This window comes from Nicotiana tomentosiformis, chromosome 3 (assembly GCF_000390325.3).
Source record: "Nicotiana tomentosiformis chromosome 3, ASM39032v3, whole genome shotgun sequence".
Lineage (NCBI taxonomy): Eukaryota > Viridiplantae > Streptophyta > Magnoliopsida > Solanales > Solanaceae > Nicotiana > Nicotiana tomentosiformis.
Genome location: NC_090814.1, coordinates 101903431 through 101975519, shown reverse-complemented (window position 1 = coordinate 101975519; position 72089 = coordinate 101903431). Strand labels below are relative to the sequence as shown.

Below are 72089 nucleotides of genomic sequence, written 5' to 3'. Positions count from 1 at the left end.
AGTCCCTCTTCGCGAACGCGAGGCTCCACTCGCGAATGCGATGAAGGAAACTAGATGGTGCATCAGAAAAATTCCGGCAGAGTTCCAAGTCCAAAATCCAATCCATTAACCATCCGAAACTCACCCGAGCCCCTCGGGACCTCAACCAAATATACCAACAAGTTCTAAAACATTATACGAACTTAGTCGAATCCTCAAATCACCTCAAACAACGCTAAAACCATGAATTACACCCCAATTCAAGCCTAATGAACTTTGAAATTTCTAATTTCTACAAATGACTTCGGAACCTATCAAATCACGTCCGATTGACCTCAAATTTTGCACACAAGTCATAAATGACATAATATAGGTATTTCAATTTTCAGAATCAGATTCCGACCCAGATATCAAAAAGCCAACCCCCGGTCAAACTTCTCAAAAATTAAACTTTCGGCATTTCAAGCCTAATTCCTCTACGGACTTCCAAATAATATTTCGGACATGCTCCTAAGCCTAAAATCACCATACAGAGCTATTGGAATCATCAAAATTCAAATATGAGGTCGTTTATACATAGGTCCATATTGGAATCATCAAAATTCAAATTCGAGATCGTTTATACATAGGTCCATATTGGAATCATCAAAATTCAAATCCGAGGTCGTTTATACATAGGTCCATATCCGGTCCACTTTTCTAACTTAAATTTTCAATTATGAGACTAAGTATCTCATTTCACTCCGAGTTCCTTCCGGATCCGAACCAACTAACCCGATAAGTCATAAATCTATTGCAAGACATAAATTGAGGAGTAAATGGGGGAACGGGGTTATAATATTCAAAACGATTGGCCGGGTCGTTATAAGAAATAACAAAAATGAAAGCAAAACTTAACAACTAACTGCAATAAATAACTAAACAAATGGTAACAATGCCGCTCCGCATTTACAATAACCAACACTCTAGTAATACACAGTATTCCCAAAGCCCGGAACATTATAAGTCACAAGCAACAGAAGAAAACTAGTATCTCTATACACCAAAGTCTAATAAAAGAAGTATAGAAGGTAAATGACATAGGAGAGAATGGAGGGGGGACTCCAAGGTCTACGGACGTGGAAGATGTACCTTGAAGTCTTCGTACAATAGTAAGCACTCTCAGCTAGTAGCAGGGCTGATAAGAAGCACTTGGATCTACACACAAAACATGTGCAGAAGAGTAGCATGAGTACACTACAACGGTACCCAGTAAGTGCCAAGCCTAACCTCGGTAGAGTAGTGACGAGTTCAGGCCAGGGCCCACTGGTATATAACAAATAAAGCAGGAGAATGTAGCAATATAATAAGAGACTGGAATTTAACAAAAAGAAAACACAGCAAAATAGCAACACAACACACATGATTAAACAGCAGGGAATCTCTCGAGATACCGTCTCGTAGTCCCAAAGTAAATATGCAAAGAGATCTCCCGAGGTACCGCCTCGTAGTCTCAAAAGTAAATGTGCAGGGCGAACTCCCGAGGTACCGCCTCGTAGTCTCAAAAGTAAATATACAGGGAGAACTCCAGAGGTACCGCCTCGTAGTCTCAAAAGTAAATATGCAGGGAGAACTCCCGAGGTACCGTCTTGTAGTTTCAAAAGTAAACACACAACTCAAACCGAAAAATACAACAGTTAACAACAAGAATTCTACAGTTAAGACTGGTAAAGGTCAAGGAGAAGCAGGAAATCAACTAGGCATGTTGCAGAGTCCAAATAAGCAGTTAAAGCACGTAGACATATGATATTAGGCTAAACAGGATAACTACACATGCTGGTATAACTCAATTAAGATAATTACAGGTTACTACTCACTAAAAATCAGATTTTACAACAAATGGCCCGTGTACGCACTCGTCACCTTACGTACACGACACTCACATATCACAACAATACCAAATCCTAAGAGGATTTCCCCCACACAAGGTTAGGCAAGCCACTTACCTTGAACCAAGCTCAATCAATCAATAAGAATGCCCTTTCCTCGATTATCCGACTCCTAATGGCCCAAATCTAGCCAAAAATAATTACATATCATAAATACAACTATAATAGACTAATCTAATTAATGAAATCAAGACTTTAACAAAAATTCCGAAATTAATCCCAAAAAGTCGACACGGGCCCACATCTCGGAATCAGGCAAAAATCACAAAATTTGAAAGCCCATTCACTCACGAGTCCAACGATACCAAAATTTTCAAAATCCGTCCTCAAATGACCACTCAAAACCCAAAAATTACTCCCGAAATCCCTAGCCTCAAACCCCCCAAATTACACCTCAAAACACACCATCTAGGTGAAAAATCAATAGGAAAACACAATAATTGAAGAAAGATGAACACAAGGAACTTACCTCAAGAACCCCCTTAAAAATCCGCTCAAAACCCTCCAAAATCCGAGATCAAAATGTTAGAAATGGTGAAAAATCTTGAAATGTCGCATTTATGGGTTCTGACCAGGTCTTCCGCACCTGCGACAACTTGGCCGCTTCTGCGGTCTCGCAGGTGCGCCCCAGAGCCCACTTATGGGCAAACCGCATGTGCAGAACAGCCCTCCACCTACGCCATTCTCCGCATCTGCGCCCAAAGTCCGCTTCTGCGCAAACCGCTTCTGCGCGCGCATGTACGCATTTGTGGCCTCTGTCCAAAGCATCCCTGGCCGCTTCTGCGGTCCCTTTTCTTGCTTCTGCGAGTTCTCATATGTGGTTCCCACTCCGCAGATGCCATTACACCAGCAGCCCTCAAACTTCAGCAGCTCTTCAACTTCAAACCTTGATCCGTTAACCACCCAAAATTAACTCGAGGCCTCCGGGACCTCAACCAAACATACCAACAAGTCTTATATCCCAATACGAACTTAGTTGAACCCTAAAATCACCTCAAACAACGTCAAAAATATGAATTACAACAGATTCAAGCCTAATGAACTTCGAAATTTCAAACTTCTACAACCGATGCTGAAACCTATCAAACCACATCCTATTGACCTCAAATTTTGCACACAATTCATATTCGACATTTCGGACCTACTCCAACTTCCGGAATCGAAATCCGACCCTGATATCAAAAAGTCCACTGCCGGTCAAATTTCCCAAAAATTTGACTTTCGCCATTTCAAGTCTAAATCGGCTATAGACCTCCAATTCATATTCCGGACAAGATCCTAAGTCCAAAATCACCCAACAGAGCTAACAGAATCGATGAAACTCTATTCTGGAGTCGTCTTCACACAGTTCTAACTATGGTAAAAAATCCTAGAACTTAAGCTTCCGTTTTAGGGACTAAGTATTCCAAAACACTCCAAAACCAAAAACGAAATCTCCCGGCAAGTCACATAAGCAGAAAAAGATACGGGAAAGGCAGTAAATAGGAGATCGGGTCTATTACTCTCTAAATAGGAGATCGGGTCGTTACAGAGATGAACAAAAGAAGAAGTCTCAATCCATAATAAAAGAAAAAAAAAGTGAATCCAAAATGCAGAAGCAAATGAAAGATGTGAGCTGCTCAAGACATGACTGAAGTCACGAGTAATGTATTCCCCATTTTTTTTTAATCAAAAGAAGCCATAAAAGAATGAACTAGCACCTGCAGCTTGCAAGCATCAAGGCTTCAAATCAAAAGTCTACATGAAGAATCATTCAAGTCTCAAGATCAAGTTTTAGAAGACTTATAGATAGAAATCTTGTAACTGATAGATGATAGGCTTGTTTAGTTTCTTTTGATCTTGATGTAATAACAGGACCATGGACCGTAGCCTCTACGGAGCCTCACACAACTCCACAACTCATCATTCCACCATTCTCTTTGAACTACACGCGACCTGATTCCCCTATAACCCGAGATATGTAGGCTGCCCAAAACCAGGACTCGGTTGCAGCCTATCTTTTATTTATTTTCCTTTTGAATAACGGTTTGGTCAAAAATTAGTCACATGACTCACGTTGTCTTTGCCTGAAAACTCTTCATGTTTCCAAGCAAAGAGGGGCATGTTGTGAGAACCTAATTTTTGACCGTGCTTGAATGTTTCCCTACTCATCTCATCAATGCCTCTTTTTCCACTTTTCCCACTCATCTCCCTAATATCTTACTTCCTAGTTCCCCCACTCACTTTCCATTTACCCCATTCACACTCCCACTTTCACCACTCATGTCCTCCACTAACATTTTTTCCCCTCCAAGCATTCACTTACACGCAGATTGCATTATATATCTTCATATACATAGCAATAGAAGTGGGTGGGGATATAGGAAGAGAGGAATAGATCTAAAAGAAACAAAAACTGGGATTGAGAGAAGAAAGGAGCAGCCATAGCTTCACAAAAATAGAGTTTGTGATCTCTTTTTCTTCCTCCATTAACATAGCTTCATAGTAGTACACAAAGCAGTCCCCAAACCCTCTTCTTCCTCCAAAAGGCTCCATTAAACCACCAAAAAACGTGCTCAAAACAACCACTATTCCACCAGCCTCAAAACACCTACTTCCTCCTCCAAAACACCATCGTTTTAGCCCAAAAAACGCAACCAAACACAGCTGCAAAATCGCTGAATAAACTAGTCCAAAATACCAGCCAAACACCTCATTTTTAACTCCAAAAAACCTTGAAAATGCAGCTAAAAACCAGCCCCGAAATCCAGGTGAAAGCAGCCCCAAAATACCAACCAAAAGCACCACGAAACAGCCCCTCAAACCCAGCAAAATCAGTCAGAAAAGTGGAGTGTGAGGTTGCCGTTGAGGTCGCGATCGAGTTCCAGTCAAGGCGCTCGTCCGCTGGTCTTGTGCGTTTTCACTTGATGATTTTGAAACCTTGGCTTTCACTGTACGCTCATCACTAATAAAGGTCCATTTCTTTGCTTACTTTTTTGGTGTGGATTTTAATTATTTATTATGCTCGTGAACGAGTGATTAAGCCTCATGTTTGATTTGCGAGATGGAGTTGATTTCTTAGGCTTTTTGTTGGGTTTCATTTGGTTGTTAAACTTTCCTGCTGATTAGTTACTTGATTAGCAAAGTAATAAAATGTATTTTGTAGTATATCATCTTGGTTCTGTTTATTTGTTAAGATTTGTAATTGAAGACTAAGTGTGCCATTTGGTTTAACTGAATGCAAAGAGACATGGCCATTAGCTAAATATTTGACAATTGACGGGTTGTGGGTTTGGGCTTGATTTTACGAGATTCTGACTTTTTTAAATGGGCCATCAATCCCATAGCAATAAACTCATAGGCTAATTCATGTCTATCCCATAAGGAATAATTGCAAACACTTTCCATAATGTAGAGGTGTAAACAATCGCATAAATAATCCGTAGGTGATGAATATTTCCACAATCACTTCTCATAATTTTGGCCTTACAACAAATCTCAAACTAGGAAAAATAATTCAAAGAACATCGTAGCTTGCTTTAGGAGCGATTAATAATAAATTTATTGTGATTATGTGTACGATTTCCATAGGTTTATTGGGATATATACTATTAACCATGACTTTGGTTTAGATATAGTATTTATTATGAAATAATTATTTATTCAGTTTTAATAAAGTTTTAAATAGATCATATATTAGTCTGTGTCCCTTGCTTATATAGTAAATGATTTAGTGTATAGAGTTTAGCTTATACACGAAAGATTAAATCACCGGTTCTTATAAGTATAAAGTTTGAGTTCACAATCTAATGATGGAATTGGATAAACCATCATGGATGATTGTAGCACAAGATTAAATATAATTTATCTTGATTATGAGAATAGTTTAATTCTAATTTTTTGTACTAGTACATTTTGTATGTATTGAACGGACCAAGTAGAGATAAGTATTTTATACTGACTTAATAAAATAAATTCTCTAGCCATTAAATGTACTTATACTCTTAATCTTGATATAATTATTATTAGCTATGTATATTATTATTGTTTTGATTTATTAAATGACGAGATTCTTTCGTGGGTCAATATGCCTGGTAAATTGGATAATAATAATGTACATTGGCGAAGTAATAGTTAGTTGATGGAATCCATGCCTCGGTTTAGAGATTGATGATACACCTTTATGAAAACTTATAAGTTTTCATGTGTAAACCCGGCCGGTGGATTTTGTATCCGACACATGAAATAAGTTAAGCGAAAATCTAAAGGAAATAACCAATAAATTAAATTGTCAGTAATTTAATTTAATTAATTAGTATCTGAATCTTAACATGGGGAGTTAATAAGATTTAATGGATGAATTTCGAAATTGAATAAGGAGTGCAATTACGATTTTTAGTGGAATAATTTGTAATTAAATATGGTGGATATTAATTTCAAAAATTAGAAATTGATTCCATAATTGGAAGCCTTGTTAATTAAATTCTGTGGACCCTGATGTGCCTAAATAATCGAAAATAAAGGAAACCTTTTTCTAATAGAAAGAAAAACCTAACAGGTTTTGGAAAAGAGTTTTAACCCTTAAAAGTTGTGTTATAAATACATAATATTTTCTACCTAGAGGGAGTAGAACAAGGTGGCCGAAAATTTCAGCCAATATTTTCCTAAAAATTTCTCCCACACGAAATTGCTATTTTTCGGATATTATTTGGGTAACACAGTAGAAGACCGTGGAACGTTCGAATATCGTGATCCTGCGGGTGATGGAGATTTCATTGAGTTGCTGTGGAATTGGAGGCTCACGTGATAGGGGAGCTTTGTTCACGCTTCAAGAGATAACTCGTGAAATCCCGTTTATACTAGTTATCTACATTACATGTGATTTTGATATTGGGATTGCTTCCGTTGCATATAATAATCCATCACAAGTATGTAACTAATAATGCGTGCCAAGTTTAGAGTTTTTTTTTAAGGTATTTTGACTGAAAGTGTTGTGATTGAAACAGTGGAGCAGAGCATAAGCAGAATTATGCCACGCACAATCTAATAAGTAGTCAAATAGTGATTGCATGAATAAGTAGTCAGGAAAAATGGACCTGAAGAAAGTGAAGCCAATTAATTTCCAGCTGGAGCCTAAATTAGACCAAGCTGTGCAACTGTCTTACAACCACAAAGCTGCGTCGGTGATTGGAACATAAAGCCATGATATAACGCCACTATTTGGATATATGTAGGTAGATTTGATTTTTTTTGGCTCTTTTACTGTTGCTATTCAAACACTGTGATTCATCAAGATTAATTACATACAAAAATTATACTTAACCGTTTCTTAACAAAGATTATTTGAGTTGAGAGGAAACTATGACTTTATAGCTGTTACTGGATCTGAGGCACTGTGTGGTGTCGGTGTTCTCAAATGCATTATTGCTCTCTTTCTTTCCCTTTCCCTTTCCAGGAACTATTACCATTAAGTCTTCCTCGCTGTTATTACTATAAATATAATATAATATGATATGCTAGCTAGCAGAATTCTACTTTGCAAATAGTTAATTCTACGACATAATATTTCCATTTTACAAAAATAGGTTGTGCCTTTTAATTGGGTAAAGAAGCCGTGTCAAATGGTTTTTGGAAAAGGTTAGTCCATAACTACTTTTCCTTTTCCAATATCAAAGAGACAAAATTTCTTAACATAAGGAAAATTACTGATTAATTTGAATTTGCATCATTAAAGTAAAAATTATTTCTTACCAATTTCGAAATCTCTATTTAAAAGCGAAGAACCACTGATTTTTTACTGTTTTCCTTTTGCCTTCGTTTAGAGAGAAGAATTTTCTTTTTAATTCAATTTATGTGAACTTATTTTTTTTTGTCCGTTCTAAAAAAAATGATTCCTTTCTAAATTTGGTAATAATTTAGCTTAAAATTATAATTTTAATCTTAATGAGAAGCTTTTATAATCACATAAATACTCTTAGTCTTTTTTTGATTTGTTTAGGACTACAAATTCTAAAAATCTTATTTTTTTTTAAATTTTGTGCCCACTCAAACAGATTTACATAAATTGGAACGGAGCGATTAATCTTAAAGAGAACACACTTTGATTCTATCTACGCACTATAAATAAATGAATTCTGCTAAACACGAGCTTCCTCTCAATCCCCGCGTTAACACTTAAAACAGTCTCAACCGCTCACATTCGCTCCCGGCTTCTCCTCTCTCTCACTCATTTGCTCACAGAAGTAGTAAGCTTTTTAACAGAGAAGCAGATAATAGCACAGAAAACAAGATTCAAAAAAACCCAAAATGGGGTCTCTTTCACCACCATATTTGGACTTCTCTCATAACTCAACAAAGCAAGATTCATCAATAAACCCAACAAAACTTCTCGATCTCTTCAAAGCCCAACAAAATTATCTCAATCACTTCTTTCAAAATCTTGATCTTTCCCAAACTTTAACATTCACCCAAACTCTCCTTAATGCCAAAGGTACAATCTTTTTCACCGGTGTGGGAAAATCTGGATTTGTCGCCCAAAAAATCTCACAGACTCTTGTTTCTCTGGGTATCAAATCTGGGTTTTTATCCCCTGTGGATGCGCTCCACGGAGACATTGGCATTTTAGATCCTCAAGATATTTTGGTTATGTTTAGCAAGAGTGGGAATACAGAAGAATTGTTAAAGCTTGTGCCTTGTGCAAAGGCTAAAAGGGTCTTTTTAATCTCGGTTACTTCTGTAAAGCCTAATTGTTTGATGGGGTTGTGTGATCTGAATGTGCATTTGCCTTTAGAGAGGGAATTATGCCCTTTTGATTTGGCACCTGTGACGTCTACTGCTATTCAAATGGTATTTGGTGATACGGTTGCGATTGCATTAATGGGGGCAAGGAATTTGAGCAAAGAAGAGTATGCTGCGAATCATCCTGCTGGTAGGATCGGGAAAAGCTTGATCTTTAAGGTGAGGAATAGTAATAATATCCTGTCATAATTCATTAATTTTGATGTACCTTTGTGAAATGTGATTACTTTGCGGTGTATTTATTGTGGATTTGAAGTAAGATCTTGGAAATATTTCCCTAAACTGCGCTAGTTAAGACTTGAGTTGGAGCATGGTTAATGTGCCTTTAACGCGTATGATCTGCTTAATTTGGTTTTGGAAGTCCAAATCTAGGGTGTTAAAAGGTTATTTAGGTGTTAATGCTTGTACTTTATTGCATTGCGAGAGGCAGTTGTAGTCGGTTGCAATTGATGTGAGGGTAAGTTTAGAGGGCTACTTGCATTCTGGTGTCTTCTTTGGGGTTTTACCCTCTCAAAGAAAGTTTATTTCCCAGCAACCCCTTTAAAGCTGCCTAATTGATTTTCTCACCTTCACGCCAAATTTTGGATATGCAATGATGCTATTGATTGGCTAGCTGCTTTAGCTTTCAGCTGTCTATTAAGAATTGCATCAATTTTTCTTGTGTGCATCTGGTTGAGTTCAGCCAAAATGGTATCTTGACTTGTGGAAACTGATACAACGGTGGAGTAAATTAAAAGTTTACTCAGCTGAAGTTGAATATTCATTTTACTCCTGAGCTTGCCATCTCTCAGGTGTTTGTAGAGAAATATCTGAATAGTTAAAAAATTGGTGACTGATGGATAACTTTTCAGGTGAGAGATGTGATGAAGAAGAAAGAAGAACTTCCAATTTGCAAGGAAGGAGATCTTATTATGGATCAACTAGTAGAGTTGACAAGCAAAGGATGCGGTTGCCTCCTTGTTATTGATGAGGAGTTTCATCTGCTAGGCACATTCACTGATGGTGATTTACGTCGGACATTGAAAGCCAGCGGGGAAGGAATCTTTAAGCTTACAGTAGGAGAAATGTGTAACAGGTAATTTCTTACTTTTACCTCTGTTGCATATTTTAACCATCAATATATCAGTTCTACTGAAAGACCTAATCCTTGGGAAAAGAAGGGGAAAAAAGGCAGAAAGGAAGAAAGATATACTGAATAATTAAAGAAAATTCCTCGACAAGCACTTTTTTGCTATGGTAAAATGTGAGCGGACCTTTCTAGCCTTCTATAGTCATGAATATTTTTAAAAGATTTTTGCTGTTCTTGTTATCTGGAAATAGATCTAACTTAGTCTTTTGTTAATCTATAGTGCAGTACTTAATTTTCTTTGGTGGTCAAACTTAGGATCCTGGTATTATCTTTCCCTTTCCAAAATCTCAATGGCATATTGTTCTAATGAGAACATGTCTTTTTGCATAAAATCTGCTATAGCATTAGATGAGGGCGGGATGGTTAAAAATGATGCCGATTGATGGGCCAATGTCTGTGCTGCAGTTGAAAGGAAGTAAATGATAAATCACATTTTGGCTTTGTAAAGTACTGTTATAAACATTACATAAGTCATCATTGATAACTCCTGGGATGTTATTCAAGTTTTCTTCCAATAGGAGTTTGAATTTTGGCATATTTACCTTCTTCTTACTCATTAAATCGAAGTAGGATGGCGTCTTTTGACTTGCCAGATGGAGAAGTGAAGAATTATTCTTTGCTTCTGCCTTTTAACTTATCAAAAAAAAAAGTCTTTGGTTCTGCCTTTAAAGCACATTTTTGATAAGATCTTCTCCCCCCCCCCCCCCGCGGTGGTTCTAATAGTTGTAGCAGTAATGATATTATTAGTTCTTCCTTGATCCTTTTAACCTTCGATGATAGTCTCTCGAGAAGGAATTTGGATTATTATGGAGGTCACTATATGTGTTCTCTCGTTATAAGAATTTTTGTCAGCAATCATCGTTTTCATCGAGAAATCATATTCGTATGTAATTGATTCAGTTTCGTTCCTTCTCTCACCATCAGATTATGCTAAGCATGTATAGGTTTGATATGGGACCATATTGCGAAAGCATGATGGTAAAGTTTACCGCGCTTAAGCGATAAACACAGTTTTTTATAGAGAAATTGAAGAATATTCTAATGACAGTTCTTCCAGAGGTTATCAAGAAAGTTTGTCGGTTTATTGAATTCTATGTGTAATTTTAGTAACATTTTGAAGTTTCCTTATCAACGAGAGAATAAGAGATTTATGGTTTTCTATTTATTGCCTGTGTGTGAGGGAACAAATAATTACCAATAGTTATCCTCTTGTGTGATTAAGGCATTTCTATAAATTTGTTTGGCGTTTCAGGAAACCAAGGACAATTGATCCTGATGCTATGGCAGTTGATGCGATGCAGAAGATGGAGTCTCCGCCATCTCCAGTCCAATTCTTGCCAGTTATTGATCAGGATAATGTTTTGATTGGTATTGTTACATTACATGGACTGGTCTCAGCAGGCTTGTGAAGTTCTTGCCATAATTACCTACTCTTTCCATCACTAGTTGTGTCATTAATTCTTTTTGTATATTGTTGGGTTTCTTGCCCTTACTCTTGAGTTGATATTCTTTACTCCTGTAACAATGATGAATATTAGTAGTAAAATATTATAGTCGTGTTATTAGACTTATAGATTGGGCTTAGAGTTAGACCTCTTCTGGCTCTCCATTCTTCTACTGTTGTGTCTCTCATTTGAACCTGTTGCAACGAGAGAGCACGTGATAGCAATGATATGATTTTTCTTTAGATCTATGCGGAAATTGAGTTGAAAATATGGTTTTGATTGAATGTTGGGTTCTGAAGTAATGTACTTGGATTTGTGCAATTGAGAAAATAATGTTATATAGGAGCTGCGATTTTCTGTCACTGGTTCCAAACCACCGTATTGCATTTTTAATTTCTTTTGCTAATTTTTCTTTTTCTTTTTTTGGTATCCCGTGTTACTTATAGGCTATAGCTGATTCTTTTTCTTAACCCTTTCTTTGTTTGCTTTCCTTTTTTCCTTTTCCTTGTCCTTGTCCCTTTCTATCTAGGATTGTGTTTCTATATGAATCCTAAGTTCCTAGTCACAAGGAAAAACATTAAAAGCCTTCAATCTTCTTCTCTATCTACTGGAAATCTCTCTCTTTTTAACTCTTGAGCATCCATTCCCTAGCATTTGAAATTCTGGGTCCTTGAATATAGAACTGAATGAAGATATAGTAGTGGATATTAGCTCCCGCTTGCCTGTGAAGCTGGCAATTCAATGTAGAGTTCTCAGCAAGAGTTTTAATAGCAAACTTTGTGAACCAAACTTTTCTCAAAGTTATGCTTCCCGATGGTTTCAAACTTTCAAGATCAAAATATTTCTAAACAAGTCATCTACTCAACTTCATTATCATTATCATTATCATCATCACGGTACGAATTATCAAACTATTTCCACAAAAGTCTCCGTAAACCCTAGCCGATTCGGAAGATCAACGACTTCATCTCTTAACGTTTCTGTTTTGGCCTCTTGCAAGGGTCTCCTTCTCCTTGAATTTCAACAATTTAAGACTTTCTGTATTTTCAATCCTATAACAGGGGTGCACCAATTGATACCTTATCCAGAGCCTAGAAATTATTTCAGAATAATTGACGGTGGCGCAGGATTAGTTGTTGATTATCCTACATCAAATCGACATTATAAGGTGGTAACCGTTGGTGTATAAATTTTGTGTATTTTCATCAGAAGAAACTAGAGTAGTGCCAATTGCGAATGGACGTTTACGGTAACTATTTAGTCGGTCCACAACCTGTTTACGTGCACGATTGCTTGCATTGGCTTAGAAGCGACGGTAATATTCTTGCTTTTGATACAAAGAGTAGTAGTATTGGTCTATTGGACATGCTAGAATTTTTAACCGTCCTGATGAGATCATCAAATATTTATCTGATGCATGGTTCGGGTTGGCGCAAGGTGTACTTACTCTAGTTTGTGTCTTCAGATTCACAGTAGTAATTTTTGGTTATGATTATGTAAGCCACAATTGGAAAGTTTCATACACTTTGGCCAACTTCAGCCCTGATCTGAGCCACCTTGGTCATGGTTTTCCAATATGGTTTGACGGCAAAAAGTTGCTTTTCCTGGTTAGACGTCCGGTTGCGCCGCCGCGTATGTCTGGATATCCATACGAGGATGATTCAGAGAGAAAGACGTATGAAAAAGTAGATGCATTACTTTTGGATATGAAAAGTACTATCATTATGCGACACTTTTTTTTTCCTTCGAACCAACATTAGCCAATGTCCCTAAAACAGTGCTCCCTCCTTACACGGCCCACTCTAAACATTTCCCAGCCATTACTACTGATAGGATCGGGAACACGGGTAGTGCGAAATTTAGCCAAACAACGGTATAATGACAATAACAAAGACAATAGAAGTTGATAATAACGGCAATTAAAGAAGATAAAGAAGACACAAATTTAACGTGATTCGGTCAAGGTGACCTACGTCCACAGGCGGAGAGGAGCAATTTTACTATATCAACAAGAGTACAAAATTAGAGTAAATACTCTAATTAATCCCAAATACACCAAGAGAATAACCTCACAAGATCACTCCAAAGACAGGGTTCACACAAGTGTTTCCCAACACTAACTCTCTTACAAAATACTCTATAATGAAATAAAGGAGGAGAAAGAAAGACAAGAGTGAAAATCTCTTGAATTAGTGTGTTTGCAAATGAGGAGAAACTCCTCTATTTATAGCAAGAAATCCTTGGCCTAATAATGGATCTTATGTCATGGCAAATGTCATGATCCACAAATTTGTTATAATGGATATTATGTTATGGCAAATGTCATGAACCACAAATTTGTTATAATGGATATTATGTCATGGCAAATGTCATGAAAATTTGGCCATATTACAAATCTCCACCTTAGCCTAATTTCAGCTTATATATAGTAAATTTGCTCTACCTTCTCCGCAAAAACCCCAATGGGCAAAATCATTCTTCATAAATGCCAATCAAATTCAGGCAAAACTTGAACTTGGACACTGGAAGAGGTTTTGTGAATATGTCAGCAGGATTGTCTCTGGTGTTGATCTTCTGAACAGAGACTTTTCTTTCATCAATGGTTTCTCGGATGAAATGATACTTTATATCAATGTGCTTCGTCCTCTCATGATACATTTGATCTTTAGTCAAGTGAATGACACTTTGACTATCACCGAAAATGGTAATACCACTTTGGTGTAAACTGAGTTCCGCAAATAGACCCTTCAACCATAAAGCTTCTTTGGTCGCCTCGGTCACTGCCATATATTCTGCTTCGGTAGTAGATAAAGCTACTACATGTTGTAATGTAGCTTTCCAACTAATAGCGCAACTACCGATGCAAAATACATAGCCTGTCAGGGATATTCTTTTGTCAAGATCACCTGCATAATCTGAGTCTACAAAACCAACCAAAGTGTTAGTATTTCTCCCAAACTCTAAACATGTATTTGAAGTACCTCACAAGTATCTGAGAATCCATTTCACAGCATGCTAATGTGCTTTACCAGGGCAAGCCATATACCGGCTTACCAAGCTCACTGCTTGTGAAATGTCTGGACGTGTACAAACCATTGCATACATAATACTGCCGACTGCACTGGAATAAGGAACCTGTGCCATGTACCTCTCTTCTTCCTATGACTGCGAGGAATGAGCAGCAAGAGGGGTACTAACTGGTTTAGCATCTTTCATGCCAAACCTCTCCAAGACTTTCTCCAAGTACTTCTTCTGGGGTCAGAAATAGCCTGTTGGCTTTTCGATCTCTTTTGATCTCCATGCCAAGGATTTTCTTAACTACTCCCAAATCTTTCATCTCAAATTTATTTTTCAGCTGACTTTTCAAATTGTGAATTTCTATTAAATCCTTAGCAGCAATGAGCATGTCATCAACATATAATAATAGGTACACAAATGAACCATCATTTAACTTCCGGAAGTAAACATAACTATAATACATGCTCCTCGAATAACCATGACCCAACATAAAGGAATCAAACCTTTTATACCATTGTCTTGGAGACTGCTTTAATCCGTACAAGAATTTCTTCAACAAGCAAACATGATCTTCTTTTCCTTCAATTTCAAATCCTTCGGGTTGATGCATGTATATTTGTTCCTCAAGTTCGCCATGTAAGAAAGCTGTCTTAACATCAAGTTGTTCTAATTCCAAATCATACATGGCAACGAAGGCAGGCAAGACACGAATAGAGCTATGTTTAACAACAAGTGAGAAAATATCATTAAAATCAACTCCTTGTACCTGACTATAGCCCTTTGCAACTAATCGTGCCTTATACCTCACATCTTCAACCCCTGGAATACCATCTTTTTTCTTGAAGACCCATTTGCAACCAACAATTCTTTTTCCTGATGGTGGCTTCACAAGAGACCAAGTACCATTCTTGTGGAGAGACTCAATTTCTTCATTCATTGTAATCAGCCACTTGGCTGAGTCAGCACCAGAAACTGCTTTTGAATATTTTGATGGTTCTCAAATTTCTTCAGTTTCCTGTGCAACTAAAAAGGCAAATGCAACATAATCTCCAAACCTTAATGGTTGTTTACCTTCTCTTCTTGGTCTATGTTTGGCTATAGAATACTCCTCTTCTTCTGGTTCAACTTCAGGAGTCTCAACTTCAGGAATTTCAGCTTTTATCTCAACTTCAGGAGTTTCAACTGTATTTTGCTCCAAAGTTGATGAGCTTGGCTCGGAAGGAATGCCAATCTCAATCTCCACCTGATTCTGTGTACTCTTTCCTTTATCTGTATTACAAGAACTAGAAGACTCTTTTCTAGAATGTAACATAGAGGATTCATCAAAGGTTACATCTCTGCTAATTATAAATTTTGGTGTCGTTGGATGAGGATACCATAGTCGGTATCCTTTCAACCCAGATGCATACCCAAGAAAAATGCACTTTTTAGCCCTTGACTCTAATTTTCCATCATTTACATGCATGTATGCAGGGCAACCAAATATCTTTAAATCAGAATAATTAGCAGGAGTACCTGATCACATTTCCTCTGGAGTCTTAAAGTTCAAAGGTGCAGAAGGAGCTCGGCTGGCAATATAACAAGCTGTAGAGATAGCTTCTGCCTAAAAGGCGTTTGTCAACCCAGCATTTGAAATCATGCAACGAGCCCTTTCCAAAAGAGTTCTATTCATCCTTTCTGCCACACCATTTTGCTGAGGTGTCATTCTCACAGTACGATGTTGAGCAATTTCTTCATTCTTGCAAAATTCGTTGAATTCATCATTACAAAATTCCAAGCCATTATTTGTTCTAAGTCGCTTAACCTGTTTTTCTGTTTGCTTCTCAATCAAAACTTTCCATTGTTTGAAATTTAAGAAAACATCACTTTTATTTTTCAGGAAATAAACCCAAACTTTCCTTGAATAATCATCAATGAAAGTTAACATATACCTGGCACCACCTTTTGATGGGGTACGCGAAGGACCCCAAAGATCTGAATGAATGTAATCCAAAGTACCTTTTGTTCTATGAATCGCTGGAGATTTGAAGTTGACTCTTTTCTGCTTCCCGAACACACAATGTTCACAGAACTCCATATTTTCGGTACTTTGGCCACATAAGAGACCTCTTTTACTGAGGATGAAAAGACCTTTTTCACTCATATGCCCCAATCGCATATGCCATAATTTGGTGATGTCAGAATCTGATTTATCTGATATTGAAACTGTAGCAGCACCTGTAACAGTAGATCCCAAAAGAGTATACAACGTACAAGATTTGCGTGCTTTCATGATCACAAGAGCACCATTAGAAATTTTCAGAACTCCACCTTCACCTGTGTACTTGCACCCAAGAGATTCTAGAGTGCCCAAAGAGATAAGATTTTTCTTCAAGTCAGGAACATGTCTAACATCGGTGAGAGTTCTCACCACACCATCGTGCATTTTGATTCGGACTGTACCTTTTTTAATAACTTTGCAGGCAGCATTGTTGCCCATCAAGACAACTCCACCTCTAATAGATTCATATGTGGTAAATAAATCCTGACTGGGACACATATGATAAGAACAATCTGAATCTAAAATCCACTCATTGTTAGATTTGAAACTATTATTAGTTGCTAGAAAAAATAGTTCCCTCAGTCTCATCAGCAGCTACACTTGCTTCGGCAGTGTCAATATTTTTGTGCTCATTTTTCTTTTCTGTATGCTTTTCTTTGTTTTTCAATTTAAAGCATTCAGAAATAATGTGACATTTCTTATGACAATATTTGTACATGACATTTTTGTATTTGGATTTTGACCTTGATTTAGGTTTCTCACTACTTGAATCTTTCTTATTGGATCTACCTCTTATGAATAAGCCTTCCCCTTGGTTCCCACTAGTTTCCCCAGTAATATCTCTATCTATTTATTCTTTTGATTTCAAAATAGATTTGATATCTTTATAAGAGATATTATTCTTTCCATAAAGCATGGTATCTCTTATATGTTTAAACGACTAGGGTAAGGAAACAAGTAATAACACAGCTTGATCATCATCTTTGATTTCAGCATCTATGTTACTTAAATCCATAAGAAGAGAATCAAAAGTATCAAGATGAGTAAGTATAAAGGTACCTTCAGCCATATGAAAAGTGTAGAGTTTTTGCTTTAGGTAAAGTCTGTTTTCTACTGTTCTTTTCATATATAGGGTTTTAAGCTTTTCCCATATGCCTTTGGCTGAGCTTTCTGCTGTAACTTCACGCAAAACCTCATTTGAAAGATTTAAAATAATACTTGTTTTTTCCTTTTTGTCTATGACGGCAAACTCCTCATCCGTCATTTTATCCGGCATCTTATCCTTTCCTTGCAGTGCCAAATCTAAGCCATCCTGAATTAGGATAGCTTCCATCTTTAATTGCCACATTTCGAAGTTTGCACTTCGGTCAAATTTCTCAACATAAGACTTTGTTAGAGTCATTTTCGCTATTTAAACTAACCGGGTTAGATTTGGCCCTGATACCAATTTGTTTGGATCAGAAACCTGGGTATTACGAAATTTAGCCAAACAACGGTATAATGACAATAACAAAGACAATGGAAGTTGATAATAACGGCAATTAAAGAAGATAAAGAAGACACAAATTTAACGTGGTTCGGTCAAGGTGACCTACGTTCACAGGCGGAGAGGAGCACTTTTACTATACCAACAAGAGTGCAAAAGAGAGTACAAAATTAGAGTAAATACTCTAATTAATCCCAAATACCCCAAGAGAATAACCTCACAAGATCACTCCAAAGATAGGGTTCACACAAGTATTTCCCAACACTAACTCTCTTACAAAATACTCTATAATGAAATAAAGGAGGAGAAAGAAAGACAAGAGTGAAAAGCTCTTAAAATAGTGTGTTTGCAAATGAGGAGAAACTCCTCTATTTATAGCAAAAAATCCTTGGCCTAATAATGGATATTATGTCATGGCAAATTCATGATCCACAAATTTGTTATAATGGATATTATGTCATGGCAAATGTCATGAAAATTTGGCCATATTACAACTACAATATTAAATGATTCGCGAGACATTGCTCGCGTTCGCGATGAAGGAAAGACTGACTCCCCTCCCCCCCAGTGCCTAACACTACGCGTTTGCGATGAGCTTGTCGCGTTCGCGAAGGGTAGCTCCCCCATCGCTTCACGTTCGCGACCTAGCCTTTGCGTTCGTGGAGAAGAAAATTCCAACCTGGCCAGCTTACCCTTTGCGTTCGCGAGAGAGCCTTCACGAACGCGAAGAAGGACATACCAGAACACGTCCTGCAGTAAAATACCAGATTTTCTAAGTCCAAAACATCCCGTAGCCTATCTGAAACTCACCCGAGCCCTCGGGGCTCTAACCCAAACATGCACACAAGTATAAAAATATCATATGAACTTGCTCGCGCGATCAAATCGCCAAAATAACACCTAGAACTACGAATTTAGCACCAAATCAAATGAAATTCTCAAGAACTCTTTAAAATTTCAATCTTCTCAACTGGACGTCTGAAACACGTCAGATCAACTCCATTTCTCACCAAATTTCAGAGACAAGTCTTAAATATTATAATGAACCTGTACCGGGCTCCAGAACAAAAAATACGGACCCGGTACTAACAATGCCAAACATCACTCAATTCTTAAAAATAAATAATTTTCAGACTTTTAATTTTAATCAAAAATTCATAACTTGAGCTAGGGACCTCCGAATTCGATTCCGGGCATACGCCCAGGTTCCATAATTCGATACGGACCCACAGGGACCGTCAAAACACAGATCCGGGATTGTTTAGCAAAAATGTTGACCAAAGTCAACTAAAATCAACTTTTAAAGCAAAAATTCTTATTTTCATCAATTTTCAACATAAAAGTTTTTAAGGCTTAAGAGGGCAGAATCGAGTTCTAAAATATAAGATGACCTTTTGGGTCATCACATTCTCCACCTCTAAAATAACCGTTCGTCCTCGAACGAACATAGAAAAGTACCTGGGCTGGTGAAAAGGTGGGGATATCTACTCCACATATCGGACTCGGACTCCCAAGTAGCTGCCTCAACAGGCTAACCTCTCCACTGCCCTCGAACTGAAGGGTAACTCTTTGATCTCAACTGGCGAACTTGCCAGGCCAGAATAGCCACCGGCTCCTCCTAGTAAGTCAAATCCTTGTCCAACTGGACAGAGCTTAAATCTAACACATGGGACAGATCGCTGTGATACTTTCGAAGCATGGACACATGGAATACCGGATGAACATCTGCTAAACTAGGTGGCATCGCAAGCCTGTAAGCCACCTCTCCTACCTTCTCTAGAATCTCAAAAGGTCCGATATACCTAGGGCTCAACTTGCCCTTCTTTCCGAATCTCATTACACCCTTCATGGGTGATACCCGGAGCAACACTCTCTCTCCGACCATGAATATAACATCGCGAACTCTGCGGTCGGCATAACTCTTCTTGCTGGACTGAGCTGTGCGAAGTCGATCCTGAATAATCTTGACCATATCCAAGGCATCCTGTACTAAGTCTGTGCCCAACAAATGAGCCTCTCCCAGCTCGAACCACCCAACTGGCGACCGACACTGCCTACCATATAATGCCTCATAGGGAGCCATCTGAATGCTCGACTGGTAGTTGTTGTTGTAAGCAAACTCTGCAAGGGGCAAGAACTGATCCCACGGTCCTCCAAAGTCTATAACACATGCGCATAGCATATCCTCCATGATCTAAATAGTGCGCTCGGACTGCCCATCCGTCTGAGGATGAAATGCTGTGCTCAACTCAACCCACATACCCAACTAACGTTGTACTGCCCTCCAGAAGTGCGAGGTGAACTGGGTACCTCGATCAGAAATGATAGACACGGGCAAACTGTGAAGACGGACGATCTCACAAATGTACATCTCTGCCAACCGTTTCGAAGAATAGGTAACTGCCACAAGAATGAAGTGCGCTGACTTAGTTAGCCTGTCCACAATGACCCAAGCTGCATCGAACTTCCTCTGAGTCCGTAGGAGTCCAACAACAAAATCCATAGTGATACGCTCCCACTTCCACTCAGGAATCTCTATCTTCTGAAGCAAACCACCAGGTCTCTGATGCTCATACTTTACTTGCTGACAATTTAGACACCGAGCTACATATGCAACTATGTCTTTCTTCATCCTCCTCCACCAATAATGCTGCCGCAAGTCCTGATACATCTTGGCGGTGCCCGGATGAATAGAATACCGAGAACTGTGGGCCTCCTCAAGAATCAACTCACGATGTCCGTCCACATTAGGCACACAAATACGACCCTACATCCTCAAAACTCCATCATATCCAACAGTAACCTGCTTGGCACCACCGTGTCGCACTATGTCTCTAAGGACAAGCAAATGAGGATCATCATCCTGCCGATCCTTGAAGTGCTCAAACAAAGAAGACCGAGCAACTGTACAAGCTAGAACATATCTGGGCTCAGAAACATCCAACCTCACGAACTATTTGGCCAAGGCATGAACACCCAATGCAAGCAGTCTCTCACCAACTGGAATATATGCAAGGCTACCCATACTAGCTGATTTTCTACTCAAATCATCGGCCACCACATTGGCCTTCCCGGGATGATACAATATGGTGATATCATAGTCTTTCAATAGATCCAACCACCCCCTTTGCCTCAAATTGAGTTCTTTCTACTTGAACAAATATAGCAAGCTCTGATGATCTGTGAATACCTCACATGGCACGCCGTAAAGATAGTGCCTCCAAATCTTTAGCGCGTGAACAATGGCTGCCAGCTCTAGATCATGAACAGGGTAATTCTTCTCGTGAACCTTCAACTGCCGCAAAGCATATGCAATAACCTTGCCACCCTACATCAATACCGCACCAAGACTAATATGAGATGCATCACAATATACTATATAATATCCTGAACATGTGGGTAACACCAATACCGGTGTCGTAGTCAAAACTGTCTTGAGCTTTTGGAAGCTTGCCTCACACTCGTCTGACCACCTGAACGGGGCACCCTTCTAGGTCAACCTAGTCAATGGGGCTGTTATGGATGAAAACCCCTCCACAAATCGACGGTAGTAGCCCGCCAAACCCAGGAAACTACGGATCTCTGTCGCTGATGTGGGTCTAGGCCAGTTCTGAACTGCCTTAATCTTCCTAGAATCCACCTGAATACCCTCTGCTGATACACCGTGACCTAAGAAGCAACTGAACTGAACCAAAACTCGCATTTTGAGAATTTAGCATATAACTAGCTGTCTCTCAGAGTCTGAAGAACGATCCCAAGATGCTGCTCATGCTCCTCTCGGCTGTGGGAGTAGATCAAGATATCATCAATAAACACAATCACAAAGGAATCCAAGTAGGGTTTGAACACTCGGTTCATCAAATCCATGAATGCTGCTTGGGCATTGGTCAGCCTAAATGACATCACTAGAAACTCATAACGCCCATATCGAGTCCGAAAAGCTGTCTTAGGAACATCAGATCCCTTAATCCTCAACTGATGGTAGCCAAATCTCAGATCAATCTTCGAAAACACCTGGGCACCCTAAAGCTGATGAAATAAATCATCAATCCTTGGCAATGGGTACATGTTCTTGATGGTGACTTTGTTCAACTGCTGATAATCTATACACATCCTCATTGATCCATCCTTCTTCTTCACAAACAATACAGGTACACCCCAGGGAGAGACACTAGGTATAATGAAGCCCTTATCAAGCAAATCTTGCAACTGTTCCTTCAATTCTTTCAACTCTGGCAGGGCCATGCGGTATGGCGGAATGGAAATGGGTTGAGTGCCAGGAGCCAAATCAATGCAGAAATCAATATCCTTGTTGGGTAGCATCTCCGGCAGGTCTACCTGAAACACCTCTGGAAACTCACGAACCACCGAAACTGAATCCGTGGAAGGAACCTCCGCACTAGAATCGCGGACAAAAGCCAAATAAGCTAGACACCCCTTCTCGGCCATATGTCGAGCCTTCACATAAGAGATAACCCTGATGGCAGAATGGCCAAGAGTCCCTCTCTACATTAATCGAGGCAACCCCTTCAAGTCTAAGGTCACTGTCTTAGCGTGACAATCTAATATAGCATGATACGGTAACAGCCAATCCATACCCAGTATGACATCAAAATCAACCATGTCGAGAAGCAGAAGATCTACACGAGTCTCAAGACTCCCAATGGTGACCACACACGAACGATAAACACAATCTACAAAAATAGAATCCCCCACTAGCGTGGACACATACACAGGAGCACCCAAGGAATCACGGGGCACAAACAAATATGAAGCAAAATAGGATGACACATAGGAGAAAGTAGATCCCGGATCAAATAGAACTGAAGCATCTCTACTGCAAACTGAAACAATACATATGATGATAGCGTTAGATAACTCAGCCTCAGTCCTGGCTGGGAAAGCATAACACCGGGGTTGGGCCCCACCACTCTGGACTACGTCCCTGGGATGGCCTCTAGATGGCTGGTCTCTACCTCTAACGGCCTGACCTCCACCTCTAACAGTCTGGCCTCTACCTCTGGCTGCCTGACCCCTGACTCTGGCTGGCTGAGCAGTTGGTGCAGCAACTGGTGCCGGAACCATGGCACGAGAACTCTGATGTTGTGAGCTCCCGTTTCCCAAGGGCAAAATCTAGCAATGTGCCTCGGATCACCACAAGTATAACATAACCTTGGCTGATGTGACTGCTGACCCTAAAGCTGACCCTGTTAACCTGAATAACCACCCTGATAACTCTGGAGCGGAGGTGCACTATTAGGAGCTGGTGGTGCACTGTAAGCTAGCTGGTTGGAATAATGCATCTGAGGGCCACAACCACCTGAGGAACCGTGGGATGCCTGGAGTGCTGAATGAAATGTCCTGGGAGGATGGCCTTTACCAAAAGTACCCCTGCATCTAGATGAGGCACCGCTGAACTCACCGGAATAATGAGGTCTCTTGTCAAACCCCTGGCCTCCCTGAGCAAAAACCATCTCGACTCGTATGGCGACATTAGTAGCCACCTGAAAAGAAATCTCACTCTCAGTCTCCTTAGCCATCTGCAATCTGATAGGCTGAGCAAGTCCATCAATAAACCTCCTCACCCCCTCTCTCTCGGTAGGAAGCAGAAGAATAGCATGATGTGCCAAATCCACAAAATGGGTCTCATACTGAGTAACGGTCATACTGCCCTACTGGAGATGCTCAAACTGACGGCGATGCTCCTCTCTCAATGTGATAGGCAAAAACTTCTCTAGGAAGAGTTGAGAAAACTGGTCCCAAGTAAGAGCAGGCGACCCAGCTGGTCTGGTCAGCAAATAATCTCCCCACCATTTCTTGGGGGAACCAGTCATCTAAAAATGCAGCAAAATCGACCCCATTAGTCTCCACTATACCCATGTTCCGTAGAACCTCGTGACAGCTGTCGAGATACTCCTGGGGATCCTCTGAAGGAGTACCACTAAAGTGAATTGGGAAGAGCTTGGTAAACCTGTCCAATCTCCATAAAGCCTCAGAAGACATAGCTGACCCATCACCGGTTTGTGGCGCAACAACCGGCTGAACTTCTCCAACTGGATGAGTTGTTGGAGCCTGATACTGGAGAGCTATCTGCTCTGGAGCGGGAGTAGTGGGATTCTGGGCTCCTCCTCCAGCCTAAGAGACTGCTGGTGCATGGGAAATGCGCCAGTCTGGGCCACACTCACCATAAGGCCCACCAAACAGACTAAAGCGTTCTGAAGTACTAGGTGGCAATGAACCCCTCCAGAACCTGAGCTGGCCCGACAGGAACAGTTTGGGCTGGAACCTCCTCGTCAAGCTCTATCTGAGGCTCCACTGTTAGGGCTACTGCTTGGGCTCTAGGCTGAGCCCTGCCCCTACCTCGTCCACTGGCACGGCCTCGGCCTCGACCTCTACCCCGCGTAGGAACTGCCACTAGAGGATCTGGCCGCTGGAAGTATAAATCCCCAAATTTCCGAAATCCCTAGTTTCTACCCAAACCCCTAATTCTACCATGAAAACTCTAGATTTTAGGTTGAAAATTCATGAAATGTAATGGGTAGTTGAAAGAAAATGGTTTAGAATCACTTATCAACACTTTGGGGAAGAAAATAACTCTTGAAAATCGCCTCTAGCCCGTTTGGTTTTTTTGAGAAAATGAATTAATGGCTAATTCCCGTTTTTGATTTTGTTTTAAGTGCTGGGCGATAGTGTTCATCGCGTTCGCGAGAACACTATTGCGTTCGCGATGAGTAAAGGCTGCCAAGCCTTCGCGTTCATGAGACCGTATTCGTGTTCGCATAGGCTACCCCCCCGGCCTTCGCATTCGTGAGACATTGCTCGCGTTCGCGATGAAGGAAAGACTGACTCCTCCCCCCCTCCCCCCAGTGCCTAACACTACGCGTTCGCGAAGGGTAACGCCCCTATTGCTTCGCGTTCGCAAAAAAGAAAATTCCAGCCTGGCCAGCTTACCCTTCGCGTTCGTACGAGAGCCTTCACAAACGCGAAGAAGGACATACCAGAACACATGCTGCAGCAAAATACCAGATTTTCTAAGTTCAAAACATCCCATAGCCTATCTGAAACTCATCCGAGCCCTCGGGGCTCCAACCCAAATATGCACACAAGTCTAAAAACATCATAAGAACTTGCTCGCACGATCAAATCGCTAAAATAACACCTAGAACTACGAATTTAGAACCAAATCAAATGAAATTCTCAAGAACACTTTAAAATTTCTATCTTCTCAACTGGACGCCCAAATCCGTTTCTCACCAAATTTCACAGACAAGTCTTAAAAATTATAATGAACCTGTATCGGGCTCCGGAACCAAAAATACAGACCCGGTACTAACAATGCCAAACATCACTCAATTCTTAAACACAAATAATTTTCAGACTTTTAATTTTCATCAAAAATTCATAACTCGAGCTAGGGACCTCCGAATTCGATTCCGGTAATACGCCCAGGTCCCATAATTCGATACAGACCCACATGGACCGTCAAAATACGCATCCGGGACCGTTTACCTAAAATATTGACATAAGTCAACTAAAATCAACTTTTAATGTAAAAATTCTTATTTTCATCAATTTTCAACATAAAAGTTTTCTAGAAACATGCCCAGACTGTGCACGCAAATTGAGGAGGGTAAAAATGAGATTTTAAGGCTTAAGAGGGCAGAATCGAGTTCTAAAACATAAGATGACCTTTTGGGTCATCATATACGAGCATCAGTTTGAGGTGTTAGAGGGATTTGGAGCCGGTTATGGAACTTCGGAGCGAGGTAAGTCTCTTGTCTAACCCTGTGAGGGGGAAACAACCCCTAGGTGATATTTATTGTTATGTGAAACTAGTTGTGGATGCTACGTATGTACGAGGTGTCAAGAGTCTGTACGTAGCTAAAGCATGCCTATGTCCGGGTAGACTTAGGACCTTATCCTATAATAATTGAATTATTTGAACTTGTTCTGTTGGATTATTTAATTAAAGTTATAACTGAAATTGATTTAGAAATAAAGGTATCAGGTCAAGCTTTAATACCCTGAGTTATTGCTAAGGTATTCAATAAATGTAAAGAGATGTACTTATCATTATGCTCATGTACTTTATTGTAAGCGCGTATCTTATGATTCGGAAACTTCCTTCCTTTCTTGTGGAGCAGGCCGAATTCCTCAGCAGTAACTCTCGGAATGGGATAAATTCCTTCCTTTCTTGTGGAGCGGTCCGAACGCCTCGGCAGTATCTCTCGGAATGGGATAAATTCCTTCATTTCTTGTGGAGCGGGCCGAAACGCCTTGGCAGTATATAGAGGTGCATCTCTGGTTCGTGCCATTTGACCCTTAGCAGTGTACACACTACTCCGGATCGGGCCGAACGACCTCGGCAGAATCATGCGTTATACCGCTAATAGTCCGAATATTCACGAGATAAACTTTTCACTGACGCCCGGTATTTTATGGTATTTCTTATTTAATTGGTATTGGCACTTGGCATTTATTCTGAGATATTGAGGTAGGAAACATGATCGATAAATTTATGATAAAAAGGAAATAATTGGACATTATAAAACTTCAGATTTTTCCCCTATTGCTGTGTACTTTACAATTGTATGAATTATCATATTATTTATTTAACTGGACCTCTAGTAAGTGTCGATGTCGACGCCTTGTCACTACTCCTCCAGGGTTAGGCTAGATACTTACTGGGTACGCATTGATTTACGTACTCATACTACAATTGCTGCACATTTTGTGCAGGTGAATATATACCTGGTGGTCTTCTGGGTGCAGAGGCGCGGATGTTGCGGGGACTTACCGTGAGCTGCATTTCATGTTATGATCCGCAGCCTGCAGAGTCTCCATCAAAGTTATTTATGTTTTTCCTGTCTAATTTATATTCCAGACAGATGTTGTATTTTATTATATTTCCTAGTTGATGCCCATGCTCTTGTGACATCGGGTTTTAGAGTGATTATGGGTAGTTTGATATTGAAATTGTGAAAATATTTTTATTTACTTTGTAAAGTCCATCTTTTATTATTAAATTGAAGGAAATCATGATTTTAAATATTAAAAGGAGTAATTAAGTTAATTAATTATGGTTGGCTTACCTGACAGTGGTGTTAGGCGCAATCACGACCTATAATGAATTTTGGGTCGTGACGACATGATATCAGAGCATTAGGTTCACTTAGGTCTCACGAGTGATGAGCGAGTCTAGTAGAGTCTTGTGGATAGGTACAGAGATGTCTGTACTTATCTTCGAGAGGCTACAGGACTGTTAGAAGCACTTTCCTTTTTGATTCCTCATCGTGCGATTTGATTTCTTTGAGTCATATGCCTTCATTTCCTTCCTATTCAATCTTGTGCGACGTGAAGCGCTTGTTATAAATTTGGAAATGAGGAATTTTAATGTTATTGTAGATGTAGTGCGGGATGTTTCTCCCTACTTATTTGATTAGGCTATTGTCGTCGCCTTGCGGAAGGCCGTTCCATCATTTCAGTTCAGTATCAGTATTTCCTATGGTTTGAGATTTGTCAGTGATTGTTATGATGATTTGTGGGTTGCTATCGCATACTGTTGGTGTAATGGTAGGATGCTTATCTATGGATCGCGGTAGTAAATGACTTGATAAAAGGACTTTTCCTTTCACAGCTTAGAGGTTCAGCATTTAGCTCCGGCGGAGGAGAGGCAATCGGACTATGAACGTTCAGGTTTGGGTTGATGGAGTAACAAGACTGGGTATTTCGAGCGTGGTGGAATTTTCATCTGTGATGTGGTGTCGTCGTCCTGGATTGGATGCGTTAAGTTCGCCGGTGTTGTGATCTTCTTCAATTCGCCTTCGGGGCGGGGTATTGTGAAATGGTGCCGAAAAAGCAGTTGTCAGAAATAACAAGGTGTAGCGATTTCGGAATCGAATCGGTGTTTTTAGTGTTGATGGATCGAGAAAGATGATCTTCGGAAAGGTTTAAAGTTGGTAGCAATTGATTGGTTCAAGTGCTACAGAGATAGATTTTGATTTAAGGCAACAACTGGGCAGCAAAGGATGAGGAAGGACATGTGGGAGGTATCTTGCGATGGTTAAAATTCTAGAAGGCCAAGTGTGAGAAATAGAAGTCGAGTAGTTGCTTAATGGAGAGGGTTTGACCAAAGTGGGAGAGTAGTATATGGGTTTTGTGGTAGGATATCTACACGCCTTGGGGAAAGTTTAGAGTGATTTAGGATTCATAGTGGACAGCAACTAGGACTACAGACTAATTGGGAATATTGGCTACTACTGAGAATGGTTGGATACGACAGGAGGGAGTTGCTTAATATAAAAGGGGAGGCAACATAACTTTGATTGGAATGTATTGTCGCACCTTTAGTTGATGTTAATGGGGAGTGAACGGACTTGTACAGCTGTTGAATGAGCACGGGCTCAGGAGGGTTTATTGGTTTCGTAGTAATTGTACTCGGTGAAGCATCGTTGAAAAAGGTCGGCATGGAATTTCCACAGGTGGGATATCTCCTGTGAGCAGGTTAGCGATTGAGTGGTGTTCATGAATCTTCTACGAAGAATTTTACTGGCTATCCGGTAAGAAGTCGAATATGTAAATGTGGCTAGTGATTCAGAGCGTTCATGGAATGGCTAATAGGAAGATTTCGAGGAATTTGGCGGGCCAATTATGCGAGGTCATGTCAGTAAGGAAGAAGGAATCTTGGTAGGTTCCAGGGTCATGTAATGGCAGCTTCAATCTAAGTGGGAGAGCCCCACCGCCTACGGTTGGATTGCATGGTTGTCTACTTATGAGGTTTCTGGTTATCGGCATATTTGTGGGTTGTTATGACTAAGGAAAGAGAACATAAGTGGTGATTTGAGCCAAGGATTTGAGGAATATGTGCTACAATTGGCCTTATCGATTCATGTTCATGCTTTGGGAAGACTCAGAGTTTATACTTCGTGTAGATGTGATGTACAAGGGAAGTGAGTCAGCCGAGTGCTTCTTTGAGAAGGTGTTCATGTGCTAGCAGGGCCTTGGAGTTTGATCATAATTGGGAACAAGTCAGAGTGGGTGACTCTCAATAATGGTTCTAGTGGGTTCAAAAATTCAAAGTGCGGTGCCTAAGGATTTCGAGCCAGTAGTATAGTTAAGTATTGAGCTTTTGCAGTGGATTATGAAAAGTGGCTTGGAGTGTTCTACGTTATCTTCAATCTGTGGTGTGGCATTGGAGGAATGTGAGAAAATAACTTCGGATTTATATAGGGATTTTCAGAATTGGTGTACCAGTTGAAGATGAGAATATGCGCGTAAGGAGGGTATGGGATGGTTTGTGGGTTTTGGAGACAATGTCGTCTCGTGAAATAAGTTCACTCAGGATGAGTGCGTATATGGGTTCATGATGTTTTGAATGGATCGATTAGTATTCCTAAGGCAAGTCCAAAGTAAATTAGAAGAAGTCGGATCGGTTAACAATGGTTGAATTGGCATGATGGTGGCAATGATCATTTCCTTTAGCGTATTAAGTTATACATGTGATTTGTGGCGGTATGTGTAAGGCTTGACGGTCGTCATAATTGTTTTTAATTGGAGGCATTCTAGTATTATGGCTTGTTATGTGTAGATGGATCCCGGAAGAGTTATGGTGGTTTAGAACACTACTTGAGGATTGTATTTTCTGCGGTTGTGAGAATTCAGCCGCGTGTTGCAATGGTTCTCCGAAAATTAGTTAAGTGAACAGTTTATATATGATGAAGTGTGTACCCTATTAGTGGTTCAGGAGTTTTGATGAAATTCTTGTACTCTCACGTATTGGCATGTTAGGTGCAGTGGGCGGCATGGAAATTTGAAGCTGAGGATCAAGGTTGCGGTTCGGTGTTGACAAGAATGTCACGAGCTCGGATGAGCAGGGAAGAATTCAGATGTTTGGAGTAAGTTGGTATTGTCTTTAGCGTCACCTGAGATCGGTGTCCTGTGTAAGAGGCTTTGTGTACTGATTTACGGCTTCTTGATTTGCTTTATAGCATTAGTGTGGCTGGTGGTATGGATGTGCAGACTTATTACCTAGTACGGAAGGTCGTGGGAGAGTATCCCACGAGAAGATTGTATAAGTGTGACATGTAGTCACTTGATTGATTAAAGATTGAAACCAAGTATGGAGATTTGGTATTATCGCTAACGTGGGAGTTTAGGCCTGAAAGGCGCTCTATTCAGTTGGTTGTGAATTGTGGAAGTTTGTTCCGGATTCAACGGTTATTCTTGTGTGTCATAAGAAAAAAGGTCATTGGGGATCCTTGAGATGGTATTTTCCCGAACATGGTATGATCAGAATCGGTTTGAGGTCTGCTGATGGGTCCATATGTGGACGTGTATTCTACACCAGCATAGGTGTGTTTATTCAGCATAGCATTCCTTATGGAGGAGTATTCGGGCATTGGATGATTATTTCATCGTCATCTACTTCATGTAATACTCAATGGTGCCACGTGGGTTGTGAGACAGCTTAATTTTTTGCACATATGTTGAGGTCCCGCGTAGCTTTGATGTTATGTGAGAAGGATGGCTCTAGAGATACAGATCGTATATCGCACCTTAGTTGTTCTTGAATTTCATAGCGTAAGGCGCTATCCGTCTCCCTAAGATTCGTATTATGCACTTGGCGTGATCAGGGTTGATATTTGGACATTTTGTGAGTATAAGTGTTACGGCTTGATGTGTGTTTTCTTTTGATCGTTATGTGCAAGTCGGGTGGCACGCCGCCACAGGTATGTTGTTTGGATCAGGTTGCATGCCGCAACGGGTATCATGGTTGGATCAGGTTGCACGTCGCAACGGTATCATGTGTGGATCGGGTTGCACGCCGCAACAGTGTGATGTTGAGCACAGTTCCCTATATCTATTCATGTGTGTTTTGTCCCGCATTTTCTAAGAAAGATTCATGACACCTTTTCGGTTGTTTAATTAGTTATGTGGGTTGAGTAGTTCTTTCTAGAGTTCGTTTTCCTTTTGTACCACATTCGAATTTGTGGATTGTTGGCACATGATGGCATCATATGAGACCTTTGCTAGTGGTTGTGGTGGCTTATTGCCATAGCAACTTATACTGGATGAGACAAGATTTATTGGACCTGGGATCAGTGCGATCAGATTTATATGAGGCACATTAAAGAGTAAATATCGATATTCAATCTAGAATGAGGTAATGGTTCTTGTCTGGAGGAGAGACTCCATGAGTTGTGATTCAGCAGATGGTTATGAGTTTTTGCACATCTATTCTGCCATGGCAGTATTGCGAGAGCTAAAACGGGACTTATATGCTTCATGAGGTGTGATTTGGGCATCAGATTCGTGGGATTTTGTCTATTGTTGTCAGGCGATGTCATTATGGTAATGTGAATAATACGGTGCATGGTGTGAATTCGGTAAGATTATACAATCATGTATTGGTACATCGTGTAGTGATGGATACGGTGTTCGTATGTTGGAAACAGACCTGGTAGAGAATTTCAGATGTTGGAATTTGGCTCTAAGGCTTATTTGACTAGATAGAAGGGAGGATTTTCAGGTTTTCTCTAGCTAATGTGCTCAACTGGGTTGTGGTAGCACGGGTAGGTGCACGATGTGTTAAATAAGGAATTCGGACAACTCCAGAGCAGTTCTTTGCATGTTCGAGGACGAACGTATGTTTAAGTGGGAGAGAATGTAACGACCCGACCGGTCATTTTGAGCTCTAGCGTGTCATTTGGCGGTTTGAGGCCTTGAGTAGCTTCACTTCAAGCATTATGACTTGCACGTATGGTCGGAATTGAATTTCGGAAAATTCGGAGTTAGTTTGAGAAGAAAATTCTAATTTCGGAAGCTTTAAGTTGGAAGAACTTACTAAGGTTTGATTTTTGAGTAAACGACCTCAGAATCATGATTGGAAGGTTCCAACAGGTTCGTATGATGATTTTGGACTTGGGCATATGTCCGGATCGTGTTTTGGATAACCCGGGAGCGTTTCAGCGCTTATTGTGGAAGCTTGGCCTTTTGGAAGAATTTCATAAATTTGGGTTGAAGTGCATTTCAATGTTATTAATGTCCGTTTGGGATTCTGAGTTTGGGAATAGCTCCGTATGGTGATTCTGGTATTGGGAGCGCGTTCGAATGTGGATTTGGAGGTCCGTAGGTCATTTCGGGGTCATTTGGCGAAAATTGAAAATTTGGATAATTTTTGAGAAGTTTGACCGGGAGTGAACTTTTTGATATCGGGGGCGGATTCTGATTCCGGAAGTGGGAGTAGGCCTGTAATGTCAATTATGACTCGTGCGCAAAATCTGAGGTCAATCGGACATAATTTGGTAGGTTTCGGCATCGATTGTAGATGTTTGAAGTTTCAAAGTTCAATAAGTTTGAATTGGAGGGTGATTCGTTGTTTCGATATTGTTTAGCATGATTAGACCTAGACTAAGTTTGTAATATGTTTTGGGATGTGTTGGTATATTTGATTAAGGTCTCGAGGGCCGAGGGTGGATTCCGGATGATCGACGGATCGAGTTTGGACTTGGAAGAAGTGCTGGAGCAGTTGCCTTCTGGTGTAACCGCACCTGCGAGGTTTTGGCCGCAGGTGCGGAGCCGCAGAAGCGGCCAAAAGGGCGCAGATGCGATTTTTGTTGGGCAGTGCTGAGACTGCAGATGCGGTCATCTCACCGCAGAAGCAAGACCGCACATGCATAAGGGAAGGCGCAGAAGCGGAAGCAGGCAGCTGGGGGCATCTCCGTAGAAGCAGAATATTTGCCGCACTTGCGGAACCGCAGGTGCGAGAAGTCACTGGGCAGAAAGGTTCTTTAAGAACAGGGAATTGGCCCATTATCTTCCATTCTCTCTTGGTTGGGCGATTTTTGGAGAGCTTCAAGTGGGGGTTTTTCTTCATCTATGCCAAGGTAAGTTATTCCCATCCATTGCAAGATAAATACATAGTTTTTATATAGATTCAAGCATGGAAATTTGTAGAAATTTGGGATTTTGGTAGAAAACCTAAAAATTGATATTTTGGAATTTTGACCACGAATTTGGGCATGGAATTGAGAATAAATCATATATTTGAGTTCGTAATGTTATGGGTAATGTTTATCTTCAAATATTTTCGGAATCCAGGCACGTGGGCCTGAGGATTGCTTTATCGGCTTTTCGAGCGGAGTTGGAAATTTATCTAAATTGATTGTTATGAGTATTAGAATATATTTTTATTGGTTTGTACATTGTTTGACTAGTTTGGAGCGACGAGCATCGGTTTGAGGTGTTAGAGGGCTTTGGAGCCGGTTATGGAACTTCGGAGCGAGGTAAGTCTCTTATCTAACCCTGTGAGGGGGAAACCACCCCCTAGGTGATATTTATTATTACGTGCAACTAGTTGTGGGAGCTAATAACATACGAGGTGACGAGAGTCCGTACGTAGCTAAAGCATGTCTATGTCCGGGTAGACTTAGGACCTTATCCTGTAATAATAAAATTATTTGAACTTGTTCTGCTAGCTTATTTAATTAAAGTTATAACTGAAATTGATTTAGAAATAAAGGTATCAAGTCAAGCTTTAATACCCTGAGTTGTTGCTAAGGTATTCGATAAATGTAAAGAGATGTACTTATTATTGTGCTCATGTACTTTATTGTAAGCGCGTATATTGTGATTTGGAAACTTCCTTCCTTTCCTGTGGAGCAGGCCGAACGCCTCGGCAGTATCTCTCAGAATGGGATAAATTCCTTCCTTTCTTGTGGAGCGGGCCGAACGCCTCGGCAGTATATAGAAGTGCAACTCTGGTTCGTGTCGTTCGACCTTCGGCAGTGTACACACTACTCCGGATCGGGCCGAACGACCTCAGCAGAATCGTGCGTTATACCGCTAGTAGTCCGAATATTCACGAGATAAACTTTTTACTGACACCCGATATTTTATGATATTTCTTATCTGATTAGTATTGACACTTGTCATTTATTCTGAGATATTAGGGTAGGATACATGATCGATAAATTTATGATAAAAAGGAAATAATTGGAACATTATGAAACTTCAGATTTCTCCCCTATTGCTGTATGCTTTACAATTATATGAATTATCGTATTATTTATTTAACAGGACCTCTAGTAAGTGTCAATGTCGACCCCTCGTCACTACTCCTTCGGGGTTAGGCTAGATACTTATTGGGAGCACGTTGATTTACGTACTCATACTATACTTGCTACACATTTTGTGCAGGTGCATATATACCCGGTGGCCTTCTGGGCGTAGAGGCGCGTATGTTGCGGGGACTTAACGTGAGTTGCATTTCATGTTACGATTCGCAGCCTGCAGAGTCTCCTTCTCCTGTCTAATTTATATTCTAGACAGATGTTGTATTTTATTATATTTTCTAGTTGATGCTTATACATTTGTGACACCGGGTTTTGGGGATGGATTGTTTGGTATTAAAATTGTGAAAATATTTTTATTTACTCTGTAAATTCTATCTTTTATTATTAAATTGAAGAAAATCGTGATTTCAAATATTAAAAGGAGTAATTAAGTTAATAAATTATGGTTGGCTTGTCTGACAGCGGTGTTAGGTGCAATCACGACCTATAATGGATTTTGGGTCATGACAAGTACAATCAGTAGTTCAAACAATGACGAAAGTATAAACTGTAAAAGCTAACTTGCCAAAATTATACTTATGGTCTCAAATGAAAAATATTCAAATGACAAGAAGTATAAAAGTAAGAACATATCCATCATTCGGTGACTTCTTGCTTTGCGTCGAAAACGGAGAAGAGCATCCAATAAAAGATGAGTTGGTTCTTCTAGAACACTTGGTAATCAACCTCAGTAGTAGTAGTAGTGTATTCAATAAGAAACGTATTTTGATCATTAGATTAAAATATAATTTGTGCAAATTATATGATAGAAATTAAAGAGTTATCTTAGCTAGCATAAATGAATATGTTGATTAACTAAATAAAAGATTGATTGCTAAGTTTTATGGTAAATACAAAATATTTTTCAGTTTTGACTTAGCAGAAGATGGTACCAACAATTACTATCAAGAAGAATATTTAAATACTTTAATACAAAATGACCTTCTATTGTACATGTTTGTTGTCAAGTTCATTATTTCTTACATATGTTAGTGTCACCATATATATAATAGACTAAGTTAAAATTGATCTTTCATTGCATATAGGTTTATTTTGAAGAAAGATATGCCCGTCATGCTACGAAAAACTTAAATCCGCTGAATAGCTTATGTAATAGTACACATATGGTATATAGAAGTTTTGACAATAACGCCATACATGCAGAACTTATGATATTGGTCAATGTGCTTCTAAGTATGTGTTTATCCCCGAACTCAACTTTCGTCTTTCGAAACTAAAGAATATCCTTTTAAATTTGTGTGAAAATAATTTTTAGTATGTTTATGTTTTGTAATTATAATAAATAAAGTACAAGGACAAACATCCTAAATATTGAACTATATTTATAACAATATATTTTCTTACACGAATAAATATATATTGTACTTTCAAAAGAAATATCAATATCGACAACAAAAATTTTGGTTATGGCAGAGCAGCCAAAGCATTAGAAGGAAAAATATGGGCAAAATAGCCTTTGGGCCACTTAAATTTGTACTCATTCGTCAATCCGGTAAATGAACTTATAAGTTTCTCATTTGAACACTTGTACTTGATGGAATGAATACCAATAAACACCTCCAGCTGAGCGTGTTACTCAGCCGCTATGACTGACTGACACATCATATTCTTAACCTATTATTGTTTGACATGTGTAATTTGTAGGTCCCAATCTCTTTTTAATAATTTATTACGAAAATTAAAACATTTTTCTTTGTTTTCTTCTTCTTCACCATGGCAGCACCAACGCTACATGTTTCATCCACCATGAACAGTGAACATCACCCTCATACACTCTAAAATCCCTCAAATTAACAATGAACACCATCCTTCTTACTCTAAAACTCTCAAATGAATAAAAAAAAGTAAAACGAACACAAACAAAATCAGTAAAATTCATAAAATCCAGACAAATCGGTAAAAACAACTCTTCCATTATCTTTGAAAATCCTCATAGAAATTAGTAAAAAGAAAAAAAAAATCTCAATAATCTCAAATGAGAGCTCACTCATACATACCAATTCTACTTCTACTTCTTCCTTTTACGTCTTCTGAACAGACATTTTAGAGAAAGACTCAAAATCTATCTCTGAAAATTTCAATTGAAATTTTGTTATTTATTTTTTCTAACCAGTATTTTTCTATTTGAATTGTGGTTATGTCAGATTTGTTAAAAGGCAGTTGGGAGGGCGGGGAAGAGGATAGACAAGAAAAGAAAGGGGAATGGGAAGGGAATCAAGCAACAAGAAAATGAAAGGGTGAAGAAAGAAATATGAGAAGGGAGGGCGTGGGGTGGGTGAGAGTTTTCAACTTTTGCAATTCCATTTTTGTTTTTCCTTTTTATTTGCTTTCTTTTTTTATTTTAATACTTTTTTAATCAAAATTATTATATTCACGTGCCTCTATATCATGGTCTGCACGTATTTGAGCCACATTATTTAAGTCGTTCTCACACAAGCATGGTCGATGGCCAAATGTGTTTATTAGTACTCATTCCGTCAAGTATAAGCGTTCAAATGAGAAACTTATAAGTTCATTTACTGTATTGACAAACGGGTACAAGTTTAGGTGGCCAAGAAACCATTTTGCCAAAAATATATACAAAAAATAGTAAAAATAGCACGGGCTAGCCAGTTTTCGGATTAATAATTCAAAAATAGCCAGCGTTTGCAAAGTCGTTAAAAAATAGCCACGGACCGGTCTAGCATAATATACTGGAGATTGGTGCACCTGTGTATGAACTTCCAGCATATTATGCTGGAACTCCAACACGCGGAAAGTTCTAGCATAATATACTGGAGATTGGAGCACCTGTTTTATGAACTTCTAGCATATTATGTTGGACCGGTATATTATACTGGAATTATGCTGGAGTTCCAGTATATTATGCTGGAATATTTTCCGGATTTTGAACAGTATTTTCGTTCAGATTTATCTTTACATGAAAGTGGCTAAATTTCGATTACTTTTGAAGTTTTGGCTATTTTTCAATTACCACTTGTAAATCTGGCACCTGTGTATGAACTTCCAGTATATTATGCTGGAACTCCAACACGCGGAAAGTTCCAGCATAATATACTGGAGATTGAAGCACCTGTCTATGAACTTCCAGCATATTATGTTGGACCGGTATATTATACTGGAATTATGCTGGAGTTCCAGTATATTATGCTGGAATATTTTTCGGATTTTGAACAGTATTTTCGTTCAGATTTATCTTTACATGAAAGTGGCTAAATTTTGATTACTTTTGAAGTTTTGGCTATTTTTCAATTACCACTTGTAAATCTGGCACTTGTGTATGAACTTCCAGTATATTATGCTGGAACTCCAACACGCGAAAAGTTCCAGCATAATATACTGGAAATTGGAGCACCTGTGTATAAACTTCCAGCATATTATGTTGGACCGGTATATTATACTGGAATTATGCTGGAGTTCCAGTATATTATGCTGGAATATTTTTCGGATTTTGAGCAGTATTTTCGTTCAGATTTATCTTTACATGAAAGTGGCTAAATTTCGATTACTTTTGAAGTTTTGGCTATTTTTCAATTACCACTTGTAAATTTGGCTATTTTTGAATTTCTCCCAAAAGAACATTGTCTATAAAGAAGTGTTCGGTAAGATACCGTCATATTAGATACCTTTAAACTACAATACATAATTATCTGAGTAATATGACTAAAATTGATTATTTGTGTAAGTTCTGATGATATCTTTTCATTTTGAATTCATGTATTATGTAAATGACACAATATTATTCTATATTTAAATGATTGTTGTATTATTATATATAAAATTTCTCTCATTAATTAAATCATATTGTTCATTCATATAAATAAATATTTAAACCATTACGTGCCATTATTAACGTGCAACGCACGTTTATGGATACTAGTATAAAATAAAAATACACGTATCAGTAATTAGTATTATATAACATTCTCGGTATTCTTATTACCGCAAAACAATCTCTACTGTTTATGGAAAATATTCATTTATTTTGTTAATTCTTACGTACATAACTAGCATGTAAGGAGTAAAATTGTGCTGATTCGGGTTAATTCCAATAGGAATTTCCTATTGAACTATATGAACAAAAGATAAAGGAAAAAGAGAAAGGAAAAAAATGTTGAGTTGCCAATGGAGCAGCAGCTTCACTAGAATATGCTACAGTTCACCGTTTCCCTCGCAGCAATAATAATAAGGCGTTAAACTTGAACAGACACTTTTCCCTTACCAAATCATCTATGGAGGATTCCAGTTCTCAGGTTTCGCAATCGCCCTTTCAATTTCTCACAAAGAAGCCTTACGAGCCTCCTCAATGGGCCTCTCATCTTAGTCCCCTTCCCTCTCACACTTTTTCCCTTGGACATGTAAGATAACAATCTGTTTTTATTTGTTTGGTTTATACGAACGAGAGGATTAATCATTCTGTTGTTTTTGTTGCGGAAGTCGAATATATATAGAGTGATTAAATCACAACTACTATATATAAAGGTAGTTAATAAATAATAAATGAGACAATAATAAAATGAACACAAAAAATTAACGAAGTTCGGCAAAATTTGATTTTTTGCCTAGTCCTCGGACACAATCAACTCAAATTTATTTCACTCCAAAAATACAAGTGAAATACTACAAGAGAGAAAGAAGATTCAAATGCTTTAGGAGATAAGAAGGCAAGTGAGAGATATTTTACAAATGAACAAAACCCTTGCTATTTATAGAAGAGAAATGGCCTTAATAATGTCATGCATGACATCATATTAAGTGTGAACATGCAATGTAAATGCATGAAAAATGCATCTACCAATTTCTTCCTAAAAGGAGGCTTCAAATGTTCACACTAGTTCACATTAATCTTGTCAAAATTCAACAAATCTTCACCTTGGCAAGATTCTACTTTTGCAATTTTCTCTTACTGATAAATTTTGATTATGTCTTCAACTCCAATCTTCAAAGTTCAACAATGTTGATCAAGTTCAAACAATGTTGAAACTTGATCGCAGTCACTACTTTTGTTAGCATATCGGCAGGGTTGTCTGTAGTCCGAATTTTCTGTACCGTGACTCCACCTTCTTCTATAATATCTCGTACAAAGTGATATCGAACATCAATGTGCTTCGTCCTTGCATGATAAACTTGGTTCTTTGCTAATTGGATAGTACTCTGACTATCACAAAATAGTGTGATGTTTTCTTGACCAATACCAAGATCTATAAGCAACCCTTGAAGCCAAATTGCCTCCTTTACAACCTCCGTAATTGCCATGTACTCTGCTTCAGCAGTAGACAAAGCAACCGTTGACTGCAAAGTAGACTTCCAACTAACTGGTGTATTTGCAATAGTGAAAACATAACCAGTAGTTGATCTACGCTTGTCCAAATCACCCGCATAATCCGAGTCACAATATCCAACCAGATACTGACTATCTTCCTGCTCAAAAATCAATCCAACATCTACAGTATTACAAATATACCGTAGAATCCATTTCACAGCTTGCCAATGCTCCTTTCCTGGATCATGCATATACCTGCTTACAACTTCGATAGCATGTGAAATATCAGGTCTTGTGCAAACCATTGCATACATCAAGCTACCAACGACATTCGCATATGGCACTCTTGACATATACTCTTGTTCAGCTTCATTCTTCGGCGACATAGCAGCACTAAGCTTAAAGTGAGGAGCAAGAGGAGTGCTAACCAACTTCGTGTTCTCATTCATGCCAAATCGATCTATTACTTTCTTCAAGTATTCTTTCTGAGATAGATAGAGTTTCTTTGAGTCTATCTCTTTTTATCTCCATGCCAAGAATTTTCTTCGTCTCACCTAAATCCTTCATCTCAAACTCCTTTCTTAGCTGAATCTTCAACTTCTCAATTTCCTCTTGACTTTTGAAAACTATCAACATATCATCAACGTATAGGAGAAGATATATGAAGGATCCATCTTCAAGCTTGCGCAAATACACACAATGATCGTATTTGCTTCTTTTGTACTTCTGCCGTAACATAAACTTATCAAATCGTTTGTACCATTGTCTAGAAGATTGTTTCAATCCATACAGCGATTTTTCAAGTTTGCACACCATATTTTCCTTTTCAGCAACTTTGAATCCTTCTGGCTGAGTCATATAGATTTTCTCTTCCAAGTCTTCATGTAAAAATGCAGTTTTTACATCTAACTGAACTAGTTTCAAATTCAACTGTGCTACCAAAGCCAAAAAAACTCTAATGGAGGAGTGTTTCACGACTGAAAAAAATACCTCATTGTAATCAATTCCCTCCTTTTGAGCGTACCCTTTGGCCACCAATCTTGCTTTGTAGCGAGCATCTTCTTGGTTAGGAAATCCTTCTTTCTTTGCAAATACCCATTTGCACCCAATTACTTTCTTGCCCTTCGGGAGATTGGCCAATTTCCATGTGCAATTCTGATGAAGGGACTGCATTTCTTTATTCATGGCAATCCTCCACTTATCTTCTTCTGAACTTTGGACTGCGTCTTTATAAGTGGTAGGAACATCATCAGCTACAATTGAGGCTGAACAAGCCACCGTCTCTATGAGACGAACAGGTTTCTTTATTGTTCTTTTTGGCTTGCTGGTTGCTATTGATTCAAGTTGTTGTTGGGGTTCCTGAGTTGGAATCTCCCCTTCCACTGACTCTTCTTCCAGGGGAAAATCTTCTATTGTTTCCTCATTTTCTCCCTGTGTTGGGAAAATTAATTTTTTCTTAAACTCCACCTGCTTTGAAGCACCATCAGTTTATTTGACATATTCAAATGTCACCTTATCTATTATGGCAGATTCATCAAAGGTAACATCTCTGCTGAATATAACTTTTCTTGTCTCTGGACACCATAATCGGTATCCTTTGACTCCAGAAGTAATCCCCATAAATATAGCTTTCTTTGCCCTCGGATCCAATTTTGACTCTTTCACATGATAATATGCAATTGAGCCAAATACATGTAAAAAAATTATAATCTTCAGCAGGTTTTCCATACCATTTTTCAAATGGTGTCTTGCCTCCAATAGCGGCAGATGGTAGACGATTAATGAGGTGGCATGCATATGTTATTGCCTCAGCCCAAAATTCTTTGCCCAAGCCAGCATTGGACAACATACACCGAACCTTCTCCAGCAAAGTCCGGTTCATGCGTTCTGCCACTCCATTCTGTTGTGGTGTATTTCTGACGGTGAAATGTCTCAAAATGCCATCATCTTCACAAATCTTATGGTAAAGATCATTTTTGTATTCTCCACCGTTAACTGTGCGAAGACACTTTATCTTTCTGCCTGTTTGAGTCTCTATCATTGCCTTCCATTTGAGAAAAATTCCCAGCACCTCATCTTTGGTTTTCATAGTATACACCCACACTCTCCGGGAAAAGTCATCAATAAAGGTTACAAAATAGTATTTCCCACCTAATGAAGGTGTTTTGGAAGCACCCCAAACATCAGAGTGAACATAATCCAAAATACTTTTAGTATTATGGATTGCTGTTCCAAATTTAACCCTTGTTTGTTTTCCCTTAACACAATGCTCACAAAACTCCAAATTTCAAGTCTTTACTCCTTTTAACAATCCTTGATCTAATAAAATCTTTAAGGATTTTCCTCCAGCATATCCCAAGAGCATGTGCCATAGCTTGGTTGCTTCTGCCTCCTTGTCATCACTGGATATCACTGTTGCTGTCCCAATAACTGTACTACCGCGATAGTGGTACATGTTATTATTTCGCCGGATTCCCTTCATTACCACTAGTGCACCAGAGCATATTCTCATTACCCCATTTTTTGCAACGACTTTGAGCCCCTTTGACTCTAGGGCTCCTACAGAAATGAGATTTTTCTTCAATTCCGGTACGTATCGAACATCTGTTAATGTTCTGATCAATCCATCATGGTTACTTAATCGGATTGAACCAATACCATATGCGGTAAGAGGATTGTTATTTGCTGTGTGAATAACTCCACATTCTCCTTCTTGAAAATCAACGAACCAGTCCTTGTTGGGACACATATGATAGCTACAAGCTGAATCCATCAGCCATATGTCAAATAGTTTGAATGGCTCAGTTGTAACTAGAGAGAAATCAGAGTCATCACAATCAGCTACATTTGAATCCATGACAGCCTTTTCATTATTAGGTTTGGCCTTGTTTTTCAACTTTGGACAGTCTTTCTTCCAATAACTCTTTTCTCGGCAAAAGGCACATTTATCTTTGCTGGGTCTGGATCTTGACTTGGATCTTTCTTTCTTCGTTCTCATATGATTTTGAGAACGACCTCTCGCGACCAGTGCTTTTCCTTCTCCACTCTTTTGTTTTTCTCTCTTTCTTTATTCATAGCTGTACAAGGCAGAACAAACTTCTTTGAGAGACACTTCATCATTCCCATAAAGTAGAGTAGTTTCGAGGTGCTCGTACTCATCGAAAAGTGAACTTAATAACATTAAGGCCATATCTCCATCACTAAAAGTCACGTCCATATTCTGCAAATCTGTCGCCAACTTATTAAAGCTAGTGATATGATCATTCATTGTAGTACCATGAACATATGTGAAGCGTAACAGTCTTTTTTTCATGTAAAGTTTATTTTGACTGTTTTTCTTCAAGAATTTATCTTCCAACGCATTCCACAATTTACTTGCAAAAGTTTCTTTTGTGTATGGATACTCCTGTTCTCTTGCGAGGTAAGATCGAATGGTACCACAAGCAACACGGTTGATAATCTTCCAATCTCCTTCTCCGATATTGTCTGGTTTATTTTCTTCTATGGCAATATCTAGCCCTTGTTGAAAAAAGACATCAAGAACCTCAGCTTGCCACATCCCGAAATGTCCTGACCTGTCAAAAATTTTAACTGCAAATTTCGCATTTGACATAATTCTTGTCATAAGCGAAGATGCCAACGACGTATTACTGACACCCGATGTGGACTCTTCATTTTTATTATCTCCCATTTTGCTATAGATACTATTTATTTGCTGACAGTACAGAACATCAAAGTAATTCTTTTCTGATGTGGAAGTTCAGACTATGCTGCAACTACAGAGCATACTAAGATAGAACTTTGGCTCTGATACCAATTGTTGCGAAAGCCGAATATATAGAGAGTGATTAAATCACAACTACTATATCTAAAGGTAGCTAATAAATAGTAAATGAGACAATAATAAAATGAACACCAGAAATTAACGAGGTTCGGCAAAATTTAATTTTTTGCCTAGTCCTCGGAACAATCAACTCAAATTTATTTCACTCCAAAAATACAAGTGAAATACTACAAGAGAGAAAGAAGATTCAAATGCCTTAGGAGATAAGAAGGCAAGTGAGAGATATTTTACAAATGAACAAAATCCTTGCTATTTATAGAAGAGAAATGGCCTTAATAATGTCATGCATGACATCACACACATGCAATGTAAATACATGAAAAATGCATCTACCAATTTCTTCCTAAAAGGAGGCTTCAAATGTTCACGCTAGTTCACATTAATCTTGTCAAAATTCAACAGTTTTTAATTGAAAAAATGGTGGGATTGTGCTTAGTTTCCGACTCCAATTCACAAGTGGAACCTGCCTAATTTGCCCAAGGACACTGAGATTTGGTTAATTGTAATACTTTTTTTTCATTTCTTCTCCATTTTAGCCTAGCTCACTTGAAAATAAAGATGGACCAAGGCAAACATGCAAAGTATTTTCTATGCACTAAAAATAGGAAGAAATGCTTAAGCTATTAACTAGTATTATGTTTGATCCTTTTCTGTTGAAGCAACGAGACAATGTTATGCAAGGAAAATTTTACTCTGAGGGTTTTCTGATGTCTTACAAGGCAAGCATATTGTTGCCTGATTCAACCAACTCAGGACTCTGGAAAAAGTTGCAGTTATAGCAGACTTTTTCGCAATTTTGGTTTAGCAGTGTACTGCTTGAAGCAAGTTCTTCTGATGTAGTCCCTCATACTAGCATTTGCGACAGGATCTCTTTAATCCACCGCAGATTGCTAAAGTATGACATAGAGTGCCCCAATTTTCACTTTTTTAGGTCCTCGCTGGGCAAAAATATTTTTAGGTAAAAAGGAAATTTTAAAAAAGGAGACAGGTCTCAGAAACTATTACTTATTTGATAACAGATATTTCTTTCCATTTTCTTTTACTGGAGTGATTACTCAAACATTTTAAATGTAACTTTTTTTAATTGGAGTGATTACCAAAACATTTTTAATGTAATATCTGAGCACCTACTTTATGTGTTTGTTATACTGAAAATTACCGTAAACTAGGGGGTAATATGATAATAAATGTGGTATCATCGTGCAAATACTGAAGAATGACATAATCTAAATAATTGAAATATTTTATGAAGTTATTTGCTGTGGCATTAGACATGAGTCCTCTTTTAACATGTGTGTGTGCGTGTATAGTAAAAAGAGGGAAACAAAACAAAAAGGAAAAAGTTAAAGGACATGACTATGCACCATACTAAGAAAATATTACAGTCAATTAAGAAGCTGAGTGAAGTGAGAACATCACATCAACCTATGTGCCGTCAAGTACACAATGCAGCTTGATTGTCTGGATATTTTGCTCGTTGTTGGGTCAATACTAACAGGTACTACTAGACCATCGATCATTTATAAGATAGACGGTATAGTTTCCTCTAGGAAATATTTTATAGTATATCTAAAGTATGAGTTCTGGATCTATAGGGAGCCTGAGGATGGGTGTTCTTTGATGCTATTGTTTCCCTCATGTGCTCTGGTTACCTTTTTCACCGTGCCACTATTCCATATTTATTCTAACATGAACGAACTTTAAATTTACAGCATGATGATATACCAGGAATGCAGTTGAGTGGAAACAAGGTCAGGAAGCTGGAGCTCTTGTTGGGACATGTTATAGCTCAGGGGGCTGACTGCATAGTGACCATAGGTGGCATACAAAGTAATCACTGTCGTGCTACTGCTGTCGCTGCCAAGTACTTAAACCTCGACTGTTATCTCATCTTACGCACTTCAAAGGTATACCTTAGTTGTTCTTTTGGTATTTTGTTTGATTCTTACATCTGCCGCAAGTCGCCACTTCCTATTTATGTGAATAATTTCTTTAGCTTTGTCACAGTTACTTGTGGATAAAGATCCTGGATTGATAGGGAACCTCCTTGTTGAGCGATTAATTGGAGCACACATCGATCTTGTCTCAAAAGAAGAATATGCAAAAGTTGGCAGTGAGGTCTATACTTTCTTAATTAGTAAGTTGTGGAGTGAATTTCAACAACACACAAGACTGAAGCTGGGAAATGGAAGTAAAATCAGATTCTACTGAAGTATGGGTGGGGGATGTGAGGTTAAGTAACAGATTTCCAAGCCTATATAATTGCTCTATTAGCAAAGATGGACATGTTGCCGAGTTTTTGTAACGACCCGGACGGTCGTTTTGAGAGTAATAGTCCCGATCCCCTATTCACTGCTTCTCCCATATCTATTTCTGCTATTGTGACTTGCCGGGAGGTTTCATTTTGGTTTTTTGAGTGTTTTGGGACACTTAGTCCCTAAATGGGGGTTTAAGCCTTAGGATTTGGACCGTAGTCGAAACTGTGTGAAGACGACTCCGAAATAGAGTTATGTTGGTTCCTTAGCTCCGTTATGTGATTTTGGACTTAGGGGCATGTCCGGATTGTGTTTTGGAGGTTCGTAGCTTATTTAGGCTTGAAATGGCGAAAGTCGAAATTTTGGAGATTCGGACCGGTAGTGAAAATTTTGATATCGGGGTCGGATTCCGATTCCGGAAGTTGGAGTAGGTCCATAATGTTGAATATGGCTTGTGTGCAAAATTCAGGGTCAATCAGACGTGGTTTGATAGGTTTCGGCATCGGTTATGGAACACTGAAGTTTCAACTTTATTAAGTTTGAATTGGAGGGTGATTCATGATTTTAGCGTTGTTTGATGTGATTTGAGGGCTCGACTAAGTTTGTATGGTGATTTAGAACTGGTTGGTATATTTGGTTGAGGTCCCGGGGGCCTCGGGTGTGTTTCGGATGCTCAACGGGCTATTTTGGACTTAAGGAAGATAGCAGATTTTCTGGTATTTTGTTGCAGACTTTTTCTTCATCATGTTCGCGAGGGAGGTCTCGCGATCGCGTAAGGCAATTTGAGAGGCCAACCAAAGTTGTTCTTTGCATGCACGAATTTGAGGACGCGATCGCGTAAGCTTGCTGGGCGAGAGGATGTAATTGTTCTTCGCGTTCGCGGGCAGGGGCATGCGAATGCGTAGTGAAGTGAGGTGGTGCTTCGCGAACGCAGAGACAAGGTCACATTCGCGTAGGGTTATGTGGACCAAAGCTGGGCCACGCGCTTTGCTCATCGCGAACGCGTGAGGACGTTCGCGATCGCGTGAGTCTGAGAGCCAGAGCATCGCATTCGCATGGTGTTTTACGCATTCGCGTGGTGTTTTACGCGTTCGCGTGGTGTTTTACGCGTTCGCGTAGAGTTAATTTCTGGGGCAGCAAAGTTGTTCTTCGCGATCGCGAGGCTATTTCCGCGATCGCGATTAAGGAAATGTCTGGGCAGTATTAAAGTTTCCAAAAATGGGGGTTTTGCTATTTTATCAAAAACTTGAGTTGGGAGCTCGGATTTTGGACGAGATTTTGAGGGATTTTCAGAGATATCGATTGGGTAACGATTCTTGACTCCTTTATGGTTATATTCCACTAATCTATGGTTGATTTCATCATTTAATTTTGGATTTTGGGGTTGAAATTAGGAAAAATTTGGAAGAAGTTCTTCAACAAAGATTTCGAGTTTTGAAATGGGATTTGTGGTCGGATTTGAGTAATTTTCATATGGTCAAACTCGTGGTGTTCGTATTTTGTGACTTTTATCCGATTCCGAGACGTGGGCCCGAGTCGACTTTTTAGGACGGATTTCGAAATTTTTATTAAAATCTTGATTTCAATATTTCATTAATTAGATTAGTCTATTATAGTTGTATTTATGATATGTAATTGCTTTTGGCTAGATTTGGGCTATTCGGAGTCGGATATTCATGAAAAAGGCATTGTTATCGATTGATTGAGCTTGGTTCGAGGTAAGTGGCTTGCCTAACCTTGTGTGGGGAAAATTTCCTTAGGATATGGTACTGTTTTGATATGTGAGCGTCGTGTACGTGAGGTGACGAGTACGTACACGGGCTATTTGTTGTAAAACTCCGTTTTCCACTAAGTAATAACATGTTTCTCCTTATTTGAGCTACACTAGCATATGTAACTATCTTGTTTAGTTTAGAATAGCATGCCTACGTGTCTTAACTGCCTATTTGAACTCTGTGCAGTATGTTTAGTGAAGTTTCCTATTTTTCCTTGACTTGAACTTAGTCTCAATTATAGGTTTTCTTGCTGTAACTGTTATTTTTGTTGGTTGAGCTGCATATTTACTTTGGGACTACGGAACGGTATTCCGGGAGATCCCCATGTACTGCATATTTACTTTGAGACTACGGAACGATATTCCGGGAGATCCCCCTGTACTGCACATTTACATTTGGGACTACGAGATCGTATCTCAGGAAAACCCCTGTTGTTATTTCTGTGTACTGAGCTATTGTCTTCTATGATTTCATTCTTGTTAAATTTCAGTCTTTATTTTGCTGCGGTATTTCATTCTCTCTTGTGTTATTATATATATACCAGTAGGGACCGACCTGACCTCATCACTATTCGACCGAGGTTAGGCTTGACACTTACTAGGTATCGATTGTGGTGTACTCATGCTACTCTCTGCACATGTTTTTTATGTGCAGATCCAGGTGCTCCTTATCACCCACACTATTAGTGAGCCGGGACAGCTTTGGAGTCTTCAAGGTATATCTGACGCGTCCACGTACCTCGGAGTTCCCTTCTACTCTTCCCCATGTCCATTATCTTCTGTATTTTCATTGATAGACTCTGATGTATAGTGACACTAGATTTTCCTCCCATAGTTTGTGATTCACGATGTTCCGGGTTTTGGGAATGTTGTGTAGTATATTGAGGAGTTGGTTATTGTACATGCCAAGTGGCATGGTATCCAGTTATGTTGTTATTGCTACAGTTAGTTCTTAAATTTATGTTTTTATTTCATTATTCCGCAAATATTAGGCTTACCTAGTCGTAGAGACTAGGTATCATCACGACGTTATACGGAGAAAAAATTGGGTTGTGACAAGTTGGTATCAGAGCCCTAGGTTCATGGGTTTCGTGAGTCACAACCCGGTTTATTAGAGTCTCGCGGATCGGTATGGAGACGTCTGTACTTATCTTCGGGAGGCTATGGAACTGTTAGGAACAATCATACTTCTTTTGATTCCTTGTCGTGCGAGTTATTGGCATCAAATTCTAAACTTCTGTATTCTATTCTCTCACAGATGGTGAGGACACGTACAAGCGGATCTGATGACCAGGCACCAACGCTCCCTGCTAGAGCCGCGAGAGCCGGGGCCGGGGTAGAGGCCGAAGACGTCCACGATGTGCAGCCAGAGCACCAGCACGAGCTGCTATAGAGGAGCCCCCAGTAGCTCCAGCTGGAAGGCAGACACCTGAGGTACCTGTTTCTACACCAGCCCTCCAGGAGACTCTAGCCTAGATTCTGAGCATGTTCAGCACCTTAGCTCAGGCTGGATTGATTCCACTTGCTCCTTCCACATCTCAGGCCGGGGGAAGAGCATAGACTCCAGTCGTCGGTATTCCAGAGCAGCGGGTCCAGGTAGATAAGGTTCTAGAGATTTTACCAATGCAGCCGGTAGCTCCAGCTCAGCCCGAGGTTAGGGTAGCAGCTTCTAAGGTAGAGCAGCTTAGACTTGAGAGGTACAACAAGTACCACCCACCTACCTTCAGCGGATTGGCTACGGATGATGCTTAGGGTTTTCTGGATGAGTGACATCGTATTCTCCGTACTATGGGCGTAGCGGAGACGAGTGGGGTTTCTTTTACTACATTCCAGCTTAGACGAGCAGCCTATCAGTGGTGGCGTGCTTATGAGTTGACTAGTCCAGTTGAGGCAGCTTCACTTATATGGAGTCAGTTCTCGAATATGTTTTTGATAGAGTATGTCCCTCAGAGCCTCAGGGGCTCATGGCGTAAAGTTTGAGCAGCTGCACCAGGGATCTATGACTATGTCAGAGTATGCAGTTCACTTCAGTGATTTGGCCCGACATGCACCGGCCTTGGTTGCCACAGTTCGAGAGAGGGTTAGGCGGTTAATTGAGGGACTCCACCCCAGCATCCGGATTAGTATGGCCAGGGAGTTGGAGATGGATATTTCTTATCAGCAGGTTGTTAGTATCGCCAAGAGATTGGAGGGCATGCTTGCCCGGGATAGAGAGGAGAGGGAGGCCAAGAGGTCTCAAGAGACTGGTTCTTATTCTGGTGCTCGTGCCCCAACAGCTCACCATGGTATGGGTTATGTGAGTTGCCCCGTTCATTCAGCTCTTCCAGCCGCTAGCGGTGTTCCAGCTCCTTCTAGGCCCCAGGAGCCTTATTATGCACCGCCATTATCTAGTGTGCCTCCTGCATGGGGTGTTCCTAGCGGCCAGTCCAGCAGATCTGGCCCGAGCCAGCCACAGCAGCCACGCCCTCCCAGAGCTTGTTTTGAGTGTGGCGACACTCGCCATATGGTGAGGGATTGCCCCAGGTTTAGAAGGGGTGCACCTCCACAGACTTCTCAGCCACAACGTACTCCACCAGGTCCTCAGGCTATGATTACAACACTAGCTGCCACCCTACCTGCTCAGCCAGCTAGAGGAGGAGGTCGGGGAGGTAGAGGTCGCCTTGGAGGGGGAGGCCAGGTCAGATATTATACCTTTCCTACTCGTACAGAGGCAGTCACTTCCGATTCTGTCATTACAGGTATTGTCCCGGTCTGTCATAGAGATGCGCCGGTATTATTTGACCCAGGCTCTACATATTCTTATGTGTCCTCTTAAATTGCCCCGTATTTGGGCATATCTTGGGATTCTTTGAGTTCCCATGTTTATATGTCTACTCCTGTGGGAGATTCTCTTGTTGTGGACCACGTGTATCGGTCGTGTTTGATTGCGCTTAGTGGTTTTGAGACCAGAGACAATTTATTATTGCTCAGCATGGTGGACTTTGATATTATTTTGGGCATGGACTGGTTGTCGCCCCATTATACTATTCTTGATTGTCACGCTAAGACCGTGATACTGGCTATGCCAGGTTTACCAGGATTAGAGTGGTGAGGTACCTTAAGGTATACTCCTAGTAGATTTATTTCACTTCTTAAAGCTTAACGAATGGCTGAGAAGGGGTGTGACGCGTATCTAGCTTATATGAGAGATGTCAGTATTGATACCCCTACAGTCGAGTCAGTTCCAATAGTGAGGGACTTTCCAGATGTGTTCCCAGCTGATCTTCCGGGCATGCCGCCCGACAGAGATATTGATTTCGGCATTGATTTGTTGTCGGGCACTCAGCCCATCTCTATTCCTCCATATCGTATGGCTCCTCCTGAATTGAAGGAGTTGAAGGAGCAGTTACAAGAGTTGCTTGATAAGGGCTTCATTCGGCCCAGTGTGTCACCTTGGGGTGCTCCTATCTTATTTGTGAAGAAGAAGGATGGTTCTATGCGGATGTGTATTGATTACCGCCAGTTGAACAAAGTCACAGTGAAGAAACGACATCATTTGCCTCGTATTGATAATTTATTTGATCAGTTACAGGGTGCCAGAGTGTTTACCAAAATTGACATGCATTCAGGTTATCATCAGTTAAAGATTCGGGAGCCAGATATCGTGAAGACTGCTTTCAGGACTCGGTATGGTGAGTATGAGTTGCTTGTTATGTATTTTGGGCTGACCAATGCCCCAGCAGGTTTTATGCACTTGATGCACAGTGTGTTCCGGCCCTATATTGACTCATTCGTCATCGTGTTCATTGACGACATTCTGGTGTACTCCCTTACTCGGGAAGATCATGAGCAGCACATGAGGACTGTGCTCCTGACTTTGAGAGAAAAGAAATTATATGAAAAATTTTCAAAGTGTGTTTTGGCTAGACTCAGTGGCATTCTTAGGTCATATAGTATCGAGTGATGGGATCCAGGTGGATTCGAAGAAGATTGAAGTAGTGCAAAGTTGGCCTAGAGCGTCCTCAGCTACAGAGATCCGGAGTTTTCTTGGTTTGGTGGGGTATTACCGTCGATTTGTTGAGGGTTTCTCGTCTATTGCAGCACCTATGACCAGGCTGACCTAGAAGGGTGCTCCGTTCAGGTGGACAGAGGAATATGAGGAGAGCTTTTAGAAGCTTAAGACAACTTTGACTACAGCCCCAATATTGGTATTGCCTACAGGTTTGGGGTATTATACTGCGTATTATGATGCATCGCGGATTGGCATCGGTGCGGTGTTGATGCAGGACGATAGGGTAATTGCCTATGCGTCCAGACAGATGAAGGTGTATGAAAAGAACTATCCTATCCACGACCTTGAGTTAGCAACTATTGTTCATGCCTTGAAAATTTGGCAGTATTATTTGTACGTTGTTCCTTGTGAGATTTACACCGATCACCGGATTTTGCAGCATCTGTTCAAGCAGAAGGATCTTAATTTGCGGTAGAGGAGGTGGTTGGAGCTTCTTAAGGATTATGATATCACTATTTTGTACCACCTTGGGAAGGCCAATGCGGTGGCCGATGCTTTGAGTCACCGGGCAGAGAGTTTGGGGAGCTTAGCATATCTATCTGTAGCAGAGAGGCCCATGGCATTGGATGTTCAGTCCTTAGCCAGCCAGTTAGTGAGATTGGATAATTCTAAACCGAGTCGAGTGTTGGCTTGTGTGGTCTCTCAGTCTTCTCTTTATGATCGTATCAGGGAGCGTCAGTATGATGACCCCCACCTGCTTGTCCTTAAGGACATGGTCCATCACGGAGATGCTAAGGAGGTCACTATTGGAGATTATGGTGTATTGAGGATGCAGGGCAGGCTATGTGTGCCAAATGTAGATAGTTTGCGTGAGTTGATTCTCCAGGAGGCTCACAGTTTGCGGTACTCTATTCATCCGGGTGTCGCATATATGTATCAGGACTTGAGACAACATTACTAGTGGAGGAGGATAAAGAAGGACATAGTAGAGTATGTGGCCCGATGTCTAAATTTCTAGCAGGTGAAATATGAGCATCAGCGGCCAGGTGGGTTGCTTCAGAAGTTGGAGATTCCGGAGTGAAAATGGGAGCGGATCACTATGGATTTTGTTGTTGGACTCCCACGGAGTCAGCAGAGGTTTGATGCAGTTTGGGTGATTATGGATAGGCTGACCAAGTCGGCTCATTTCATTCCTGTGATGACTACCTATTCTTCCGAGCAGCTAGCTCGAATCTACATCCGTGAGATCGTCAGGCTTCATGGCGTACCAGTATCTATTATCTCTGACCGAGGTACATAGTTTACATCACGATTCTGGAGAGCCGTACAGCAGGAGTTGGGTACTAGAGTGGAGTTGAGCACATCATTTCACCCTCAGACGGACGGACAGTCCGAGCGCACTATTCAGATACTAGAGGATATGCTCTGTGCTTGTGTGATAGATTTTGGGGGTGCTTGGGACCAGTTTTTGCCACTTGCGGAGTTTGCTTGCAATAACAGTTATCAGTCCAGCATTCAGATGGCACCGTATGAGGCTCTGTATGGTAGGAGGTGTCGGTCCCTAGCGGGTTGGTTCGAGCCGGGCGAGGCTAGATTATTGGGTACAGACTTGGGTACAGACTCTGTGATTCAGGATCGACTTCGCACAACCCAGTCCAGAAAGAAGAGTTATGCAGACCGGAAGGTTAGCGATGTTGCATTCATGGTTGGAGAGCGGGTCTTGCTCCGGGTTTCGCCTATGAAGGGCTTTATGAGGTTAAGAAAAAAGGGCAAGCTGAGCCCACGGTTTATTTGTCCCTTTGAGGTGTTGCGGCGAGTTGGGGAAGTTGCTTACGAGCTTGCCTTACCTCCCATCCTAGAAAGAGTTCATCTGGTATTTCATGTTTCAATACTCTGAAAGTATCGCGGCGATCCGTCTCATGTAATGGATTTCAGCCCAGTCCAATTGGTCAAGGATTTATCTTATGTTGAGGAGCCAGTGGCTATTTTAGACAGGCGGATCAGAAAGCTAAGGTCAAAGAACATTGCTTCTGTGAAGGTTCTGTGGAGGGGACAGCCGGTCGAGGAGGCAACTTGGGAGACCGAGCAGGATATGCGCAGCCGTTATCCTTATCTTTTCACCACTTCAGATATGTCTCTATACTAGTTCGAGGACGAACGATTATTTTCAGAAGGGAGGATGTGACGACCCGGCCGGTCGTTTTGAGAGTAATAACCCTTATCCCCTATTTACTGCTTCTCCCATATTTATTTCTCCTATTGTGACTTGCCGGGAGGTTTCGTTTTGGTTTTTGGAGTGTTTTGGGATACTTAGTCCCTAAATGGAGGTTTAAGCATTAGGATTTGGACTGTAGTCGGAACTGTGTGAAGACGACTCCGAAATATAGTTTTGTTGATTCCGTTAGCTCCGTTAGGTAATTTTGGACTTAGGGGTGTGTTTGGATTGTGTTTTGGAGGTCCGTGGCTTATTTAGGCTTTAAATGGCGAAGGTCAAAATTTTGGAGATTTGGACCGGTAGTGAAAATTTTGATATAGGGGTCGTATTCCGATTCCGGAAGTTGGAGTAGGTTCGTAATGTTGAATATGACTTGTGTGCAAAATTTGGGGTCAATCGGACGTGGTTTGATAGGTTTCGGCATCAGTTGTGGAAAATTGAAGTTTCAAGTTCATTAAGTTTGAATTGGAGAGTGATTCATGATTTAAGCGTTGTTTGATATGATTTGAGGACTTGACTAAGTTTGTATGGTGATTTAGGACTGGTTGGTATGTTTGGTTGAGGTCCCGGGAGGCTCGGATGTGTTCCAGATGCTCAACGGGCCATTTTGGACTTAAGGAAGATAGCAGATTTTCTGGTGTTTTGTTGCAGACTTTTTCTTCATCGCGTTCGCGAGGGAGGTCTCGCGATTGCATAAGGCATTTTGAGAGGCCAGCCAAAGTGTTTCTTCGCGTTCACAAATTTGAGGACGCGATCGCGTAAGTTTGCTGGGCGAGAGGATGGAATGTTTCTTCGCGGACAGGGGCATGCGAACGCGTAGTGAAGTGAGGTGGTGGTTCGCGAATGCAGAGACAAGGTCGCGTTCGCGTAGGGTTAAGTGGACTAAAGTTGGGCCATGCGCTTTGCTCATCGGGAACGCGTGAGTACGTTCGCGATCACGTGAGTCTGAGAGCCAGAGCATCGTGTTCGCGTGGTGTTTTACGCGTTCGGGTAAAGTTAATTTCTGGGGCAGCAAAGTTGTTCTTCGAGATCACGAGGCTATTTCCGCGATTGAGATTAAGGAAATGTCTGGGCAGTATTAAAGTTTTCAAAAATGGGGATTTTGCCATTTTATCAAAAACCTAAGTTGAGAGCTCGGATTTTGGATGAGATTTTGTGGGATTTTCAGAGATATCGATTGGGTAACGATTCTTGACTCCTTTATGGTTATATTCGACTAATCTATGGATGATTTCATCATTTAATTTCGGATTTTGGGGTTGAAATTAGGAATAATTTAGAAGAACTTCTTCAACAAAGATTTTGAGTTTTGAAAGGGGATTTGTGGTCGGATTTGAGTAATTTTCATATGGTCAGACTCGTGAGTGAATGAGTATTTGTATTTTGTGACTTTTACCCAATTTCGAGACGTGGGGCCCGGATCGACTTTTTAGGACGTATTTCAGACCTTTTATTAAAATCTTAATTTCAATATTTCATTAATTAGATTAGTCTATTATAGTTGTATTTATGATATGCAATTATTTTTGGCTAGATGTGGGCTATTCAGGGTCGGATATTCATGGAAAAGGCATTGTTATCGATTGATTGAGCTTGGTTCGAGGTAAGTGGCTTGCCTAACCTTGTGTGGAGGAAATCCTTTAGGATTTGATATTGTTTTAATATGTGAGCGTCGTGTACGTGAGGTGATGAGTACGTACACGGGCTATTTGTTGTAAAACTCCGTTATCCACTAAGTAATAACATGTTTCTCCTTATTTGAGCTACACTAGCATATATAACTATACTGTTTAGTTTAGAATAGCATGCCTACATGTCTTAACTGCCTATCTGAACTCTATGCAGCATGTTTAGTGAAGTTTCCTGTTTTTCCTTGACTTGAACATAGTCTCAATTGTAGGTTTTCTTGCTATAACTGTTATTTCCGTTGGTTGAGCTGCATATTTACTTTGGGACTACAGAACGGTATTCCAGGAGATCCCCCTGTACTGCATATTTACTTTAGGACTACGGAACGGTATTTCGGGAGATCCCCTTGTATTGCATATTTACTTTGGGACTACAGAATGGTATTCCGGGAGATCCTCCTGTACTGCATATTTACGTTTGGGACTACGAGACGGTATCTCAGGAAAACTCCTGTACTGAGCTGTTGTCTTCTATGATTTCATTCTTATTAAATTTCAGTCTTTATTTTACTGCGGTATTTCATTCTATCTTGTGTTATTATATATATATACCAGTAGGGGCCGACCTGACCTCGTCACTACTCGACTGAGGTTAGGCTTGGCACTTACTGGGTACCGATTGTGGTGTACTCATGCTACTCTCTGCACATATTTTTCGTGTGCAGATCCAGGTGCTCCTTATCAGCCGCACTATCAATGAGCCGGGACTGCTTTGGAGACTTCAAGGTATATTTGTCGCGTCCGCAGACCTCGGAGTCCCCTTCTACTTTTCTCCATGTCCATTATCTTCTGTATTTTCTTTTGATAGACTCTGATGTATAGAGACACTAGATTTTACTTTTGTACTTTGTGATTCACGATGTTCCGCGTTTTGGGTATTTTGTGTAGTATATTGAGGAGTTGGTTATTGTACATGCCAAGTGGCATAGTATCCAGTTATGTTGTTATTGCTACAATTAGTTGTTAAATTTATATTTTCATTTCATTATTTCGCAAATGTTAGGCTTGCCTAGTCGTAGGGACTAGGTGTCGTCACGACGTCATACGGAGAGGAAATTGGGTCGTGACAGTTTTACTCCACAAATGGGTGGAAATTAAACTTCAGAAGAGGTTAGACTGAGAGATGAAATAAGTGGGACAGATACTCTAATTGTTGAGCACAACAGTGATAGAGCAAAACAAGGAGAATCAATTGGTATGGACAGCAAGTAGTGATATGCAATACTCTGTTAAAAGCTGTTATAACCTTCTCCAGAAACAATCTGATTCTTATGATTCTAATTGGCCTTGGAAAATGTTATGGAGAATCAGAGCGCCTACCAAAGTGGCTTGTTTTGGGTGGGTTGCCATCAGAGAAGCTTGTCTTACGCAAGATAATCTGTAAAAAAGAGGATTTAGTCTAAGTAACTGGTGCTATGTATGTGAAGAAGAGTTGGAAACTGTTAATCACCTGTTTATCTACTGTAAAATTACTAAACAATGCTGGGAGCTTTTCTTGAATCTGTGTGGTATTTCTTGGACTATGCCTTCTCGTTACTGTTTAGCTGGCATGGACAGAAGATAATAAGAAGTAGGAAGCAGCTATGGAGGACCATTCCTTTATGCACCTACTGGACCATTTGGGAAGAAAGAAACAGCGCTTGCTTCGAGAATAGGAGGATTCACATCTCTAGAATTAAAAATAATTGTATGCAAAAAAAAAAAATTGGTGTAAACGACGTTCAATTAAGAGTGTGGATCAATATTTAGAGTTTTTGGATTCGTTAGGAAACTTATAACTGAATTTCTGCTGCTGCTGGTGTTTGGCTGCTCTTGATATAACTTTTGTACCATCTTGGTACCTTTATTAATAAAATCTTTACCTTATAAAAAAAAATGTTTGTACTTTCTTAATCCATACAAATTTTATTTGTGTTTATAGTTATTTTCTTGCATTACATTATATTTATAAAAAGATTTTCTTGTGCCCCTTTCTTCACTAAAGGACTCCCCTTGATTGGCGTTAGGCCTAGCTGACACTTGCCCCTGGCCTACACTTTGTTTCGAAACACTGGTAAGTACAGAGGTATTTTGCATCACTGACTCATTTTGTATCCTTTTTTTCCGACCAATTCCTGGTATTCACAAAGTTAGATTTCAATGTGAAGTGTCAAAGAGTTTTCTCTCTTCTTTTTTCCTTCAAAGATTCTGATCTCCTTTTCCTCTCCTCCTCTGCCCCTCACCAAAGGAAAAATTTACATGCTGGAGCTTTTCCTTTTTCCGTTGATATATGGATGCCGATTGAGAATTTCTTTCACTATTCAAGCGTTGTCGACTAGTGCTAGTCAATGCAAGAATATGAAGCCACACATACCACGTGAAATCAGTAATCTGTGTGATAAATTAAAATAGAAATAAGTTGCTTAATTGGTGGGCTGAGAAATAGTGTTGTCCTCCAATTTTGGGATGTGCTCTTCCAAATGGAACCAGTATTTGAACCTTGTACAATTTTCAGTTGTGCGGAAGCTAAGTCTGTCTCATAGTAGCCTTAAGCTGATAGGTCTTATCTTTAATAGTATTGATCTTAATGTGTGTTACATCTCAGGCTCTTACCAAATTATTGAAAGAAAAGTTTTTAAATGAAGGAAGAAAGTTGTATGTCATCCCTGTTGGTGGATCCAATTCTTTAGGAACCTGGTGAGGCTCGTTTTCTGCAACTGGAATGTTTCCTACATCTGATAAATCCTAGACCTACTTTCTTTTTTCCCTATTTTTCAGCGTTTCACTTGCACCTTGAGATGTGTATTGGGTACTTTCAGCATCAGATTGTAGCCAAGAGTTATTAATGATAACCTTCAGGTTTTAGTTTAGAGCTTTCTATACAGTTTCTAAACTCATTGTGTTTTCCTTAATATGTACTTCAATATGTGATCCATTTCCCTTTTCATTGTGAAGCCTTCGAGAGTTAATATCTTTTTCCATCTTGTGGCCCTAATTGAGCCATACCCTGCTATTAGTTATTTACTTTGGTGCATATGTTGACTCTACTTAAATCATTATGCAACTCCATTGCGGTATGGCATACAGGATACTTACCCGTGTCACCTTTTTTTTTGTGTAATAAGAAGGATACCTACCTCTGTCACTACCCTTGTCTCATTGAGTTTTTTGTCTGTAGTGATAGTTTTCATTCTGCATTAAGTGGCTACATAAACTCTTGTAGTGAACATCTATCCATCATTCAGAAAATCATTCAATTTATCCTTTTGAATAAGATGGAGTTTTTCTATAATCCTCAAAGTTTAACCTACAATATGTCAAGGAAAAACAAATAGGTTCAAAAGGTTAATTTTGAGAGTTTTTAGTTTTGCTTTAAACAAAAGATAAATATAGACTCTCTTTCTGGAGCTACTTGCGGAAGAGTAGAGTGATTAATGATTAACAAACTAGAAAAGATAGAAAGAGCATTAATGTCATATATGCATGTTATAGGATGTTTTCTCATATTGAAGCTTTTTATATTCTGCCTGCCCTGTATTCTTGTTTGGGGGGGGGGGGGGGATGGGATTTTCTCCAGCTTCTCTCGCACCCCTTTTATTTCGTTCTATTAGAATTGCAGTATTGGAGCAAAGGAATGATTCTTATATCTTTCGATGCATGCTTGAATATTTGGAAGGCGTGAACCTTGTTTAGACTCAGTAATTATTCTGTCTTGGCAGGCACCTTCTATATACTAGAGAGTGTTACTAGTTTGCCTTGCTTTAACCTGTCCAAAATGGAAAGAAAACTGCTCATTACCTGCCAAAAAATAGGTATACTTGACCCTGTTGAAATTGTCCAGTCCCATCTATAACACTCCTCAAATCTATAAAAGTTTCAACACACGCTAATTATAGAATTTAATTTTTTTAACCTTACCTTGAGTGCATAAAAATTATATTTCTATTACGGATTTAACCCCTGGTGATTGACTTTTGAGTTACTTTCCTATTTAAAAATAATTGGATATACAATTAGAGAAATATTAATAATTTTATATTATTAATTATTAAAAATGAGTATCATTAATTATTAATTAAGTTTTAAAAAAAAAATAACAAAAAAAAAGTGGGGCCAGCCTAAAGCCCATAAAATGGGAAGATAAAAGGCTTAAAGCCTTAAACAATGGGTCATTCATGCAAAAGGCAAAAGGATAAAAAGCCTTATACGAAAAAATTTGTTCACTCGCGAAACAGAGGTTGCTTACTCACGCAGGCAATAGAAAGTTTTAGGTTTCTTTACAAATCACTAGTTCTTGAACTCAGGTATATAAAATTCCCTATTGTCAATTATCGTACAGTAATAGTAGGTAAGAATTGAATAGTTAATTCCCTTCGTCCTCTGTATCAACAGTAAATTCAATGTTTAGGTGTGAAACTTTTAAATTAATTAAAATGCACTGATTTTTGTAGAATCGATTGTTTGACGGGTACAAGTTGAACTGGAGCCTACTTATTGGCTCGAGGAGTTTTGAGGTGAGTTGATATAACCCTTTATTTAAGTGGTTTAACCTACAAAAGCACGCATATAAGGGGTTCATGAATTGCTTTAAAGAGTTAAATTGTACTTAATCGGAGCGAGTTAGTACATATTAACTTAGAATTGATCCAACTAAAGTTTGGATGATTTATTATGATATATGTGCATAAATATTCAGATTGTTGTGTTATTCTTATATGCCATTTTCATGTTGAAAATTCAAGAAAAAGCAAGAATCTTTAGAAATACTTTTGAATGTTTATTTCATTCTTATGCCATGCTTTACATGTACAAGGATACTAGTATGAGTATGTATAAGATGTTCTAAAAAAGATTTAGACTTGAAAAGTCACAAGAAGAAGTTTTAGAAAGAAAATATTGTTGGGAGTATCCTTTATTCTGAGAAGAGGTCATCGTCCAGGCCGAGGGTCCTAACCAAGGCGTTGACTTCCTGAAACTACTTGTGCCAAAGTAGGGAGCACACGAACCGAGGGTCTCGTTGCTGAGAATTTACTTAGCCAGGCTAAGGTATGATACATGAGCGCTGAGAACCATGAAGCGAGTGGCACCTCGTGGATTGGGCCTATTCGATCAGGTTGGGATCGAACCCGTGCTGATAACACGCTGACTAAGACAGAAATAAGTCAGGATAGTTGGAACTCTCGAAGTATAAAGTGAACTATTTTTTTTTATAAGAAAGAAAAAGAAAGGAATTTCTTTTAGAATATTTATAAACTGCTACTATGCAATTATTTTAGAATTGTTCTTAGAAGCTTTATGTTTTCTGTGCATTCAGAATCTTTATTTGTAATGTATATTTTATTAAAGTTTCGTCCCCTGTCTTCAAGACTCACCGAGTACAATGGATGGTACTGACGTTCTCTTTTGGGAACCTACGTTGGTCTGCGGTACAACGTAGAAACCGATTTTGCAGGCGACGAGGCTACATATTAGGACTTCCCTCTCTTCCAGTTCTATTGGTGTGCTCTGATTTTGTTCGTGGAGTATACTTTTGAGTCATCTTTATTTAGTTATTTCTTTGTTTACTTGTAGAGCTAGCCAAGCAATCTTATGTCCTGAGCAGTGCATCAGTTTATCAGTAGAGGCTTCATAGACACAGTCGGTGGGTTAAGATTCGAATGTTTTTGATAATAAATTAGCAGTATTTCAGTAGTTACTACGAACAAAGTTTGGGAGCTGGTTATTTTAGATATTCAAATTAATTAAAAGTATTTGGTTAAAGTATTGCCTTGTTGCATATAAAGTTTGAGCAGTGAGTCTTGTTTATGGGTATGAAGCACGCCATACTTATAAAAACAGGAGGCTACAAGCATTTAGGAAAAGTCTCATTTTTTTCATACTTTAGATTGTGTAGTAGAGCCTACCTCTAAGAAATTATCTAATGTATTCGTTTCTCCAAAACTCGCAGAAATGGCTCGTACTCGCAACTCCGACACCGACACTCCGGATGCTACTCAAGAAACTATTGCTACTATTGTGGCTCAAGGTAGAACTAAGAAGGCTTCAACTCAGAAAAGGAAGGGTAAATCCACAAAGGGGGTTCAAGTACCCCGGATTGAACATGAATAAGGGGTGAAGCATGATGAGCCAGTACCTCAGGATCCAATGCCTCCCCCAACAATAGTTCCGGCTCAGACATCTATATCTCCAGAGGTGGGTCAGATGTTTAATGGTGTCAACAGTGCTATGGAGATATTTAAAGCCTTCATGGCCAACCAGAATGAGAGAAGAGATGAGATTCCACCTCAATCAAATAGATAGAACAATTTTGAGTCCTCAAGAGTGAATGAATTTTTAAAGCTGAGTCCTCCATTGTTCCGTGGTACTATAGTTGATGAAGATCCAATGTTGTGGCTGGAGGGTGTCAAGAAAGCTCTCCTAGCGATGAAGGCATTTGATGATGAAGTTGTGGAGCGGGCTGCCTACCAGCTTAGAGATGTGGATGGTGCTTGGTTTGAGATGTGGGAAAATAAAAGAGATGAAGATGATGGTCTGCCTACTTGGGAAGAATTTGAAGAGGCCTTCATGGCTAATTTTATACCAGAAGAGGACAGGAAAGCTAAGGCTACAGAGTTCGAGCAGCTCAAGCAAGGGAATAAAAGTGTGCAAGAGTACTATATGTAATACATAAGTTTGGCTAAGCATGCTCATCACATGGTTAAGACAGAAAAAGCAAAGATTCGCAGGTTTGTTGGCGGTTTGTCTTACCACATCAAGGATTCGACATCAGCTGCAGCGGTAGGAATGACAACTTTCTCCTATGTTGTGGGATTTGCCAAGCACTTAGAAAAAGACATACAACAAAGGAGAGAAGAAAAAGAGCATAACAAGAAAGCCCGGACAGCGGGCGGGTTTAATGGCACATCTAGCGGAGGTGGAAGGGGTTCCTCCAATAAGGAGTCATTAGCACCAGCTCAGTCCAGCCATCAGTCAGGTGGTGGATCTTCCTTCATACGTACTCAGAGTTATGGAAACCAGTCTCGCCAGAATCAGAATTTTAGGACATCTTCCTCACATAGCCAAAGTCATGCTGAGAAACATTCACAACAACAAGGTCTTTGCAGTACATGTAAGCGGCAACATTTAGGTCAGTGCAAGCTCGGGTTTCACAGTTGCTATCATTGCAGAGACATTGGTCATATAAAGGCTAACTGCCCAAAGTTGTGACGTAATTTCAGCGGGGGATCAACTCGTCCTTCTAGTTCCGAAGCTACTACAGTTGCACCACCCCAGGTCGGATATAAAGCAGGCAGAGGTGCAGCTTGAGTTACTCAGGGAGGGGAACAACCCCGTTTGTTTGCTACACTTGATCGTCAGAGTGCAGAGGCATCTGCAGTAGTTATTACAGGTATACTTCTAGTCTGCTCACATAATGCATATGCCATAATTGATCCAGGTTCAACGTTTTCATATGTGACTCCATACTTTGCAATTAACCTCGGGCTAGAACCTGAATCACTTAGTGAGCTATTCCTAGTGTCTACTCCAGTTGGAGAGCCAGTGGAAGCCACAAGAGTCTATAAAGGTTGTTTAGTTTTAGTCCAAGGTCGCAACACCGAGGCCAATATCATAGAGTTAGAAATGGTGGATTTCGATATGATCATGGGTATGGATTGGTTGTCTTCCTACTATACCATGTTAGATTGTCATGCCAAGATAGTCAGGTTCCAATTTCCAATGAAGAAGTCTTAGAGTGGAAGGGTAGTTGAGCATCGCTTGTAGGTAAGTTTCTTCTTATCTTAAGGCACAACGAATGATCGGCAAGGGGTGTCTTGCCTATTTGGCTCACATCATTAATGCAGAATCAGAACCACCAGCTCTTCAATATGTGCCAGTTGTTAGAGAATTTCCAGAAGTTTTCCCATATGACCTTCTCGGACTTCCTCCTGAAAGAATCATAGACTTTGGCATCGATCTCATACCAGGCACTCAGCCCATATCTATAACTCCTTATAGGATGGCTCCATCAAAACTTAATGAGTTGAGAGAACAGTTGAAAGACCTTCTTGATCAGGGCTTCATCTGGCCGAGTGTTTCACCGTGGGGTGCCCCGTCCTGTTTGTCAAGAAGAAAGATTGGTCTCTCAGAATGTGCATCGACTATCGGCAGTTGAATAAAGTTACCATTAAGAACAAGTACCCACTTCCAAGAATTGATGATTTATTTGATCAACTTCGGGGTGCAAAGTACTTTTCAAAGATAGACTTGAGGTCGGGGTACCATCAATTGAGAATCAGAGAAGAGGATATATCTAAAACAGACTTTAGAACTCGCTATGGGAACTATGAATTTCTAGTAATGTCCTTCGGGTTGACAAATGCTTTAGCTGCATTCATGGACCTCATGAACAGAATTTTCAAGCCATTCCTTGATACCTTTATTATCGTGTTTATAGACGATATTTTGGTATACTCTAAGAGCAAGGATGAGCATGCCGAACACCTCAGGATAGTCTTGCAGACCTTGAAGAAGAATGAGCTTTATTCCAAGTTTTCAAAATGTGAGTTTTGGTTGCAGTCAGTGGCATTCTTAGGCCACGTGGTATCTAGTGAAGGCATAAAAGTAGACCCTCAGAAGACAGAAGCATTCAAAAACTGGCCAAGGCCGACAACGCCAACCATAATCAGGAGTTTCTTAGGATTAGTTGGCTACTATAGAAGGTTTGTAGAGGTATTTTCCTCACTTGCAGCTCCATTAACTAAGTTGACTCAGAAAGCAGTTAAGTTTTAGTGGTCAAACGCTTGTGAGCAGAGTTTTCAAGAGTTAAAGAAGAGGTTGACCACTGCACCTATGTTAACCTTGCCGACAGGTTCGGGTGGTTTCACAGTGTATTGTGATACCTCCAGAGTTGGTCTTGGTTGTATTCTTATGCAAGATGACAAGGTTATTGCTTATGTTTCCAGGCCGTTAAATAATCATGAGAAGAACTACCCCACACATGACTTGGAGTTTGCAGCTGTGGTGTTTGCATTAATGATATGGCAACACTACTTTTACGGTGAGCATTCTGAAGTGTTTACAGACCTCCAGTACATTTTCAAGAAGAAAGAGTTAAATTTGAAATAGAGAAGGTGGCTCGAGCTATTGAAGGATTATGACATCAATATCCTTTATCACGCCTGGGTAAAGCTAATGTGGTAGCAGATGCACTTAGTAGGAAGTCAATGGCTGTCATGTCCCATCTTGCAGTATAAAGGCGAACTTTGGGTCGAGAAATTCAAAAACTGGCAAATGATGGAATTAGATTGGATGAGACCGAAGAATGAGGTATAACTACTTATGCCTTAGCACAATCCTCTCTTGTTGCGCATGTTAAGGCTAAATAAGACGAAGATTCGTACTTAGTGAAGTTAAAAGAAGGAGTCAGAAATAAAGAAATCACTGCTTTCACTCTAGAAAGTGATGGAGTTTTGAAGTTGAATGATCGGTTATGTGTTCCTGATGTAGATGGTATTAGGAAGGCCATAATGGAAGAATCTCACAGCTCGAAGTACTCTATCCACCAAGGTTCTACCAAAATATATCTGGACTTGAAAATTTTGTATTGGTGGAAAGGCATGAAGAAGCAAGTAGCAGATCATGTGGCCAAATATTTGAATTGCCAGCAAGACAAAGCTGAGCATCAGAGGCCTGGTGACTTAGCTCAAGATATAGAGATATCACAGTGAAAATGGGAGATGGTTAATATGGATTTCGTAGTAGGTCTGTCTCACACATATCGTAAGAATGATTCAATTTGTGTTATTATAGACCGATTGAAAAAGTTTGCGCATTTCCTACCAGTAAAGATGACAGATTTCGCAGAGCGATATGTGCAGTTGTACATCAAAGAAATAGTCTGATTGCATGGTACTCCAGTTTCAATCATATATGATAGAGGCCCTCATTTCACGACGCACTTTTGGCAGGCATTTCAGAAAAGATTAGGTACCAAGGTAAATTTGAGCACCGCTTTCAATCCACAGATCGACGGTCAAGCAAAAAGGACCATTCAGACTCTCGAAGATATGTTGCGAGCATGTGTTATAGATTTTGGAGGTTATTGGGATGATCACTTGCCCCTTATAAAATTTGCTTACAATAACAGCTATCAGTCCAGCATTGGTATGGCTTCTTATAAACGTTGTATGAGCAAAGATGTAGGTCTCCAGTGGGTTGGTTTGAAGTAGCATAGGTGCCGTTGATCGGTCTAGAGTTTGTTTATGAGGCCTTAGAGAAAATTCAGCTAATCAAGGAAAGGCTGAAAATGGCTCAGAGTCGTTAGAAGTCCTATTCTTAGAGCTCATGGCTGGTGACAAGGTGTTTTTGAAAGTTTCACCAATGAAAGGAGTTATGAGGTTTGGTAAGAAAGCAAAACTTAGTCCTAGGTTTATCGGACCATAAGAGATTATAGAAAAGAAGGGGAAAGTGGCTTATAAACTAGCGTTGCCCATTGGGTTGTCCTCTGTTCATCCTGTATTTCATATGTCTATGCTTAGAAAGTACATTCATGATGAGTCGCATATAATACCTGCCGATACCATAGAAATTAAAGAAGGCTCGACTTATGAAGAGGTACCTATAAAAATTCTCGATAGGCAAGTAAGAAAGTTGAGAATAAAAGATATAGCATCGGTAAAAGTTTTGTGGTGTAATCATGATTCAAAAGAGGCTACGTGGGAGGTCGAGGAAGATATGAGGAAGAAGTATCCTTATTTATTTGAGGAACAAGGTATGTGAACCTAGGTTTGACTTGACATTTATATTTTATTTATTAAATACAAGTTAGCAAGTGCTTATGTCCTTACTAGATTATACTTAGTCGTTGAAGTAATTTAGTTTCTGTCAAAGCATATTTAGTTATTAAATAATTTAGTACCATGCCAGAGTACATTTAATTCATTAAAGTGATTTGCTTTTGCTGAAGTGTTGTGCTTTAGATTTTTGGTTGGTTATTGTGGTACGTCCTTGCCGGAGTGTGAGTAATTAGTTTATGAGTTGTGTATGGTGCCTATGAATGGCCTGTTATGATATACTTGGTTGTTATTGGTGTAGTTGTGGTATTGGTGACATTGATATTTTTTTGGATAGTAAAATTTACGGGGGAGACTCCGCCGAAATTTTTGAAAATTTAGGGAGTTAGCCAAAATTTTGAGTCCCTTGGGAAAGTGAGTAGTGCTAAGAAAACTTAAGAAGTTCAAGTGAATAGTGCTAGCAAAATTCGAGGACGAATGTTTTGAAGGATGGAAGATTGTAACACTCCTCAAATCTATAAAAGTTTCAACACACGCTAATTATAGAATTTAATTTTTTAAACCTTGCCTTGAGTGCATATAAATTATACTTCTATTACGGATTTAACCCCTGGTGATTGACTTTTGAGTAACTTTCCTATTTAAAAATGATTGGATATACAATTAGGGAAATATTAATATTTTTATATTATTAATTATTAAAAGTGGGTATCATTAATTATTAGTTAAGTTTAAAAAACAAATAACAAAAAAAAGGTGGGGCAGCCTAAAGCCCATAAAATGGGAAGATAAAAGGCTTAAAGCCTTAAACAATGGGTCATTCACGCAAAAGGCAGAAGGCTAAAAAGCCTTATATGAAAAATCTGTTCACTCACGAAACAGAGAGCCACGTAATAGAGGATGCTTACTCATGCAGGCAACATAAAGTTTTGGGTTTCTTTACAAATTACTAGTTCTTAAACTCAGGTATATAAAATTACCTATTGTCAATTACCGTACATTAGTAGTAGGAAAGAATTGAATAGTTAATTTCCTTTTTCCTCTGTATCAACAGTAAGTTCAATGCTTAGGTGTGGAACTTTTAAATTAATTAAAATGCGTTGGTTATCGTAGAATCGATTGTTTGACGGGTATAAATTGGACTGGAGCCTACGTATTGGATTGAGGAGTTTTGAGGTGAGTTGATATAACCCTTTACTAAAGTGGTTTAACCCACAAAAGCACGGATATAAGGTGTTCGATGAATTGCTTAAAAGAGTTAAAATGTACTTAATCGGAGCGGGTTAGTACGTATTAACTTAGAATTTTCTAGCTAAAGGTTAGATGATTTATTATGATATATGTGCATAAATTTTCAGATTGTTGTGTTATTCTTATATGCCATTTTCATGTTGAAAATTCATGAAAAAGCAAGAATCTTTAGAAATACTTTTGAATATTTATTTCATTCTTATGCCATGCTTTACATGTACGAGGAAACCAGTATGAGTATGTATAGGATGTTCCAGAAAAGATTTAGACTTGAAAAGTCACAAGTTTGGGAGTATCCTCTATTCTGAGAAAGGGTCATCTTCTAGGCCGAGGGTCCTGACCAAGGCGTTGACTTCCTTAAACTACTTGTGCCAAAGTAGGGAGCATACGAGCCGAGGATCTCGTTGCTGAGAATTTACTTAGCCAGGCTAAAGTATGATACATGAGTGCTGAGAACCATAAAGCGAGTGGCACCTTGTGGATTGGGCCTATTCGATCAGGTTGGGATCGAACCAGTGCTGATCACACGGTGACTAAGACAGAAATAAGTCAGGATAGTTGGAACTCTCAAAGTATAAAGTGAACTATTTTTTTTATAAGAAAGAAAAAGAAAGGAATTTCTTTTAGAATATTCATAAACTACTACTATGCAATTATTTTAGAATTGTTCTTAGACACTTTATGTTTTCCATGCATTCAGAATCTTTATTTGTAATGTATATTTTATTAAAGTTTCGTCCCTTGTCTTCAAGACTCACCGAGTACAATGGATGGTACTGACGTTCTCTTTTGTGAACCTACGTTGGTCTGCGGTACAACGTAGGAACCGGTTTTGCAGGCGCCTAGGCTACAGATTAGGACTTCCCTCTCTTCCAGTGCTATTGGTGAGCTCCGCTTTTGTTATTGGAGTATTCCTTTGAGTCATCTTTATTTAGTTATTTCTTTGTTTACTTGAAGAACTAGCCAGACAATCTCATGTCCTGCGTAGTGCGTCAGTTTATCAGTAGAGGCTTCATAGACACAGTTGGTGGGTTAAGATTGAGATATTTTTTATGATAACTTAGCAGTATTTCAGTAGTTACTACGAACAAAGTTTGGGAGCTGGTTATTTTAGATATTCAAATTAATTGAAAGCATTTGGTTAAAGTATTGCCTTGTTGAATATAAAGTTTGAGGTTATAATAGTTTTAATGAGTGTAGATGGTTCGTCCGGTTAAATTTAGCGACCGGGTGCCGGTCACGGCTTGTTCAGAAAATGGGTCGTGACACCATCGATGCCCTTACAACTGCTCGTTTCTCAAACCTATAGGATTAAGGCTTAGGTGCCAGAAAAAATGCTAAACCTACTGAGGCAGAGCAGAAAACTGTGATATTCAGTGCTATAAGGCCAACAACGGTATAAAGTTTAACCTCCTGTAAGGCACTGCCAACAGAAAGAAGAAAACTTAATAGTGCATGATGTTGGACAGCAAGTGCTTTGAATTTCATATTGGACCGCAAATGCTCTCACTTTCATATCTCATATTTAGCTTTCTCATGTCTTTTCTTTTCTTCTTTGTCTCTGTTGTTCAGTTCTGCTTCTGGTTCAACCTCAATATAGCTGTTTTTTTGTGTCTTCATAAAGACACTAATATTTGAGTTTCCATGATACTGGCTGTTTAACCCCGTGTTATAGTGATACTTAGAAGGGCCTACCTGGGACCTGAAATGAAGACCGTGCTAGAAAATATAATGTAAAATCAAACATTTCATGTTCCTCTTACGAGATGAAACCCTCTCCACTGGCCACTTGGAATTGAACAGTCAAATAACCTTATGGATTATTACATTACCATTTTTCAGCTGCTTGTTGATATTCCTATTATCCTTTTCAACCCTAATATGATGACACTAGGGTAGCCATGATGACTTATTTTCATGATTGACAGAGCCCTTCAGGAGCTAGTAGCCCAGTTAGAAATACATGCCAAGGGTTGTGCCTTCTCTATGCTGATACTTATACTATCTTCCATAGAGTTACAGATACATGTTTAAAGAAATAAATCCAAGGATCAACATCATTAGTTGAAGAACCGAGGGTTCCATTCTTTAATTTATTAGTAAGCACCTAAAATGCCTAAACTAGTACTTGTACAGAATTACGCTCTGACCATCAGGTTGCCATCCTTAAGTAGTGGATAGTGATGGTACACATTCTAAACTATACACAATTGAGCAAATTTTGCTCTAGAAGTTTGCCATACTTCAGGAAGAAATACAAATCCGTATCTTAGTTTCACCATTTTGATAAGTGTGACTATTTTTGCAGGGGCTATATTGAAGCAATCCGGGAAGTTGAGCAACAACTTCAGCACTCGAGCAGTGAATGGAAATTCGATGACATTGTTGTATCTTGTGGCAGGTTTTGCACCTCTTCTGCATAATTTTTGTGATTTGATATGCTATACATGGATTGTTACAGTTAAAAAATGGTCCATGCATGGAATCATTAAAAAGTAACACTTGCTAAAAGTATGGTTGAAAAGTTGTCGAGGAGTCCCAAAATAAGTAGGAATATACTATGAGCTTATAGAATGACTGAGACTTGTACTCTTAGTAAGGATAGTAAACTCAATTTACCCATGACATGCCTTGCCTATAGTTAGACACACACATACTTCCTCTCTTGTTTGGTATTTCTATTAATGAGTGGCTATGATAGTTTTCCTTAATGCATCACTACATGTCAGTATGTCTGATATATGTTTTAAGTGTCTATATGCTGCTTGGTATCTGTGGAGGATCTTAGCTTCTTGATCCTGGCATCACAACACCCTATGGGATGTTGTGGGGGCTAATTACCTTCTGGGACTATGGTCTTTTTGTTTGTATACAAATTGCAATTATCTTGCTTAAGGAGATTTTGAATTGTTAATAGATTCTCCGTGGACATTGGTTGCGCCCACTTTTGTGGTGAGGCTCAATTTTCCGCAGCCCGTAATAACCTGTTTTCCTATCAAAGCGTATGATTTGAGAGTATCTGCCTCTGGAAACCAGATTGAATTCACTACATTTGCTTTGCATCTCTACATGCATAATTGAGTCTCCCTATGCCAGGTGCTTTGAAAAAATGAAGAGATTCTCCATGGACATTGCCACCAGCTTTTTTGTTCCGTCTAGTGACCTATTATTTTCTACTAAGTAATACATTTGATTTGAGAACATTTATCATTGAGAACCTGATTGAACCCAAAGAAATTTTCCTTTCACATTTCTAGGTGCCTCAGTTGTGCATCTCTAGTAGAACTTCTGGTTTATTTTGATATTTACTCTTATGGGAATGCTCGTACACAATGAGTAACCTCAACTTCCAAAAAGTGATCTTTTGTTTTGTTTGGAGTTACATTATGGTGAAAGTCAATGATTTCTCTGACAGTGTTCTAAATCAATGCCATGTCTCCATGGTTTTCAGTGGGGGGTACGGTCGTTGGTTTGTCAATTGCATCCAGGCTCAGTGGCTTGAAAGCAAAAGTAAATTGTGTTTATCTTTATTTTAAATTGCTCTCATCTTCAGACACAGCAGATGTCACTAATAAGTGGTTCGACTTTGTAGGTTAATGCATTTTGTATTTGTGACTATCCGGATTAATTTTATGAATATGTTCAAAAATTAGAATTTTGCTCGATTCCTATATTTTCGTAAGCTATAGCCCACGCATTCTGAGTGGGCCCGGGCCCCCGGAACCGGATTGCCTAAACTTTTTTCGGGCCATCAAATACGACCTAAGGAACTATAGTCACTGCCCTGCCATGACCGTTCCTCGTTGTTTTGCATTTTACGGCCAAAAAATTAGAATTCCGTCTAATTCCCATATTTTCGTGTGCTATAGCCCACACCTTCCGAGCGGGCCCGGGCCCCCGGACCTGGAACACCTAAAATTTTTTCGGGCCATCAAATACGACCTAAGGAACCATAGTCACCGCCCCGCCATGACCGTTCCTCGTTTCTTTGCATTTTACGGCCAAAAAACTTGAATTCCGCCTAATTCCCACTTTATCATGTGCTATAGCCCACACCTTCCAAATGGTCCCAGGCCCCCCGGAACCGGATCGCCTAAAATTTTTTCGGGCCATCAAATACGACCTAAGGAAACATAGTCACCGCCCCGCCGTGACCGTTCCTCATTTTTTTTGCATTTAACGGCCAAAAAACTAGAATTCCTCCCGATTCCCATATTTTCGTGTGCTATAGCCCACGCCTTCCGAAAGGGCCCGGGGCTCCTGACCCGGATTTCCTAAAATTTCCTTGGGCCATAGAATACTACCTAAAGAACCATAGTCACCGCCCCGCCATGACCGTTCCTCATTATTTTGCACTTTACGGTAAAAAAACTAGAATTCTGCCCGATTCTCATTTTTTCATGTGCTATAGCCCACGCCTTCCAAGTATTCCCGGACCCCCCAGAACCGGATCGCCTAAAATTTTTTCGAGCCATCAAATACGACCTAAGAAAATATAGTCACCGCCCCTTCGTCACCGTTCCTCATTTTTTTGTATTTTACGGCAAAAAAACTAGAATTCCGCGTGATTCCCATATTTTCGTGTGCTATAGCTCACGCATTTCGAGTGGGCCCGGCCTCCCCGGACCAGCATCTCCTAAAATTTTCTCGGGCCATAGAATACGACCTAAGGAACCATAGTCACGGCCTCGCCATGACCGTTTCTCATAATTTATATTTTAAGGCCAAAAAACTAGAATTCCGCCCGATTCCTTATTTTCGTGTGCTATAGCCCACGCCTTCCAAGTGGTCCCGGGCTCACGGAACCGGATTGTCTAAAATTTTTCCGGGCCATCAAATACGACCTAAGGAAACATAGTCACTCCCCTCCCCCTCCGTGACCGTTCCTTATTTTTTTGCATTTAACAGCCAAAAAACTAAAATTGCTCCCGATTCCCATATTTTCGTGTGCTATAGACCACGCCTTCCGAAGGGCCCCGGGCCCCTCTGACCCGGATCTCCTCAAATTTTCTCAGGCTATAGAATACGACCTAAGGAACCATAGTCATCGCCCCGCCATGACCGTTCCTCATTTTTTTGCGTTTTACGGATAAAAAATAAGAATTCCGCCCGATTGCTATT

The 72089-nt window shown here is 39.7% G+C and overlaps 2 protein-coding genes and 1 long non-coding RNA gene across 3 annotated transcripts; all 3 read left to right on the top strand.

Annotated features, from left to right (window-relative positions):
- Positions 1 to 4256: 4256 nt before the first annotated feature.
- On the top strand, positions 4257 to 7223 carry LOC117281457 (uncharacterized). Its single transcript, XR_004512089.2, has 2 exons — positions 4257 to 4860; positions 6893 to 7223. It is a non-coding gene; the product is annotated as an uncharacterized lncRNA (long non-coding RNA).
- Positions 7224 to 8036: 813 nt separating this feature from the next.
- Positions 8037 to 11504, top strand: LOC104116072 (probable arabinose 5-phosphate isomerase). The gene is made up of 3 exons (XM_009626860.4): positions 8037 to 8843; positions 9536 to 9759; positions 11066 to 11504. Exons 1-3 carry the CDS (start codon positions 8193 to 8195, stop codon positions 11220 to 11222), a joined length of 1032 nt encoding a protein of 343 aa, XP_009625155.1. The 5' UTR covers positions 8037 to 8192; the 3' UTR covers positions 11223 to 11504.
- A 26462-nt stretch (positions 11505 to 37966) lies between these two features.
- On the top strand, positions 37967 to 69391 carry LOC104116079 (D-cysteine desulfhydrase 1, mitochondrial-like). Its single transcript, XM_070197343.1, has 6 exons — positions 37967 to 38294; positions 43480 to 43545; positions 44756 to 44950; positions 45051 to 45161; positions 57551 to 57642; positions 69277 to 69391. Exons 1-6 carry the CDS (start codon positions 38169 to 38171, stop codon positions 69389 to 69391), a joined length of 705 nt encoding a protein of 234 aa, XP_070053444.1. The 5' UTR covers positions 37967 to 38168.
- Positions 69392 to 72089: the final 2698 nt, after the last annotated feature.

What these genes read in the sequence shown, in the direction of transcription:
- LOC104116072 (XM_009626860.4), top strand. Translation starts at nt 8,193, where the DNA reads ATGGGGTCTCTTTCACCACCATATTTGGACTTCTCTCATAACTCAACA. An exon ending in GGAAAAGCTTGATCTTTAAG is followed by an intron (nt 8,844 to 9,535) that starts GTGAGGAATAGT and finishes ATAACTTTTCAG; the next exon opens with GTGAGAGATGTGATGAAGAA. An exon ending in GTAGGAGAAATGTGTAACAG is followed by an intron (nt 9,760 to 11,065) that starts GTAATTTCTTAC and finishes TTGGCGTTTCAG; the next exon opens with GAAACCAAGGACAATTGATC.
- LOC104116079 (XM_070197343.1), top strand. Translation starts at nt 38,169, where the DNA reads ATGGAGGATTCCAGTTCTCAGGTTTCGCAATCGCCCTTTCAATTTCTC. An exon ending in ACACTTTTTCCCTTGGACAT is followed by an intron (nt 38,295 to 43,479) that starts GTAAGATAACAA and finishes GATTGTGCTTAG; the next exon opens with TTTCCGACTCCAATTCACAA. An exon ending in ATGCAAAAGTTGGCAGTGAG is followed by an intron (nt 45,162 to 57,550) that starts GTCTATACTTTC and finishes GTTACATCTCAG; the next exon opens with GCTCTTACCAAATTATTGAA.